Below are 54,964 nucleotides of genomic sequence, written 5' to 3'. Positions count from 1 at the left end.
ACCAGACCTCTCTGTGCTTTACAATGCTTCCCTATGCTTTACCAGACCTCTCTGTGCTTTACAATGCTTCCCTATGCTTTACCAGACCTCTCTGTGCTTTACAATGCTTCCCTATGCTTTACCACACCTATCTGTGCTTCACAATTATTCCCTATACTTTACCAGACCTCTCTGTGCTTTACAATGCTTCCTTATGCTTTACCAGACCTCTCTGTGCTTCACAATGCTTCCCTATGCTTTACCAGACCTCTCTGTGCTTCACAATGCTTCCCTATGCTTTACCATGCCTCTCTGTGCTTCACAATGCATTATCACACTGCAGTGCTTTTGCTGCAGGACACTTTCACAGGAATGGCAGGCAGCTGGAACAGAAGAGCAGCTGCTGGTCTCAGCCACAGCATCTCAGCACAGAAACTGCATACATAAAGAAAGAACATGGAATATGTGTATGTGATAAGAATCATTCAGAGCGATTTCAAACATCATTAATAAGATAAGAACCGCTATAAAAGTGTCCCACAGTAAAAGCACAGCACAGTGTAGTAAAGCATAGTGAAAGCATGATAAAGCATAGGAAAGCATTGTGAAGAATAGCGAGGTCTGGTAAAGCATATTAATAACCATGGCAAACCAGGGTAAACTGTGGTAAATGCACAGTGCAGCCATGGGAAAAGCATGGGAGAAAAACTGCAAAACTATTATGCTAAACTTTTAGAAGGGGAGGCAGTGAAAAAAACAAAAGCTGAAAATGTCAATTGAGGTTCTTTCAGTCTGATTTTTCCTGTTGTTAGTGTTTGTGTCAGCCTTGTTTCTTTTTGGTTTTATCTGCTGTGGTTTTGCAGTTCATTCTCTCTCTGTGTCTCTCTGCTTCCTGTGTCTCAGAAGGTGCAGCAGTGTATTTTCCTGCTGCAAAAGAGGCACAAAGGCATAGAAACTAAAAGACAAGCGCCTCACACTAACACACACACACACACAGAGACACACACACACACACACACACACAGAGACACACACACACACACACACACACACAGACAAACTGACACACACACACACACACAGACAAACTGACACACACACACACACACACACACACATATACACTGAGACACACACACACACACACTGACACACATACACTGAGATACACACACACACACATACACACACACACTGAGAAACACACATTCACACACAGTGACACACACACACACATTCACACACAGTGACACACACACACACGCTCCCTCGCTCACTCACAGCTTGCATCTTGCTGAACAGTAGAACGTCTTTCAAAGCCTTGGATCAGAACACAAGAATGGACTTCGATTATGAGCACTATAAAGGTACGAGTTGTGAATTATTCTCCGATTCTAGATTTATTTGAGTAATATAAGGTCATGTTTTCAAAGCGTTACCTCCAGTCTAAAATTAACTCCTACTTTTTGAAAGGAGAAAAAAATCCTGTAAATGTAATAAAAATGAGAAGCCCACCCCCTTGAGAGTGGCCGAGAGAGCTTGCTTCTAGCTGTTTGATTAGTCTAGTACAATGACCTCTCAGATAAAGGAGTTTATGAAAGACGTGATAAAGGCTTTGACAACATGGCTCATAGCGGTGTATTTCAAGGTGTTTTTTGAAAGGGGAATTTTTTTTTGATGTTTGCAAACTTGATTACGAAGGAAAGGTCTTAAGAAGAGATCCTAAATTCTATGAACGACAGTTTTGTAAAATGAACAGTTTTTTTAGTCTCCTTTAACAAAAAAATCGGAGCTAATCAGAGACTAGATGAATGCTTTGATACGCAGGCCCTGTAATACTGCTTCATGTTCTGCTGCTGAGTGATTCTATCGTTCTGTATGAAGGAAGCAAAACAAACACAGAGATGGACGTTTTACTGCTGACCATTTTAGTACGATAAGAAAGCACAGTTTTTATACTGAAAACAATACATTTTCCTTCTAGCCCCTTATAAAAGTGTCCATAGTAAAAGCACAGCACAGTGTAATAAAGAACAGCGAAAGCATGGTAAAGCATAGCGAAGCACTGTGAAGCACAGAGAGTTCTGGTAAAGCATAGGGAAGCATTGTAAAGCACAGAGAGGTCTGGTAAAGCATAGGGAAGCATTGTAAAGCACAGCGAGGTCTGGTAAAGCATAGGAAGCATTGTAAAGCACAGAGAGGTATGGTAAAGCATAGGGAAGCATTGTAAAGCACAGAGAGGTCTGGTAAAGCATAGGGAAGCATTGTAAAGCACAGAGAGGTATGGTAAAGCATAGGGAAGCATTGTAAAGCACAGAGAGGTCTGGTAAAGCATAGGGAAGCATTGTAAAGCACAGAGAGGTCTAGTAAAGCATAGGAAAGCATTGTAAAGCACAGAGAGGTCTGGTAAAGCATAGGGAAGCATTGTAAAGCACAGAGAGGTCTGGTAAAGCATAGGTCAGCATTGTAAAGCACAGAGAGGTGTGGTAAAGCATAGGGAAGCATTGTAAAGCACAGAGAGGTATGGTAAAGCATAGGGAAGCATTGTAAAGCACAGAGAGGTCTGGTAAAGCATAGGGAAGCATTGTAAAGCACAGAGAGTTACGGTAAAGCATAGGGAAGCATTGTAAAGCACAGAGAGGTCTGGTAAAGCATAGGGAAGCATTGTAAAGCACAGAGAGGTATGGTAAAGCATAGGGAAGCATTGTAAAGCATAGAGAGGTCTGGTAAAGCATAGGGAAGCATTGTAAAGCACAGAGAGTTACGGTAAAGCATAGGGAAGCATTGTAAAGCACAGAGAGGTCTGGTAAAGCATAGAAAAGCATTGTAAAGCACAGAGAGGTCTGGTAAAGCATAGGGAAGCATTGTAAAGCACAGAGAGGTCTGGTAAAGCATAGGGAAGCATTGTAAAGCACAGAGAGGTCTGGTAAAGCATAGGTCAGCATTGTAAAGCACAGAGAGATGTGGTAAAGCATAGGGAATCATTGTAAAGCACAGAGAGGTCTGGTAAAGCATAGGGAAGCATTGTGAAGCACAGAGAGGTCTGGTAAAGCATATTAATAAACCAGTGTAAGCTGTGGTGAATGCAGAGTGTAAGCATGGGAAAAACATGGGGGGAAAACTGCACAAATACTCTGCAGAAAATGACAAGGGTCTATTGATGGGATATCTGCCTACAAGCGACGTCCAAAAATAGAGTGTTCCCCTGGAAGTTGTTTCAGCCTCACTGAAGCCTCCACAGTGTGTACTCACACAAGAAACTGTCTGTTGCCACATTCTCTTTTTCTATGTGTATCGGATCCTATGCAGATCCACTTGTGCAGTTTCAGATCGTTTCTTTAATGTGCACCCGTCTTACTAAACACCATTCCTGAGAGTTTAAACATCTTATAAGATCCCTCTGATAATACTAAACACCATTCCTGAGAGTTTAAACATCTTATAAGATCTCTCTGATAATACTAAACACCATTCCTGAGAGTTTAAACATCTTATAAGATCGCTCTGATAATACTAAACATCATTCCTGAGAGTTTAAACATCTTATAAGATCCCTCTGATAATACTAAACACCATTCCTGAGAGTTTAAACATCTTATAAGATCTCTCTGATAATACTAAACACCATTCCTGAGAGTTTAAACATCTTATAAGATCTCTCTGATAATACTAAACACCATTCCTGAGAGTTTAAACATCTTATAAGATCTCTCTGATAATACCAAACATCATTCCTGAGAGTTTAAACATCTTATAAGATCCCTCTGATAATACCAAACACCATTCCTGAGAGTTTAAACATCTTATAAGATCTCTCTGATAATACTAAACACCATTCCTGAGAGTTTAAACATCTTATAAGATCCCTCTGATAATACTAAACACCATTCCTGAGAGTTTAAACATCTTATAAGATCTCTCTGATAATACTAAACAGGTGATGCAGGTGTGTTGAAGAGGTGCATCTGGCTGGGGATTAGGATGGAGGCCCAGTGGGTTGCTGACAACAGGTCCACCTTGTTCTTATTTGTTAACAGGTCCACCTTGTTCTTATTTGTTAAGCTGCATTTGTGTTGCTTTCTGTCTGTTCAGTAAAGTCCTCACAGCGGATGCCTGACTTCCTTCTTCTTTGCTTGAACGCTCTCGCCACACCCTGACACCCTCTCACTGCCTCCTTGAGTGCCGTACTGTAGTTTGCAATAATATAGATTTCAAACATGCACAGTGTCTGCTTTGCAATGCTGCTGTGGGAGAGCTTGCAGCCTCCACAGAGCACAGTGTCTGCTTTGCAATGCTGCTGTGGGAGAGCTTGCAGCCTCCACAGAGCACAGTGTCTGCTTTGCAATGCTGCTGTGGGAGAGCTTGCTGCCTCCACAGAGCAATGGAATAGGCTGGGTAGAGCAAGCAGATTATGGATAACAAGGTTCAGAGACCCTTAGAGATTTTACTACTTTACCAAACCTTATAAAAGCTGACCACAGAACATGTGGGTTGTAATTCAGCAGTTGTCCCCTGCACGTTTCCCAGGTTATACTCTGCATTTACCATCGTTCACCATGGTTTGCCATGCTTTTTGCTGGGCTTTACAATGTTAACCTGCGCTTTACCGTAACTCTCTGTGCTTTACAATGCTTCCCTATGCTTTACCGTAACTCTCTGTGCTTTACAATGCTTCCCTATGCTTTACCACACCTCTCTGTGCTTTACAATGCTTCCATGTGCTTTACCAGACCTATCTGTGCTTTACAATGCTTCCCTATGCTTTACCGTAACTCTCTGTGCTTTACAGTGCTTCCCTATGCTTTACCACACCTCTCTGTGCTGTACAATGCTTCCCTATGCTTTACCACACCTCTCTGTGCTTTACAATGCTTCCCTATGCTTTACCACACCTCTCTGTGCTTTACAATGCTTCCCTATGCTTTACCACACCTCTCTGTTCTTTACAATGCTGACCTATGCTTTACCACACCTCTCTGTGCTTTACAATGCTTCCCTATGCTTTACCACACCTCTCTGTTCTTTACAATGCTGACCTATGCTTTACCACACCTCTCTGTGCTTTACAATGCTTCCCTATGCTTTACCATACCTCTCTGTGTTTTACAATGCTTCCCTATGCTTTTACACATTGCTGTGCTTTTACTCTGGGGAACTTTTATAAGGGCTTTTAGAACCACCAGTCACAAAGTAATGAAGCCCAGTGAAAGCATGGTGAAGCACAGAGAGGTCTGGTAAAGCATAGGGAAGCATTGTAAAGCACAGAGAGGTCTGGTAAAGCATAGGGAAGCATTGTAAAGCACAGAGAGGTCTGGTAAAGCACAGGGAAGCATTGTAAAGCACAGAGAGGTACGGTAAAGCATAGGGCAGCATTGTAAAGCACAGAGAGGTACGGTAAAGCATAGGGAAGCATTGTAAAGCACAGAGAGGTCTGGTAAAGGATAGGGAAGCATTGTAAAGCACAGAGAGGTCTGGTAAAGCATAGGGAAGCATTGTAAAGCATAGGGAAGCATTGTAAAGCACAGAGAGGTATGGTAAAGCATAGGGAAGCATTGTAAAGCACAGAGAGTTTTGGTAAAGCATAGGGAAGCATTGTAAAGCATAGGGAAGCATTGTAAAGCACAGAGATGTGTGGTAAAGCATAGGGAAGCAGTGTAAAGCACAGAGAGGTCTGGTAAAGCATAGGGAAGGATTGTAAAGCACAGAGAGGTCTGGTAAAGCATAGGGAAGCATTGTAAAGCACAGAGAGTTACGGTAAAGCGCAGGTTAACATTGTAAAGCCCAGCAAAAAGCATGGCAAACCATGGTGAACGATGGTAAATGCAGAGTATAACCATGGGAAACGTGCAGGGGACAACTGCTGAATTACAACCCACATGTACTGTGGTCAGCTTTTATAAGGTTTGGTAAAGCAGTAAAATCTCTAAGGGTCTCTGAACCTTGTTATCCATAATCTGCTTGCTCTACCCAGCCTATTCCATTGCTCTGTGGAGGCTGCAAGCTCTCCCACAGCAGCACTGCAAAGCAGACACTGTGCTCTGTGGAGGCTGCAAGCTCTCCCACAGCAGCATTGCAAAGCAGACACTGTGCTCTGTGGAGGCTGCAAGCTCTCCCACAGCAGCATTGCAAAGCAGACACTGTGCTCTATGGAGGCTGCAAGCTCTCCCACAGCAGCATTGCAAAGCAGACACTGTGCATGTTTGAAATCTATATTATTGCAAACTACAGTACGGCACTCAAGGAGGCAGTGAGAGGGTGTCAGGGTGTGGCAAGAGTGGTCAAGCAAAGAAGAAGGAAGTCAGGCATCCGCTGTGAGGACTTTACTGAACAGACAGAAAGCAACACAAATGCAGCTTAACAAATAAGAACAAGGTGGACCTGTTGTCAGCAACCCACTGGGCCTCCATCCTAATCCCCAGCCAGATGCACCTCTTCAACACACCTGCATCACCTGTTTAGTATTATCAGAGAGAGCTTATAAGATGTTTAAACTCTCAGGAATGGTGTTTAGTATTATCAGAGAGATCTTATAAGATGTTTAAACTCTCAGGAATGGTGTTTAGTATTATCAGAGAGATCTTATAAGATGTTTAAACTCTCAGGAATGGTGTTTAGTATTATCAGAGAGATCTTATAAGATGTTTAAACTCTCAGGAATGGTGTTTAGTATTATCAGAGAGAGCTTATAAGATGTTTAAACTCTCAGGAATGGTGTTTAGTATTATCAGAGAGATCTTATAAGAAGTTTAAACTCTCAGGAATGGTGTTTAGTATTATCAGAGGGATCTTATAAGATGTTTAAACTCTCAGGAATGGTGTTTAGTATTATCAGAGGGATCTTATAAGATGTTTAAACTCTCAGGAATGGTGTTTAGTATTATCAGAGATATCTTATAAGATGTTTAAACTCTCAGGAATGGTGTTTAGTATTATCAGAGAGATCTTATAAGATGTTTAAACTCTCAGGAATGATGTTTAGTATTATCAGAGGGATCTTATAAGATGTTTAAACTCTCAGGAATGGTGTTTAGTATTATCAGAGAGATCTTATAAGATGTTTAAACTCTCAGGAATGGTGTTTAGTATTATCAGAGAGATCTTATAAGATGTTTAATCTCTCAGGAATGGTGTTTAGTATTATCAGAGAGATCTTATAAGATGTTTAAACTCTCAGGAATGGTGTTTAGTATTATCAGAGAGATCTTATAAGATGTTTAAACTCTCAGGAATGGTGTTTAGTATTATCAGAGAGATCTTATAAGATGTTTAAACTCTCAGGAATGGTGTTTAGTATTATCAGAGAGAGCTTATAAGATGTTTAAACTCTCAGGAATGGTGTTTAGTATTATCAGAGAGATCTTATAAGATGTTTAAACTCTCAGGAATGGTGTTTAGTATTATCAGAGAGAGCTTATAAGATGTTTAAACTCTCAGGAATTGTGTTTAGTATTATCAGAGAGATCTTATAAGATGTTTAAACTCTCAGGAATGATGTTTAGTATTATCAGAGAGAGCTTATAAGATGTTTAAACTCTCAGGAATGGTGTTTAGTATTATCAGAGGGATCTTATAAGATGTTTAAACTCTCAGGAATGGTGTTTAGTATTATCAGAGAGATCTTATAAGATGTTTAAACTCTCAGGAATGGTGTTTAGTAAGACGGGTGCACATTAAAGAAACGATCTGAAACTGCACAAGTGGATCTGCATAGGATCCGATACACATAGAAAAAGAGAATGTGGCAACAGACAGTTTCTTGTGTGAGTACACACTGTGGAGGCTTCAGTGAGGCTGAAACAACTTCCAGGGGAACACTCTATTTTTGGACGTCGCTTGTAGGCAGATATCCCATCAATAGACCCTTGTCATTTTCTGCAGAGTATTTGTGCAGTTTTCCCCCCATGCTTTTCCCATGGCTATACTCTGCATTCACCACAGCTTACACTGGTTTATTAATATGCTTTACCAGACCTCTCTGTGCTTCACAATGCTTCCCTATGCTTTACCAGACCTCTCTGTGCTTTACAATGCTTCCATATGCTTTACCACACCTCTCTGTGCTTTACAATGCTTCCGTATGCTTTACCAGACCTCTCTGTGCTTTACAATGCTTCCCTATGCTTTACCAGACCTCTCTGTGCTTTACAATGCTTCCCTATGCTTTACCGTACCTCTCTGTGCTTTACAATGCTGCCCTATGCTTTACCAGACCTCTCTGTGCTTTACAATGCTTCCCTGTGCTTTACCGTACCTCTCTGTGCTTTACAATGCTGCCCTATGCTTTACCGTACGTCTCTGTGCTTTACAATGCTTCCCTATGCTTTACCAGACCTCTCTGTGCTTTACAATTGCTTCCCTATGCTTTACCAGACCTCTCTGTGCTTTACAATGCTTCCCTATGCTTTACCATACCATACCTTTCTGTGCTTTACAATGCTGACCTATGCTTTACCATACCTCTCTGTGCTTTACAATGCTTCCCTATGCTTTACCATACCTCTCTGTGCTTTACAATGCTTCCCTATGCTTTACCAGACCTCTCTGTGCTTTACAATGCTTCCCTATGCTTTACCAGACCTCTCTGTGTTTCACCATGCTTCCCTATGCTTTACCAGACCTCTCTGTGCTTCACCATGCTTTCACTGGGCTTCATTACTTTGTGACTGGTGGTTCTAAAAGCCCTTATAAAAGTTCCCCAGAGTAAAAGCACAGCAATGTGTAAAAGCATAGGGAAGCATTGTAAAACACAGAGAGGTATGGTAAAGCATAGGGAAGCACTGTAAAGCACAGAGAGGTGTGGTAAAGCATAGGGAAGCATTGTAAAGCACAGAGAGGCATGGTAAAGCATAGGGAAGCATTGTAAAGCACAGAGAGGTCTGGTAAAGCATAGGGAAGCATTGTAAAGCACAGAGAGGTACGGTAAAGCATAGGTTAGCATTGTAAAGCACAGAGAGGTGTGGTAAAGCATAGGGAAGCATTGTAAAGCACAGAGACGTCTGGTAAAGCATAGAGAAGCATTGTAAAGCACAGAGAGGTATAGTAAAGCATAGGCAAGCATTGTAAAACACAGAGAGGTATGGTAAAGCATAGGGAAGCATTTTAAAGCACAGAGAGGTGTGGTAAAGCATAGGGAAGCATTGTAAAGCACAGAGAGGTCTGGTAAAGCATAGGGAAGCATTGTAAAGCACAGAGAGGTATGGTAAAGCATAGTCAAGCATTGTAAAACACAGAGAGGTATGGTAAAGCATAGGGAAGCATTGTAAAGCACAGAGAGGTGTGGTAAAGCATAGGGAAGCATTGTAAAGCACAGAGAGGTAATGTAAAGCATAGGGAAGCATTGTAAAGCACAGAGAGGTATGGTAAAGCATAGGCAAGCATTGTAAAACACAGAGAGGTGTGGTAAAGCATAGGGAAGCATTGTAAAGCACAGAGAGGTGTGGTAAAGCATAGGGAAGCATTGTAAAGCACAGAGAGGTATGGTAAAGCATAGGGAAGGATTGTAAAGCACAGAGAGGTATGGTAAAGCATAGAGAAGCATTGTAAAGCACAGAGAGGTGTGGTAAAGCATAGGGAAGCATTGTAAAGAACAGAGAGGTGTGGTAAAGCATAGGTCAGCATTGTAAAGCACAGAGAGGTCTGGTAAAGCATAGGTCAGCATTGTAAAGCACAGAGAGGTGTGGTAAAGCATAGGTCAGCATTGTAAAGCACAGAGAGGTCTGGTAAAGCATAGGGAAGCATTGTAAAGCACAGAGAGGTCTGGTAAAGCATAGGTCAGCATTGTAAAGTACAGAGAGGTCTGGTAAAGCATAGGTCAGCATTGTAAAGCACAGAGAGGTCTGGTAAAGCATAGGTCAGCATTGTAAAGCACAGAGAGGTCTGGTGAAGCATAGGTCAGCATTGTAAAGCACAGAGAGGTCTGGTAAAGCATTGGGAAGTTCTGTAAAGCACAGAGAGGTAATGTAAAGCATAGGGAAGCATTGTAAAGAGCTATGGTAAAACACATTAAAAGATACAGCAAACTACACTCAATATAACCTTGGTGAATTATTATTATTATTATTATTATTATTATTATTATTATTATTATTATTAGCGGATGAAATCCGAAACCACGAGAGAATCCTCCAATCACTGCCAGTTCCCATTCCCCGTGAGAGACTGAAACCACACCCACCAGTCACCACGCCCACTCCCGTCTGCAGGACCCCTCCAATCAAACCCAGGACTGACCTCCTGCCCCGCCCACAGCACACAAGAGCTGTGCCTCAGTGCCCACCCAGGAGCCAACCAGCCAATAAGAGGGAGGAGGTGAGACTTAATTCAAATTCAGTGTGCTTTTAAAAACAGTGGAAACACTCAATACACAGGCCTGCCCCTTCTAAAAGCTTCCCCCAGCAAAGTGGAATAAAGTCCAGTGAAAACATGGTCAAGCAGACAAACATGGTAACCAGAGTAAACAAATATATAGTGTGACCATAATGGTGAAAGTGCAAAAATACCAGGCACAAACGTTCTCTAAAGGGCTTGTCTCTGCATTGGAAGAGGAGGTGTTGACAGCTTCCTGCAGCAGCTCCACTCAGATCAGCTGCTGTCTTTCTTATTGTTGTGGTTTTTCTGCAGTTGCACAATCCAGGTGCATGAGCGTGCATGTGTGGGATCCCTGGGTTGAGTCGATCACATCCGCTTGTCATTTAGAATGGCTTGAACACTCCTTTGAAAAGCTTCCCTGAGAACAGTGGGAAATGCACAGATAACCATGGGAAAGCATGGAGCCAAACTGCAGCAATACCACTCACAATACAACCTTTATAAGGGACTGCTTAGACACCAATGAAATGCAAAGTCACACTGCATGTGTGATCAGCACTTCTGTTGGTTCAGGTTGTTATTTAGGTAGGCAGCAGTTAAGCATTGTAAAGAATAGAGAGGTATGGTAAAGCATCTTGAAAACATTGCAAACCAGGGTAAACGATGGTAAATGCAGGGATGGAAATAAGACTCCTATTGCATAGCAGTTTGCTCCTGGTTTCACTATGAGTTTACTAAGACACGCCTGAGATTGTTACCTATACACTGTAACTTATCAAGCTTGCAGTGAAACCTGGAATGGGTGACACTGCTGTGCAATAGGAGTCTTGTTCCCATGCCTGTAAATGCATAGAATGGACATGGGAAAAGAGCAAGGCTCCCATGGTGAGTTTCCACAGGGTAACTCTCGAAGGGAACAATGAGTACAATAAGCAGTGGCATGCAGGAGCGTTGAAGTGTTGTTGTGTTTCAAAAGGGCTGTTCCCTGGGAGTGGCGCCCCCTGGCTGTCAGCTCCGCGCGCACACCCTGCTGTGGTTCGAGCAGACTCAGGCCCCCCGTCTGCGCAGTCAGGAGGGGGCGCTGCCAGCCTGGTTCTACGGCTTCACCTCCCGCAGGTACACCACCACCACTCTGTGTGTGTGTGTGGGTGGATGTGTGTGTGTGTGACTGTGTTTAATCGTGTGAGTGTGTGTGTGTGTGTGATTGTGTTTAATTGAGTGTGCGTGTGTGTGATTGTGTTTAATCGTGTTTGTGTGTGTGTTTGTGTGTATGTGGTTGTGTGTAATCGCGCACGTGTGTGTGTGTGTGGTTGTGTGTAATCGCGTGTGTGTGTGTGTGGTTGTGTGTAATCGTGTGTGTGTGTGTGTGTGGTTGTGTGTGTGTGTGTGGTTGTGTGTAATCGTGTGTGTGTGTGTGTGTGTGTGGTTGTGTGTAATCGTGTGGTTGTGTGTTTGTATCCTCACAGGGAGTCGGAGGAGCTCCTGATGGACCAGCGGCTCGGCTGCTTTCTGCTGCGACTCAGCGAATCAAAGATCGGCTTCGTTCTGTCGTACAGGTCAGTGTCACAGCAGAATCACAGCTCTGCTTGGTCCTGTCGTACAGGTCAGTGTCACAGCAGAATCACAGCTCTGCTTGGTTCTGTCGTACAGGTCAGTGTCACAGCAGAATCACAGCTCTGCTTGGTTCTGTCGTACAGGTCAGTGTCACAGCAGAATCACAGCTCTGCTTGGTTCTGTCATACAGGTCAGTGTCACAGCAGAATCACAGCTCTGCTTGGTCCTGTCGTACAGGTCAGTGTCACAGCAGAATCACAGCTCTGCTTGGTCCTGTCGTACAGGTCAGTGTCACAGCAGAATCACAGCTCTGCTTGGTTCTGTCGTACAGGTCAGTGTCACAGCAGAATCACAGCTCTGCTTGGTTCTGTCGTACAGGTCAGTGTCACAGCAGAATCACAGCTCTGCTTGGTTCTGTCGTACAGGTCAGTGTCACAGCAGAATCACAGCTCTGCTTGGTTCTGTCGTACAGGTCAGTGTCACAGCAGAATCACAGCTCTGCTTGGTTCTGTCGTACAGGTCAGTGTCACAGCAGAATCACAGCTCTGCTTGGTTCTGTCGTACAGGTCAGTGTCACAGCAGAATCACAGCTCTGCTTGGTTCTGTCGTACAGGTCAGTGTCACAGCAGAATCACAGCTCTGCTTGGTTCTGTCGTACAGGTCAGTGTCACAGCAGAATCACAGCTCTGCTTGGTTCTGTCGTACAGGTCAGTGTCACAGCAGAATCACAGCTCTGCTTGGTCCTGTTGTACCAAGCTTGGTCCTAACTGCACCCCTCTCCCCGTCTCCTCCTCTCTCAGGACTGCAGATCATTGTTGATCAGCAGCACATGGTAACTGCACCCTTCTCCCCCTCTCCTCCTCTCTCAGGGCTGCGGATCATTATTGATCAGCAGCACACGGTAACTGCACCCCTCTCCCCTTCTCCTCCTCTCTCAGGGCTGCGGATCATTGTTGATCAGCAGCACACGGTAACTGCACCCTTCTCCCCCTCTCCTCTCTCAGGGCTGCGGATCATTATTGATCAGCAGCACACGGTAACTGCACCCCTCTCCCCTTCTCCTCCTCTCTCAGGGCTGCGGATCATTGTTGATCAGCAGCACACGGTAACTGCACCCTTCTCCCCCTCTCCTCCTCTCTCAGGGCTGCGGATCATTATTGATCAGCAGCACACAGTAACTGCACCCCTCTCCCCTTCTCCTCCTCTCTCAGGGCTGCGGATCATTATTGATCAGCAGCACACGGTGACTGCACCCCTCTCCCCTTCTCCTCCTCTCTCAGGGCTGCGGATCATTATTGATCCGCAGCACATGGTAACTGCACCCCTCTCCCCTTCTCCTCCTCTCTCAGGGCTGCAGATCATTATTGATCAGCAGCACACGGTAACTGCACCCCTCTCCCCTTCTCCTCCTCTCTCAGGGCTGCGGATCATTATTGATCAGCAGCACACGGTAACTGCACCCCTCTCCCCTTCTCCTCCTCTCTCAGGGCTGCGGATCATTATTGATCAGCAGCACACGGTAACTGCACCCCTCTCCCCTTCTCCTCCTCTCTCAGGGCTGCGGATCATTATTGATCAGCAGCACACGGTAACTGCACCCCTCTCCCCTTCTCCTCCTCTCTCAGGGCTGCGGATCATTGTTGATCAGCAGCACACAGTAACTGCACCCCTCTCCCCTTCTCCTCCTCTCTCAGGGCTGCGGATCATTGTTGATCAGCAGCACACGGTAACTGCAACCCTCTCCCCTTCTCCTCCTCTCTCAGGGCTGCAGATCATTATTGATCAGCAGCACACGGTAACTGCACCCCTCTCCCCTTCTCCTCCTCTCTCAGGGCTGCGGATCGCTGCAGGCACTTCATCATTGATCAGCTGGCAGGGGGGCAGTATGTGATAGCTGGAGAAGAGAGCGTTCACCCCAGCCTGGACTCCCTCATTCAGCACTACAGACAGAACCCAGTGGGGCCCTTTGACGAGACTCTGACTACTGTCTGTTGCAAGGTACAGTATCTCCGATCCCCGATCCCCTCACACTGCAGCCAAGCCTGTCTGACCCAGCCCCTCTACAAATCAACATCATTATCAAATCCCTATTGAATGGTCCTGTCTTGCGTTGTATTGTATTAAATTGGGTTGTGCTGCGGTGTGATGTATTTCTGTTGGGATGTGTCGTATTGTTTTGTGCTGTGTTTTGTTGTGCTATATTTTGCTGTGTTGTGTTATACTGCAATGTTAGATTGTATTTTGCTTGAGTCCTGTCACTTTGTGCTACATCAGATTGTGCTGTGCTGTATTCTGCTCGAGTCCTGTCACATTGTGCTGTGCTGTATTGTGCTGGAGTCCTGTCACATTGTGCTGTGCTGTATTCTACTGGAGTCCTGTCACATTGTGCTGTGCTGTATTGTACTGGAGTCCTGTCACATTGTGCTGTGCTGTATTGTACTGGAGTCCTGTCACATTGTACTGTGCTGTATTGTACTGGAGTCCTGTCACATTGTGCTGTGCTGTATTGTGCTCGAGTCCTGTCACATTGTGCTGTGCTGTATTGTACTGGAGTCCTGTCACATTGTGCTGTGCTGTATTGCACTGGAGTCCTGTCACATTGTGCTGTGCTGTATTCTACTGGAGTCCTGTCACATTGTGCTGTGCTGTATTGTACTGGAGTCCTGTCACATTGTGCTGTGCTGTATTGTACTGGAGTCCTGTCACATTGTACTGTGCTGTATTGTACTGGAGTCGTGTCACGTTGTGCTGTGCTGTATTGTGCTGGAGTCCTGTCACATTGTGCTGTGCTGTATTGTACTGGAGTACTGTCACATTGTGCTGTGCTGTATTGTGCTGGAGTCCTGTCACATTGTGCTGTGCTGTATTGTGCTGGAGTCCTGTCACATTGTGCTGTGCTGTATTGTGCTGGAGTCCTGTCACATTGTGCTGTGCTGTATTGTGCTGGAGTCCTGTCACATTGTGCTGTGCTGTATTGTGCTGGAGTCCTGTCACATTGTGCTGTGCTGTATTGTACTGGAGTCCTGTCACATTGTACTGTGCTGTATTGTACTGGAGTCCTGTCACATTGTGCTGTGCTGTATTGTGCTCGAGTCCTGTCACATTGTGCTGTGCTGTATTGTACTGGAGTCCTGTCACATTGTGCTGTGCTGTATTGCACTGGAGTCCTGTCACATTGTGCTGTGCTGTATTCTACTGGAGTCCTGTCACATTGTGCTGTGCTGTATTGTGCTGGAGTCCTGTCACATTGTGCTGTGCTGTATTGTACTGGAGTCCTGTCACATTGTACTGTGCTGTATTGTACTGGAGTCCTGTCACATTGTGCTGTGCTGTATTGTGCTCGAGTCCTGTCACATTGTGCTGTGCTGTATTGTACTGGAGTCCTGTCACATTGTGCTGTGCTGTATTGCACTGGAGTCCTGTCACATTGTGCTGTGCTGTATTCTACTGGAGTCCTGTCACATTGTGCTGTGCTGTATTGTACTGGAGTCCTGTCACATTGTGCTGTGCTGTATTGTACTGGAGTCCTGTCACATTGTACTGTGCTGTATTGTACTGGAGTCGTGTCACGTTGTGCTGTGCTGTATTGTGCTGGAGTCCTGTCACATTGTGCTGTGCTGTATTGTACTGGAGTACTGTCACATTGTGCTGTGCTGTATTGTGCTGGAGTCCTGTCACATTGTGCTGTGCTGTATTGTGCTGGAGTCCTGTCACATTGTGCTGTGCTGTATTGTGCTGGAGTCCTGTCACATTGTGCTGTGCTGTATTGTGCTGGAGTCCTGTCACATTGTGCTGTGCTGTATTGTACTGGAGTCCTGTCACATTGTGCTGTGCTGTATTGTGCTGGAGTCCTGTCACATTGTGCTGTGCTGTATTGTGCTGGAGTCCTGTCACATTGTGCTGTGCTGTATTGTGCTGGAGTCCTGTCACATTGTGCTGTGCTGTATTGTGCTGGAGTCCTGTCACATTGTGCTGTGCTGTATTGTACTGGAGTCCTGTCACATTGTGCTGTGCTGTATTGTGCTGGAGTCCTGTCACATTGTGCTGTGCTGTATTGTGCTGGAGTCCTGTCACATTGTGCTGTATTCTGCTCGAGTCCTGTCACATTGTGCTGTGCTGTATTGTACTGGAGTCCTGTCACATTGTGCTGTGCTGTATTGTGCTGGAGTCCTGTCACATTGTGCTGTGCTGTATTGTGCTGGAGTCCTGTCACATTGTGCTGTGCTGTATTGTGCTGGAGTCCTGTCACATTGTGCTGTGCTGTATTGTACTGGAGTCCTGTCACAGTGTCTCTCTGTACTGCACAGGCAGGGAATCAGGCTGGCTGGGAGGGGGTGAGAGTGCGTGCACGGAGGCTGAGTGAGGGAGAGGCGGCCCAGCCTCCCCCCCCCAATCACCCCCACGAGGAGACACCCCAGTATGCCGTTCTCAAGAAGCAGCTGAAGAAATCCATGTCCCTGAGCCTGCCTGACCCCGGGGCTGAGAGCCTGGACACTGCGCTGGACTCCGCAGGGAGCTGCAGAGAGAACGAGGTGAGACACAGCCAACCTGCCAACAGAAGACAGGTAACTGCATTTGTAGGGTTTGTGGTTATTAATTATAATTATAGTTACTGTATATGAAATACCCTAAGCCTTGTATCAGACTTGTAGTCGAGTCCTCAAACCTCGAGTCCAAGTCCATGTCCGAGTCCGAATCCGAGTCACCAGGGTTCAAGTCATCAGGGTCCGAGTCACCAGGGTCCGAGTCTGAGTCCGAGTCATCAGGGTCCGAGTCACCAGGGTCCGAGTCATCAGGGTCCGAGTCAGCAGGGTCCGAGTCATCAGGGTCCGAGTCACCAGGGTCCGAGTCCGAGTCCGAGTCATCAGGGTCCGAGTCACCAGGGTCCGAGTCACCAGGGTCCGAGTCATCAGAGTCTGAGTCACCAGGGTCAGAGTCACCAGGGTCCGACTCCGAGTCCGAGTCACCAGGGTCCGAGTCACCAGGGTCCGAGTCACCAGGGTCCGAGTCATCAGGGTCCGAGTCCCCAGGGTCCGAGTCACCAGGGTCCGAGTCATCAGGGTCCAAGTCACCAGGGTCTGAGTCACAAGGGTCTGAGTCAGCAGGGTCCGAGTCAGCAGGGTCCGAGTCAGCAGGGTCTGAGTCACCAGGGTCCGAGTTCGAGTCACCAGGATCTGAGTCACCAGGGTCCAAGTCACCAGGGTCCGAGTCCGAGTCCGAGTCACCAGGGTCTGAGTCACCAGGGTCTGAGTCAGCAGGGTCCGAGTCACCAGGGTCCGAGTCACCAGGGTCCGAGTCATCAGGGTCCAAGTCATCAGGGTCTGAGTCGCCAGGGTCTGAGTCAGCAGGGTTCGAGTCAGCAGGGTCCGAGTCAGCAGGGTCTGAGTCATCAGGGTCCGAGTCATCAGGGTCCGAGTCACCAGGGTCCGAGTCAGCAGGGTCCGAGTCTGCAGGGTCCGAGTCACTAGGGTCTGAGTCCGAGTCCGAGTCATCAGGATCCGAGTCATCAGAGTCTGAGTCACCAGGGTCCGAGTCACCAGGGTCTGAGTCAGCAGGGTCTGAGTCAGCAGGGTCCGAGTCAGCAGGGTCTGAGTCACCAGGGTCCGACTCAGAGTCCGAGTCACCAGGGTCCGAGTCACCAGGGTCCGAGTCACCAGGGTCCGAGTCACCAGGGTCCGAGTCCGAGTCCGAGTCACCAGGGTCCGAGTCACCGGGTCCGAGTCACCAGGATCCGGGTCATCAGAGTCTGAGTCACCAGGGTCCGAGTCATCAGAGTCTGAGTCACCAGGGTCCGAGTCACCAGGGTCTGAGTCAGCAGGGTCTGAGTCAGCAGGGTCCGAGTCAGCAGGGTCTGAGTCACCAGGGTCCGACTCAGAGTCCGAGTCACCAGGGTCCGAGTCACCAGGGTCCGAGTCACCAGGGTCCGAGTCACCAGGGGCCGAGTCACCAGGGTCCGAGTCCGAGTCCAAGTCATCAGGGTCCGAGTCACCAGGGTCCAAGTCATCAGAGTCCGAGTCACCAGGGTCCGAGTCAGCAGGGTCCGAGTCACTAGGGTCTGAGTCCGAGTCCGAGTCATCACGGTCCGAGTCATCAGGGTCCGAGTCACCAGGGTCCGAGTCACCAGGGTCTGAGTCACCAGGGTCCGAGTCCGAGTCACTGTCATTTGAGTCTGAGTCCGAGTCACGAGTCCTTGACTTGAGTCTGAGTCCTTAAAACATACACAAATCAATTTTCATGAACCCTCATAAGGTAACCTGGGGTCCATTCAGACCCCATGATGCTTTAGTATCAGTTATTATGTGGATCTAATGACTTCATTTTTTGTTTCCTGTTACACTATGCAAAGGAGAATTCTAGTCCAGGTAGCCTGGTGTTATTTTAGGTCTGTTCAGGCGCAGTGTATCGACAGGCCCGACCTTCTCCTGTGAATATCTCTGGAACCGTAATAGCTTCCTGGTTCATGGTTCCTGGTGTGACAGGAGTCAGCTCCTAAGTTTAGTTTGTTGCCTATTACTCGGTCGCTTCAACAGATAGCGTTCCAGTTTCAACATCATTTAAAAGCACAGGCTTTGCACTTTCCATTGATGTCAGGCATGCATACCTTCTAACACCCCCTCATTCAGAGCTCCAGTGCTGTGATGCGCAACAAATCGGTAGGTGTGTTCACGTGCCTGTAACTCGAAAACAGAAAGATCTCTCACGTGCCCGTGACATGTTCCTAGAATAAACTACAGTGTCCAGAATACAGTGGTGCCTTCACTTGAAAGGAGACAGCAGTACGCATTGGGCATCTTATCCATTCTGCATAGCATAAACAACACATTATACCAAACAATGGCTAGAAGTAAAGAAAAAGCACAATAAAGTGCTGATATACACACTTTCATTCATTCATTTACTCCACTTGTTAGTTATATGTTGTTTTATTGCTGGGGCCCCGGGTTACTAGGAAAGTCAGTTTTCTGACGTGTCCTTATGAGGGTTAAACTCGTGGCTAGCGGGGGAACAGTTTACCTAACGGACTGATATCCCTCAGGAAAAATGCACACATAATAAACGTGTGTGTCACAATCTTCTTTTCTTTTGGAATTGGAATTGGAATACTGTTTGACTGTACCTCAAGTTTATAGATAAGCTTCAAATTTGTGGATGTTGTGGATTTCACTTTGAGAAGCCATGATCTGGACTATAGTATCTACTTTGACTATAAAACCTGCCAGTGTGATTTAGACATGGCCAGAACTGGATTGTGTTCTTCAATAGTACATTTAGTATTATTTGTTTTGCAAAACAGAATCTTTATGCTTCACTTTCATTGCATTTGCACTTTTATTAAGTGTAATACAATGATGCATTTGTGAGATTCTGCTTCAGTTCATTTGATTTCAGATAACAATGTATTTTTTATCTTTTCTTTTTTACACAAAAAAACATATTTATGTATTTCCCCTTTGTGTAGGTTAATAATGGAACAAAAAAATGAAGTTCACACGGACAGAGATTTCTAGGTTGACGCTGTTTATAACACTGTGTAGTGGCGCCAGTACATGCTAGAGCTTGGGATGGAAAGTGGACGGCTCTCTTCGGGTTCATTATGTTGGACCCGTGAAGAGCTCTCCTTCACGGACTTGGACGTTCTTTGTGAATGCTTATTATTATTGTCCAGTTTGTATGCTCTGTTTTCTGTTGCTCTGTCGCTTCTCTCTGTTTCTCTGTATTTCTTCCTATGGTCTTGTGTTCTGTTAGGGTTTGTTGGAGTTTCATGACGGTGGGAGGAGGCTGTCTAGAAGGTTATACTGTCGCTGTTTTCTAATAAGGATCAGTAATTGTGTTTTTTTTTTATTTGTGTTGCTCTACATTTAGATATTCTCGTATTGCTTTCCATAGTGTCGGTTTTCCTTTGCGTTTGCTCTCTGCAGTTATACACAGCGTATTGTTAATGTGTTTCGGTTTTCCTTTGCGTTTGCTCTCTGCAGTTATACACAGCGTATTGTTAATGTGTTTTTCCCGCAACCATAATAAATTATTTTCATTTTGGTAAATTAAGTGGTATTAAGTTATTCTGTCGTTCTTCTGTCATACCAGTCTGATATATCGGTAGGCACGTTTCGATTTGAGACTTTAGTGGCTATTTTTACACTGAATTAGCCAGGTGAATTCATTGACGTTGCTTGCGACGAGAGGAGATTAGAAGAAAAACTCAGAATGTCACACAGCGACTTTCTGATATGAATTAAGAAGCTCTAAAAGAATGATTAGAACTTATATGATTATTCTTTTTTCATAAATGTTTATTTTCAGTAAACTCAAAATTACTAATGCTCTATTGTTTTCATTGCAAACAAATACATTATATTCCAGAGATTCAGGGAGCTCAGGAAAATCTAAATAAGGATTTATCCAAGAACGCAGTTTAACAAATGTATTTCTACAGTGTTTAAAAACTTAGAACACGGTTTGAAGTAGTAAAGAGAAAGGCTCGTTAAAAGCCAAATAATGATTTACTATAACTGCTCTAGTCGAAATCGCTCTCAAACGTAATTATTTACCGTATTTCTTATTTTCTCTTATTTGAATTTGCTCTTATTGACCACTGACTTTATTGTATTTCATGACTGCTCTTATCTGTAATGTAATATTTTGTAATGTGATATTTTGTACTGTGATATTTTGTAATAACTGTAAGTCGCCCTGGATAAGGGTGTCTGCTCAGAAATAAATAATAAATAAATAATAGTGTAACAATGACAAGATCATTGCTCAATATGACCTCAGAAGCTGGAACTCTCTCACAGGCCAGACAGGAGCTTGTAGGCGTGGCAGTCGGGTCTGAGAGCTCAAAGAATTGCATCCTGGTCCAGTTCATATCTGCATGTTAACTGGGGCACTGCCCTCACGTGACTAACTCGCTGCAATGCTTTGACTCTCTTCCCCCCTCCTGTTTCTCAGCAGATGATCATCCTATATTAAGACATCAGGTTGATCCAGTTTCTCACCTTTCTAAGACATGTGATATTGCTAACACTCTTGTAATCTACATGGTCCCATTGTGTTCCCCCTGATATTCCATTCATTGTGATTTGTATTCCACAGCAGTGTTCCGTGTTAGCAGAGCATGTGTTCTAGAGGTCAGCTAAACTGCACCCAGTTTAGACCTCTCCTCCTCACATGACAAGCACACACCTTGATTCTTGATACCGGCCCTTCTTTCAGTCATTTCTAACTCTACACATTTCTGTCCCACACTGGAGCACATTCACTGCAACAGATATTATACAAAGCCTGTGTAACAGCAACCTTCTTACAGACAGCCTTTCAAGTAAGAAATACAACATTGAATACATGGGGCTTTTTTCAAAATGTTGTTGCAATGACAGTACTGTACTCTGTTTCTATCAATTCATTGGGAGGGGGTGCTCAGTCAGGATACCTCATGCCATGGGGGGTCTTGAGCCAAGAGGTGAATCCCAGCACTGGACTGTGCTGCAGGTTAATGATTGCACTGCACTGTGCTGCAGGTTAATGATTGCACTGGACTGTGCTGCAGGTTAATGATTGCACTGGACTGTGCTGCAGGTTAATGATTGCACTGGACTGTGCTGCAGGTTAATGATTGCACTGCATTGTGCTGCAGGTTAATGATTGCACTGGACTGAGCTGCAGGTTAATGATTGCACTGGACTGTGCTGCAGGTTAATGATTGCACTGGACTGTGCTGCAGGTTAATGATTGCACTGCACTGTGCTGCAGGATAATGATTGCACTGCACTGTGCTGCAGGTTAATGATTGCACTGGACTGTGCTGCAGATTAATGATTGCACTGGACTGTGCTGCAGGTTAATGATTGCACTGGATTATAAGGCACACATGTACACTGATGAAGGCACTTGGTTTTGGTTCCTTGCATTGGTTTCCTATAAGCTTCACCTTGCATTACACAAATGCTATTATTGCAAGAAATTGCAACAGAAATGCATTCAAAATAAAGAAAAAGAAGAGAAAAAAGACTTGCAAGAAAATATCAGTTTAAATGTTTTTCTTACTTTAATAAAAGCACTACAAAAATTCATGTAAATCTGGAACCGTTTTAACATGAAAAAAACATATAAAGAAAACAATGGAAAAAAACATCTATTTATTTTACTCCATTGATTCACATTGATTCATATAGACCAGTGTTGTGAAGTGACTCTATTGACTCATATAGACCAGTTTTGTTTCTCATCTCCCCAGATACCAGACTTCATCCCTCCTCTCCCCACCCCTCTGCTCCTCCTCCCCGACCAAACACACACGCCACCTGCTGGGGAGCCCCAGGGACTGCACCCCGGTCACGCGGCTCGCTCGGACCCCCCCTACGCGCGGGTCAACAAGCAGAGACAGCCTGCTGCGGCCCCCGCAGGGCCCACAGACACCCCCGAAGACAAATACTCCGAGCTGCTGGCTCCGCACACCTATGAAGAGACAGGCCACCTCGCTGCCCAGTCCTCCCAGTGCAGCTCAGTGTACTCCCAACCCGACCTCCCCATCCCCTTCTACGCAGTGGGGAGAAACGTCCCGCAGCCTGATCAGGGCTCTGCCAGGAGTGGTATGGTTTACCATGTTTGTAATAGGCTTTACTGGACCTCTCTGTGCTTTACCATGCTTCTCTATGCTTTCACTAAGCTTTACCATGCTTCTCTATGCTTTCACTAAGCTTTACCATGCTTCTCTATGCTTTCACTAAGCTTTACCATGCTTCTCTATGCTTTCACTAAGCTTTACCATGCTTCTCTATGCTTTCACTAAGCTTTACCATGCTTCTCTATGCTTTATCACGCTTCAGCAGCAGTGTGGAGTAGTGGTTAGGGCTCTGGACTCTTGAGTGTCGTGGGTTCAATCCCAGGTGGGGGACACTGCTGCTGTACCCTTGAGCAAGGTACTTTACCTAGATTGCTCCAGTAAAAACCCAACTGTATAAATGGGTAATTGTATGTAAAAATAATGTGTAAAAAATAATGTAATTGTTTTTTTTTTTATTTTTTTTTTATAAATTTAGTTGTTGCCAATTATTTATTTATTTTTTTCATTATTTTCTCCCAATTTGGAATTGCCAATTATTATTTGAAGCTCAGTTCACCGCTACCACCCCCACACTGACTCGGGAGGGCGAAGACGAACACACACTGTCCTCCGAAGCGTGTCCCGTCAGCCGACCACTTTTTTTCACACTGCGGACTCACCATGCAGACACCCAAGAGCTACAGCGTCGGAGGACAACGCAGCTCTTGGGCAGCTTACAGGCAAGCCCGCAGGCGCCCGGCCAGACTACAGGGGTCGCTGGTGCGTAGTGAGCTGAGGACACCCTGACCGACCTAGCCCTCCCTCCCCCCGACGACACTCGGCCAATTGAGCGCTGCCTCCTGGGAGCTCCCGTCCACGGTCGGCAAAGGAATAGCCTGGACTCAAAATCGCAACGTCCAGACTATAGGGCACATCCTGCACTCCACGTGGAGCGCCTTTACTGGATGCGCCACTCGGGAGCCGCCAAAATAATGTGATATCTTGTAACAATTGTAAGTCGCCCTGGATAAGGGCGTCTGCTAAGAAATAAATAATAATAATAATATGCTTTCACTTTGCTTTACAATGCTTTACCATGCTACTCTATGCTTTCACTGTGCTTTACAATGCTTTACCATGCTTCTCTATGCTTTCACTATGCTTTACAATGCTTTACCATGCTTCTCTATGCTTTCACTGTGCTTTACAATGCTTTACCATGCTTCTCTATGCTTTCACTATGCTTTACAATGCTTTACCATGCTTCTCTATGCTTTCACTGTGCTTTACAATGCTTTACCATGCTTCTCTATGCTTTCACTATGCTTTACAATGCTTTACCATGCTTCTCTATGCTTTCACTGTGCTTTACCATGCTTCTCTATGCTTTCACTGTGCTTTACAATGCTTTACCATGCTTCACTATGCTTTCACTGTGCTTTACAATGCTTTACCATGCTTCACTATGCTTCCACTGTGCTTCACTATGCTTTCACTGTGCTTCTCTATGCTTTCACTGTGCTTTACAATGCTTTACCATGCTTCTCTATGCTTTCACTGTGCTTTACAATGCTTTACCATGCTTCACTATGCTTTCACTGTGCTTTACAATGCTTTACCATGCTTCACTATGCTTTCACTGTGCTTCACTATGCTTCCACTGTGCTTCACTATGCTTCCACTGTGCTTCACTATGCTTTGTACGCTTTTACTATTGGAAGCTCTTATAGAAGCCCACTTGATGTGGTCTCTAATAAAATAATTTAGGAACTGAGTGTCAGGGTGAATGATCGTTCATATTGAGGAAGCACACTTAAAGCAACTGCACCGAACAAAATAGTTCCTAACCCTAACCCTAACCCATCATGCACACCCATTCATTAGACAGATGTGCACTAACCCTGTCTGTCTGCCTCCTTGTGCACTAACCCTGTCCGCCTGCCTGTCTGTCTGCCTCCTTGTGCACTAACCCTGTCCGCCTGCCTGTCTGTCTGCCTCCTTGTGCACTAACCCTGTCCGCCTGCCTGTCTGTCTGCCTCCTTGTGCACTAACCCTGTCTGCCTGCCTGTCTGTCCGCCTCCTTGTGCACTAACCCTGTCCGCCTGCCTGCCTGTCTGTCTGCCTCCTTGTGCACTAACCCTGTCTCTGTGTCACATGGTTTCTGTCTGTGATGGCTTAATTCTTTTCTCCAGATCAGTCTCTGTATTCTGAAGTGGACCTGCAGGTAAGCAGAGCCAGGACTGGGGGATCGCACTCTGTTACCCCCCCGCTTCCCATTCCCAGTATCCCCGCCTTCTCTCAGAATGGGAGACCCCCCCTCTGTGTGGGGAGCCCCTCCAGCTCGGGCTTCACCCCGCAGGTGAATATTAAAGGGAGGCTTTATACCATTTACCTGATATTGAGTTTCTTACCTGTTTAAAGATTCTTCATCAGAATAACTGTTCTTATAGTTGTTTGGAATTGTGCTGTAGATATCTTTGTGTTTCAATCACATGTTGAAAGTGAAAAGTACCGCCGTGGCCTCACAGAGCTCTCAGAATCACGTCTCCTCTCAAGTGCAGACGGTACACCGGAGTGGAACCATTAACCTGTCCCCCTGCAACACTCTGCTGCCCCCTAGTGTGTGGAAGAAATACTTCAGTAAAAAGTAACATGTTTGATCATCGTTAGAGCTCATGTCTTCTCTTTAAATTGCGCACTTTTTACTGTGTCAGGGGGTCTGTCATACAAAGAGTGCAAGAGAAAGCACACCCTCAACTTGATTAGAGGCAGCCACCCAACACTGTATTATAAATCATTACATCTTAATAAAAATCACACCAAACACGATGTGAATGTACTTTAATCTGTCTCTATAGATTCTGTTGCAGTTTAAACATTTTGAGTGCACATCTACCCTCTCAGTGACACTGGAAGTGTAGCTGCTGCTAAGAGGTTCCAGTGGTGACGTGACTTACATTATGTTGCATATATACTACCCGCTGTAACAGATCTCTAAAGTGTTACTGTTACTCTCTCGCTCCCCTCCCAGCCTCTCCCTCCAAGACAGAGTGTGCCCCCCTGCACCGAGAGGAGGCCCTGGGACCCCGAAGAGGTCGTTTACGAGCAAATCGGAGAGAGGCTGCCTGCACGACCCGCCCTGCCCCGGAGGTACTGACCCAGCCCGCGGTATACTGGGGGGGGGGGGGGGGGGGGGGGGGGGGGGCTTCAAACAACTACTTTTTCCTACTTTGCATACATTTTTGTTATGTGAGCACCAGGGATGGAAATAAGACTTCTGTTGCACAGCAGTTTCACCCAGTCCAGGTTTTACTATGAGCTTGCTTAGCCCCAGCGTCTAGGTAACAAGCTCAGGTGTATCTTATTAAACTCATAGTAAAACCAGGAATGGATCACACTGCTATGCAATGGGAGTCGTCTTGCCCTCATCTTTTAACAGCTTCAGTTTTCAGCATGTTGTTCAGCATTGTGAGGTGTGATGTAATAGATGATACTGTTCCTTTACCATTTGCAATCATCCTGAGTGGCTCTTATTACAATAACTTATAGCTTCTAACTCCCTTATAAATTATTTATTTAAAAAATGTCTCTTTATACTTGTACAAAAACATGACGCGTTGTTTCTGAATATGTTGTTTTAATGTGTTTCTTGAAAGTGCTTTTGTGATATCTGTGCCATGAATAAAGTTAATCAAATAAAATGCAGGAGAAAGAGCAAAAAAACAAAGACCTTTGATTGGCTTAATGTCCCACGCTGCAGCAACGACTCATTTACGACTGCTTTCACAGCCTCAGAGTGGCACTGATCTAATTTGACAAGACTGGGGCTAATCGGGGTCTGTGAAACCAGCCATACGTGATTATAGTTAAGTGGTAGAGCAGAAGTGTATATGCATGCACATTTTTGTGCTACAAAAAGCTACACCACCCATTGTTACAACCTCCTATTGCAATGTTTTAAACTGCAGCTGTGCTGCACGAAACCACGATTCCAATTGAATAAGCTCTCCACAGGGGAGGGGTGCTGGAGTCGATCGGGCTGGTTTACCATTGAGAGTGAAACGAGTGAAGAAACAGCTGCTTGGGCTTGTGATGATCGCTGCTTTTCTTAGACTGTGGAGATCCACACAATCCTAAGCAGCTTTTTCTTCACTGGTTTCCCTCTCCATGGTAAATCAGCCCGATCGACTCCAGCGACCGCCCCTGTGGAGAGCATATCTGAATAATTGGTTTGTGCAGCTCTAAGGTCCAGCTGAACCCGTCTCCTGTGCAATAAGAGTCTTCATAGGAGCTCACTGGCTGCACAAGAGGACTGCAGAGCGAAGCAGAGTGTTTGACAGTCAGAGCGCGAAACGAGAAGACACTCAAACTAGAGGACAGCGTCCCGACCGTGCGGATTCCCTCGTTATCAATCTGACATTTTGATTGGCCGAGGGGCTTCACGGTTTATAATAATTAAATCAATTAAATAAACAAATGACACACTAACTTTTTTTTTTTTTTGTAAAATCTGGTTTTATTATAAAAACTCCCATTTGACACGTACAAGCACATAAGCAATCCATAACCAGCTGGGTTCTGCATCACTCCCTCAGTAAAGTTCACCACAGTCATTTAGCATTGGTTATACTGTGCATTTACCACATCTTAATATGCTTTACAAAACCTCCCTGGGCTTTGCTATGCTTTCACAATGGGAAACTTTAATAAGGGCTCATGTGAGCGAATAGGGGTTGAGAGGAGAGCCGTGGGGGGGGGGGGGGGGGGGAATCACTACAAGACATTTGAGCAGTTTCCTCAAGGCCGCAGTATGCAGCTGGAACACATTAGAGGCAGTCATACAGGGATCATCTTCACTGCTGAACTCAAGCCTTTAAAAGAAACTCAGTGAAAAGGATTGGCAAAGACTAACAGCGGGTCTGACTCCCTTAAGTGATACAAGAAATTAATGTCTGATTTGAAGTGGATTTTTAAGAAAACATTTCATCGCGTGTGCTGCGGATGGACCCCCAACCCCAGCTGCTGAGGGTCGACTCACTAACTCAGGCGGTGACTGGCCTGGATCTCCGGGGGCTGCGCACCACTGATCTAAGCAATGCTCTGAAACACAGCGATCGACACTCACACGAGATCATGGTGCATTTTACAGGGAGTGGGGAAAAAGGTACCAGACAAAAAACTACATCATCCCCATCCACTCCCTGCCCTAACCAGAAATGAAGTGATAAATACCAGGGGAATCCTAATCAGGCTGCGTTTAGATTTCATATTGGTTTTACTATGAGCTTGTTACCAACACTGGGGCTAATTAAGTTTGTAGTAAAACCTGGAATGGGTGAAACTGCTGTGCAATAGGAGTCTCATCTCCATCCCTGCACTTGGAAGAATTCATGTTGCAGCCCCGGAGTCTCTGGCTTGTAATTTTCTGCTCAGGGGCTGTGGGTTGCAGGTTTAGTTTGGATGCTTGGAGGGGAAGGGGGTCTGGGGGCTCAGTTTTTCTTGGGTTTGGGGGTGTCGTACTTCCTCTTGCTGGAGTACCAGAGAAGGAGGGGGATCCCGATGGAAGGCAGGGTCATGACTCCAAAGGCAGCCCAATCAAGCTACAGATAAACAGACAGGAGGAGTTTAACAAAACTTTGCTCCGCGTACAATCCACGTGGCTTTACATGCACACCACGGGCAAGAAACAAACCCACCGACAGGAACCGGCTGGACTGTGCCTCCACTACACCCTCACAGGGATGGAAAGAAGACTCCCATTGCACAGCACTTTGATCCATTCCTGGTTTTACTAAGAGTTTAAATCAGACACACCTGAGCTTGTTACTTAAACAATGTAGCTAATCAAGCTCGTAGTAAAACCTGGAATGGGGGAAACTGCTATGCAACAGGAGTGCAACTTCCATCCCTGTCTTGTCACTTAACATGACAAACAGTAGAAGCTCTTTGCCTGTTGGGTGATAAGGATGGACAATTGAAGTCCATTCTGTGTTACACGCAGATGGTATTTTCAGGGGGCCAGTAATGAATTCAGGCTGGCTGAATTACTTACATAATGAGGAGAGAATCTCCTGTCAAACTCCCTCTGAGCCAGGATCCCACCCTGTCCCGGGGCGCTGGTGTACCCCACCTGCAGAGGGAGATAGCGAGATGAACACAGGACACCTCACAGCACCACGTGCGATAGATTCACACACACACACACACGGCTGCTACAGCAGAGAAATTCTTTACATGTGAATATCATGGGACATGAAGAAAATAAAAAAACAAACAAAATAAGAATATTCCCTGCAAACAGAATGCCTTTGGCTAGCACTCCTGTAATAATGTTGCTAGTTTTGAGACAATGTATTATAAAGCCTTGGTGAGCACTCTTAAAGCAGGTCAGTGAGAGCATTGCTAGCACCAATGAGAAGAGCTACACGAGCATTGTAAGACTTGGTTCCCGTTCAGGAATAAGCTGGTCCTCACCACGACCTGGCCTCCCTCCTGCGCCAGGTATGTGATGGTGGCCGAGGTGAAGTTGAAGTAGCCTGCCTTCAGCGGCCTCAGCACCACAGTGTGGGACACGTTGCTGGCTCTGGGGAAGGGGTTCAGGAAGAAAACACGACACTCTGCTGTTTTTACAGCAAACTCAGCAAATGAAACAGTAATGATCCTTAGGAATAAACAAGTAACTAAACACAGAGAAAGCTAGAAATGTTTTCCACACGTCTCCTAAAACTAGCGATACAAGCTTGTTTAGATACTGAAGTTTAGCTTCTACACCAGCCTTCAGTATGCAGTGCACTGCATTCGGACTCCTCATCACAGTGCTGGTCTAATTCACAGTATTACCAAGCTGGTGTTTTCTACTGGGGTATATATTTCGTATCTTCTGAACATTTAGAATGATATCCACCTTCCTATTTTATTTTGTTATTAAAAAAAAAAAAAAAAGATTCTTCATTTCTTTTGGTGTTATAAAAGGATACGGAGCAATCCGGTCCCATTTCACATTCAGCATTCCGGAGACAATCCCGAAATCTTCCGGGGGGAAGGAATCATCAGACAGCTCGACTTCCAGACCAGCGCTAGGGAGGGAGAGAGGGGAGCAGACAGGTTAGATACAGGGAGTGAGGAGGGCGAGAGAGGAGCAGACAGGTTAGATACAGGGAGTGAGGAGGAAGAGGATCAGACAGGTTAGATACAGGCAGTGAGGAGGGAGAGAGGATCAGACAGGTTAGATACAGGGAGGGAGAGAGAGGGGAGCAGACAGGTTAGATACAGGGAGTGAGGAGGGAGAGAGGGGATCAGACAGGTTAGATACAGGGAGTGAGGAGGGAGAGAGGGGATCAGACAGGTTAGATACAGGGAGTGAGGAGGGAGAGAGGGGATCAGACAGGTTAGATACAGGGAGTGAGGAGAGAGAGAGGGGATCAGACAGGTTAGATACAGGGAGTGAGGAGGGAGGGAGAGAGAGAGGAGCACAGGTTAGATACAGGGAGTGAGGAGGGAGAGAGGATCAGACAGGTTAGATACAGTGAGGGAGAGAGAGGGGAGCAGACAGGTTAGATACAGGGAGTGAGGAGGGAGGGAGGGGATCAGACAGGTTAGATACAGGGAGTGAGGAGGGCGAGAGAGGGGAGCAGACAGGTTAGATACAGGGAGTGAGGAGGGAGAGAGGGGATCAGACAGGTTAGATACAGGGAGTGAGGAGGGAGAGAGGGGATCAGACAGGTTAGATACAGGGAGTGAGGAGGGAGAGAGGGGATCAGACAGGTTAGATACAGGGAGTGAGGAGAGAGAGAGGGGATCAGACAGGTTAGATACAGGGAGTGAGGAGGGAGGGAGAGAGAGAGGAGCACAGGTTAGATACAGGGAGTGAGGAGGGAGAGAGGATCAGACAGGTTAGATACAGTGAGGGAGAGAGAGGGGAGCAGACAGGTTAGATACAGGGAGTGAGGAGGGAGAGAGGGGATCAGACAGGTTAGATACAGGGAGTGAGGAGGGCGAGAGAGGGGAGCAGACAGGTTAGATACAGGGAGTGAGGAGGAAGAGAGGATCAGACAGGTTAGATACAGGCAGTGAGGAGGGAGAGAGGATCAGACAGGTTAGATACAGGGAGTGAGGAGGGAGAGAGGGGATCAGACAGGTTAGATACAGGGAGTGAGGAGGGAGGGAGAGAGAGAGGAGCAGATAGGTTAGATACAGGGAGTGAGGAGGGAGAGAGAGGAGCAGACAGGTTAGATACAGGGAGTGAGGAGGGAGAGAGAGGGGAGCAGACAGGTTAGATACAAGGAGTGAGGAGGGAGAGAGGATCAGACAGGTTAGATACAGGGAGGGAGAGAGAGGGGATCAGACAGGTTAGATACAGGGAGTGAGGAGGGAGAGAGAGGGGAGCAGACAGGTTAGATACAGGGAGTGAGGAGGGAGAGAGAGGGGATCAGACAGGTTAGATACAGGGAGTGAGGGAGGGGATCAGACAGGTTAGATACAGGGAGTGAGGAGGGAGAGAGGATCAGACAGGTTAGATACAGTGAGGGAGAGAGAGGGGAGCAGACAGGTTAGATACAGGGAGTGAGGAGGGAGAGAGGGGATCAGACAGGTTAGATACAGGGAGTGAGGAGGGAGAGAGGGGATCAGACAGGTTAGATACAGGGAGTGAGGAGAGAGAGAGAGAGAGGGGATCAGACAGGTTAGATACAGGGAGTGAGGAGGGAGGGAGAGAGAGGAGCACAGGTTAGATACAGGGAGTGAGGAGGGAGAGAGGATCAGACAGGTTAGATACAGTGAGGGAGAGAGAGGGGAGCAGACAGGTTAGATACAGGGAGTGAGGAGGGAGAGAGGGGATCAGACAGGTTAGATACAGGGAGTGAGGAGGGCGAGAGAGGGGAGCAGACAAGTTAGATACAGGGAGTGAGGAGGAAGAGAGGATCAGACAGGTTAGATACAGGCAGTGAGGAGGGAGAGAGGATCAGACAGGTTAGATACAGGGAGTGAGGAGGGAGAGAGGGGATCAGACAGGTTAGATACAGGGAGTGAGGAGGGAGAGAGGGGATCAGACAGGTTAGATACAGGGAGTGAGGAGGGAGAGAGAGGAGCAGACAGGTTAGATACAGGGAGTGAGGAGGGAGAGAGAGGGGAGCAGACAGGTTAGATACAAGGAGTGAGGAGGGAGAGAGGATCAGACAGGTTAGATACAGGGAGGGAGAGAGAGGGGATCAGACAGGTTAGATACAGGGAGTGAGGAGGGAGAGAGAGGGGAGCAGACAGGTTAGATACAGGGAGTGAGGAGGGAGAGAGAGGGGATCAGACAGGTTAGATACAGGGAGTGAGGGAGGGGATCAGACAGGTTAGATACAGGGAGTGAGGAGGGAGAGAGGATCAGACAGGTTAGATACAGGGAGTGAGGAGAGAGAGAGAGAGGGGATCAGACAGGTTAGATACAGGGAGTGAGGAGGGAGGGAGAGAGAGAGAGGGGAGCAGACAGGTTAGATACAGGGAGTGAGGAGGGAGGGAGAGAGAGAGGGGAGCAGACAGGTTAGATACAGGGAGTGAGGAGGGAGAGAGAGGGGATCAGACAGGTTAGATTCAGGGAGCGAGGAGAGAGAGAGAAGGGATCAGACAGGTTAGATACAGGGAGTGAGGAGGGAGAGAGGGGATCAGACAGGTTAGATACAGGGAGTGAGGAGAGAGAAAGAGGGGATCAGACAGGTTAGATACAGGGAGTGAGGAGGGAGAGGGGAGCAGACAGGTTAGATACAGGGAGTGAGGAGAGAGAGAGAGGGGAGCAGACAGGTCAGAAGAACTGAGCAAAGACCAAGTCTAGGACTGGATTAAGCATGTTGAACCTTTTAATCTTAAACCCAGAGAAATAATTTGAAGCAAATCAGAAACGATCCATTAGAGCAAGGGTGGGCAATTCTGGTCCTGGAGGGCCAGCGTCTCTCCTGGCTTTTGTTCCAACTTTGTCCTAAATTACTTAATTGGACCAATTATTGGTCTAATTAAGTAATTTAGAGCACAGTTGGAACAAAAGCCAGGACCGGAATTGCCCACCCCTGCATTAGAGGCTCCTTTTTTGTAAAATACATGCACTACAAAACCCTGTATAGCCCTGCAACTATACAAGCAATTTCAATTCTGATTTCAGATTTGAAGTCTTGTAAAATTGTGCAGCTCCTATATACTCTTTCTACATCATTTAGAAAAAATAGTACATTTGTATGTTTCACAAATATTTATTATACAATTGAGGATTTTTTTGGGAGGCGTGGCTTGTGAAAAAATATAACCGACGGTCCTGGAGGGCCGGTCACTCCACCTCAGGGGTAACGGGTACAATGAGATAATGAAGCACTGCAGGGGCTGGACGGAGGTTTCATTGGTTCAATCAAACAACCTGGAACGAAGAGCAGGAGTGGAAGAGCCGGCTGGCAGTACTGGCCAGGCTCAGCATGCTCCGAGACTGACCTGGAGCCCACGTTGTAGATGTTGTACTGCAGCGTGAGGTCCCTCCCCTCCACAGCATAGCGGTTCAGCAGAGACTTGGAGGCCAGCAGACGCGCCCCTTCCTCTCCACGAGCTGCAGACAACAGCACCAGCACAGCCAACACAAACAGCGACCTCATCTGGAGGGAGGAGGGAATGACAACAGGATTATTATACTCCAGGGGAGTCAGTTTCATTTATAAAAACAGGCTGAAACTTTCACAATCTGGGAATATTTGTAACCAGTCCAAAAAGCCACTGAGAAGCCCTCAGTCGGAGAGTGCTGTTACTTGATCATGTGTATGTGAAAACACTTCTAATGTTTTATAACCAGGAAGGTCCTGTTGAGATTACAATCTGTTTTCAAGGGATTCCTGGTCAAGGAGGCGGCACATCAATAACATTTAAAAAAAAAAAAAAAACACACACACACAAAATCAAATGAGCTCAACCAACAAACAAGTTAATCAAATTACAAACAGTCAACTTGTAGTTTGACCTCAAAACAGTAAGTTTCAGGACTTTCTGAAGTTTTATTCCAATGGAGCTAGAAAAACAGAATACACCACCCCCACCATCCTGTAGAAACTTCAGGAACTGACACTTTGAACAGCCTGAGATCTGAGATTAGATCTCCCTCCCCACTGCATACTGCAGCAGCCCTCTGTTCGACCCGCATATTAAATGATTAAACCTTTAGGGACAATAGAAACATTTAGCACGCTAACCGATCAAGTGGTTCCCACACTCGGTATTACACGGAATTGCTGCAAAACAGAACGGGGTACGGAAATGATATCTCAGTTTCAGCTGAAGCACGAATCACTGAAACAATCTAAACACACAAAAACAAAACTAACAATGTTATATTTTTGTTTTAAATTAGTAATATCTGAAGCTGACTGCATGGACCCAGCCAGACACACAGAATGTATGCGGCGTCCCAACACACGTCATGCCTCAGTATTGACACGTCACCGCTTCATGGGTACACGAACACAATCTTCTCCCCTTTGTAAACTAACACTTCCCTGGCCAGTGCTTTACTTTTATAACGTGAAACCACTTAACAGACATATTAAAAAACTGAAGACAGTATAGCTTGACTTCTGATGGGAGCGAGTATTGTGCAAACAACTCTAAACGGAAAAGGCCAGTATAGTAACGTACACATACAGAACATAATGTTTACATTCTGGAACTGGGATGATGCACAGAGTGCGCAGTATATGCATTTTCAAGTTTGCGAAATAACCCGGTTCTGTTCTAGCAAGTCATACCGGCACTTCCAACACCGCACACTGCTCGCGACTCAGAACCGAACTGACTGCTGCACCAACCCAGCAACACACAGCGCGTTAGAAATCACACAGCTTACTTTCAGAAATCAACCAAACTTTATAATAGATTGAATTCAACGATTAGCGGCCATCAAACCACAAACACTCCCCCCAAGTCCTAGTCTTGCAGTGCCCGTCACAGTTGTTCTCGCTAGTCGCTGTGTAATTGAGGGAATGCTTACGTGTACATTACTACAGTGCGGGCCCACACACTGCTGCAAAGTAACTCCCCGGTGATATTAACACTGCATCTCTCATATACGAGGAAACAAAGTCAGCGTATGGGTAATAGTGCTCCATGTTTATCCAACACGGAGAGCGGGTCACTCGCAATGTAACTCCGCACCCGCGGAACGCTTACGTGTCCGTTCAGTCCACACAGCGCTTCACTCGACTGGCAGGCACGCCGCCATTCTGTGCATTTCAATACCCCCCTCACACCCACACCCACACCCGTGCTGTCTGGAGCCAGCCACGCATTAAACAACACAACGGAGTACTGCTTTTAACAAACACCGTTTCAAACGCGGCGAGAAGTCGCTGTATCTCTCACAGCCGACACGTACTCACCTCGCTTTCTCTCAGGAAATGTAAGAAATGGCTGCACCGCGCAGACGCATAAGTAAAGGCTGTTTAGAGTGACGTATCGGTTGCGCAGGCGCCGATTCCGACTGTAAAAGGATCACGGGAATTGTAGTTTTACACACTGCCGCTGATATCATTCCGTGTTATCAGATCATAGGTTTCCCTCCGGGTCGAGAGGTTGTGAGTTCCTGGTCAGGGTACCCTGGAGATAAGAAACGCACAGTTCTTTTTTTAAAGGTACATTTTTAATTTTATAGGAATTTCTTTTCTGTCTGAAATCAGTTTTTTCCCGTGATGTATTCATAATGTGCAAGTCCTTCCTTTACTAAGATGGCGGATGCTCTGTGACATCACGTCATGTCAGTCTCGACCTCTGATCTCAATGGAATTCCAGGATCAGCCCTGAGCTCCTCACACTGCCCCATTGATTCGTGTATTTAAGATCAGCCCTGAGCTCCTCACACTGTCCCATTGATTCGTGTATTTAGGATCAGCCCTGAGCTCCTCACACTGCCCCATTGATTCGTGTATTTAGGATCAGCCCTGAGCTCCTCGCACTGCCCCATTGATTCGTGTATTTAGGATCAGCCCTGAGCTCCTCGCACTGCCCCATTGATTTGTGTATTTAGGATCAGTCCTGAGCTCCTCACACTGTCCCATTGATTCGTGTATTTAGGATCAGCCCTGAGCTCCTCACACTGCCCCATTGATTTGTGTATTTAAGATCAGTCCTGAGCTCCTCACACTGTCCCATTGATTCGTGTATTTAGGATCAGCCCTGAGCTCCTCACACTGCCCCATTGATTCGTGTATTTAGGATCAGCCCTGAGCTCCTCACACTGCCCCATTGATTCATGTATTTAGGATCAGCCCTGAGCTCCTCACACTGTCCCATTGATTCGTGTATTTAGGATCAGCCCTGAGCTCCTCACATTGTCCCATTGATTCGTGTATTTAGGATCAGTCCTGAGCTCCTCACACTGTCTCATTGATTTGTGTATTTAGGATCAGTCCTGAGCTCCTCACACTGCCCCATTGATTCGTGTATTTAGGATCAGCCCTGAGCTCCTCACACTGCCCCATTGATTCATGTATTTAGGATCAGCCCTGAGCTCCTCACACTGCCCCATTGATTCGTGTATTTAGGATCAGCCCTGAGCTCCTCACTGCCCCATTGATTTGTGTATTTAGGATCAGCCCTGAGCTCCTCACACTGCCCCATTGATTCGTGTATTTAGGATCAGCCCTGAGCTCCTCACACTGTCCCATTGATTCGTGTATTTAGGATCAGCCCTGAGCTCCTCACACTGCCCCATTGATTCATGTATTTAGGATCAGCCCTGAGCTCCTCATTGCCCCATTGATTTGTGTATTTAGGATCAGCCCTGAGCTCCTCACACTGTCCCATTGATTTGTGTATTTAGGATCAGTCCTGAGCTCCTCACACTGCCCCATTGATTCGTGTATTTAGGATCAGCCCTGAGCTCCTCACACTGCCCCATTGATTCGTGTATTTAGGATCAGCCCTGAGCTCCTCACACTGTCCCATTGATTCGTGTATTTAGGATCAGTCCTGAGCTCCTCACACTGCCCCAATTGATTCATGTATTTAGGATCAGCCCTGAGCTCCTCACACTGCCCCAATTGATTTGTGTATTTAGGATCAGCCCTGAGCTCCTCACACTGTCCCATTGATTCGTGTATTTAGGATCAGCCCTGAGCTCCTCACACTGCCCCAATTGATTCATGTATTTAGGATCAGCCCTGAGCTCCTCACACTGCCCCAATTGATTTGTGTATTTAGGATCAGCCCTGAGCTCCTCACACTGTCCCATTGATTCGTGTATTTAGGATCAGCCCTGAGCTCCTCACAGAATGTGACACAGGGTTCTATTCTAGAGCTCTGTGATAGAACTCTGTGAGCAGCTGACTCCACCTCCAGTCCTGTGTGCAGCTAAGGGAGTTTAAAGCTTCAGGTGGGATCCTAATACCTGCTGCACAGGGAGTGAATCTACAGTGTGGTGGCAGGAGAAATGGGCTTCACCTCATTCTAAGGGGAATTAAACACTGGAAATACAAAATAAAAATGAAAGGTAGATCATGTTTCAAACCCATGGTTATTACCAATCTTTAGATACATCTTTAAAATAAATATCATAAACATTGTGGTATCATAATTGTATTCGATTCAGAAAATTGACATTAATTATGACGAGTTAACTGCAGCCAGCGTCCTTTTAATCTGAGCTCCTCCACACGGGTGGTGTTGAGCAGTCAGCAGGAAGGATGTATTTCCTGTGTTTCTATTGGCTGCAGTCAGAGTGACATGATAATATACCAGTGAGACCCCCCCCCCCCCCCCCCATATACAACCCCCAACACCTTCAGGAAACCACACAACCTGATCCTGTTCTTACTGGTTTACTGGTGAACCCTTTAACCCAGGAGGAAATGAGCTTCAGTGAAATGCTTCACCTGTCACTGCCACCCCTCACACCCCTATCAGAGTGCAGCGGCCAGCAGAGTCACAGGCTTATTATTATTATTATTATTATTATTATTATTATTATTATTATTATTATACAGCCCTATCAATGTGCAGCAGCCAGCAGGGTCACAGGCTTGTTATTATTATTATTATAATTATTATTATTATTATTATTATTATTATTATACAGCCCTATCAATGTGCAGCAGCCAGCAGGGTCACAGGCTTGTTATTATTATTATTATTATTATTATTATTATACATCCCTACTGTTCATTATTATTATTATTATTATTATTATTATTATTATTATTATTTATTTCTTAGCAGACGCCCTTATTCAGGGCGACTTACAATCGTAAGCAAATACATTTCAAGCGTTACAATACAAGTAATACAATAAGAGCAAGAAATACAATAACTTTTGTTCAATCAAAGTACAAGTTTGACAAACCACAATTCAATAATACAGCAGATAATAGTGATAGTTACATCAGGATGTGATTAAATAGTGATAGTTACATCAGGATGTGATTAAATACAAAGTACTACAGGTTAAACACTTGGCAGATTACAGTATTCTGAAGTACAGGATTCAATGCAGTAAAATAGGGGGCAGATAAGAGCAAAATAAAGCACATTTACATGAAGGGTGATAGTGTCCCAGGATACAAACAGAGGAGTTCTAAAGGTGCTGAACATATTGGGCTAATCCACTTTTATAACTGCCTTCACAGGGCACAATCTGAGAGGAGCAGAGTTAGGAAAGCCAGGACAGAAATATGGAAACATTTTCTCAGTAAATCTGTGTTTAAAAGTGTAGAGAGGTCTCATATCACTGGCGTCAAAGAATGTCACCTCCCCTCCGTCACAGTCCAGCTGAACTCTGATCTTCTGGGGTTTCTTCTCCAGAGTGAGTCGTGTCCCTGATGAGGTCCCTGCCTTGTACTGATCCCCGCCCCTCAGGACTATAGCCCAGTATCCTGCTCCTGGATTCAGAGTGATGCTCCCTTTCCTCTGGATGGACTCTTTTGTCACACCCAGATCCCAGTCAGATTTGTTCCCTACTTCCACGTCCCAGCAGTGTTTCCCTGAGGTGAACCCCTCAGAGCCCAGCACTTTAACAGATTTATCAAACCGCTCTGGGTTGTGAGGAAGCTGCTGTCTCTCATTGCTGTGTCTCACACTTGTTAGATCCTCAGACAGTATCAGAGCACGGTGTGCTGTGTTGGGATCCAGAGTCACTGGAGCTGAGAGAAGAAATGAGAAGAAGATTAAAATAATGAGAACACCAACCTACAAGCATTTTAATAAATTAGATAGTAAGAATTGTATATATTTCTTTATAAAACACCATTTCAAATATTATTATTCAATATCAAACATAACTTTTAAAAACAGAAGTTCCCTTAAAAATATCAAAGGAACAGCATCTAAACCTGTTTAAATCAGATCCATTCACAGCGTGTATAAACCCAGCCCTGATTGGCTGAGAGGATATACAGTATATAAATGCTGAACTGATGTCCGGCTGGATGATCTGAGTATAACTGGCTCCGGAACTCTGGTCAGTGAGAATTGTAGCTGCTCACAGAGTTCTATCACAGAGCTCTAGAACAGAACACTGTGACACTGCTCAACACTAACATTCTTAGAGCTCTGGGAGCATTCCAAGACAACGTGCTGAACTCAGAGAAGTTTGTGTTCTACTGCAGGAGTTTCTTTACAAGGAGTTTTAATGCAGACCAGCATGGGATCAGAAAGCCTTTTGCTCTCTTGGAATGCTCTTCCAGCTCACCTCAATACTATGAGCAGCTCACAGTGTTTAATATTGAACTGAGATATGATCTCTGTGATGGATAGAAGTGTATTTGCTACAGGTCTGTACATTTCATGGTGTATTATTATTGATTGTAGAGAGCTGTATCTTGCTGTTTACACACATTGTGGTTTGTGGTTATATGCACACCACCCCTCCTTTGTGATGCTGCCCCTCAGGACTCACTGTATTGAACAATCCCCAGCATCTTCTCCCACACTTTGTACTTCAGAGAGCCCAGGTGCTCGGCTACATCTATCAGCGGTCCTGAAACACACTGTGGATCCTGCAGTGTGCACTCGGCTCTGCAATCATATTCAGGAGTTAGTGCTGCTCTGTGTTTGCATTCAGTACAGTACAAGAGAGCAAGACAGGCCAGATCTTACATACCTGCTCTTTGTGTCTTTGTACTTCTGAAACAAACAAGGACATGAATTGAGACATTATTAAAACACAAATACCACTTTGATAGAAAACAGCAGCACCGCTGTCCAGCTTTACATTTTGAACTCAGTGTTTACCCATGAACATATTCTCTAGAGCACCAAACCAATGAGACCCTTTGGCTGGTTTGTGGAGCTGGAGGTGAGGCATTTGCTGTCTGTTCACCCATGTGTGGGGTCAACTTAAGAACAAACAGCAATACAAACCATATTTGAAAAGTGAAGTCAATGTTAAATGAAGTTCAGTCCCATTCATAGTGTAGTAGTGAGTGTGCATTCACAATAAGAACATGTCACACACAGTTAAACAATCACTACCTGCAGGAAGAAGATGTCTTCAGCTTCCATCTCCTCTTCTATCACTCTGATTGTGTCTGAAAGGGATGAGATTTCTCTTGTAAGTTTTTCAATCTTCTCTTTCATGATTCTTCCCTTTTGTTCCTCTTCCCTCCTCAGTGCAGCTATCCTGGCCTTTTCTTCATCTCGTAGAAACTGGTGAAGTGTCTCAAACTCCTCCTTTATCTGCCTCTCTGTTTGCTGGGCTTGTTTCTATACAAGAAAAGGATCACTTTCGAGTTAGGGTGTCCAGTGGAAATGTATGTTGTGTATTGTTTCAATCACTAATCTAGTTCTCTTACCTTGATGTGCTCTGCTGTTTCATCACATTCTTCTTTAACTTTATTAAATGATTCCAGCTTGTCCTGCAAGGGCTTCAGCGCAGTCTTGAGTTCTCCCTGAAATGCAATGAAACCCAGAGCTTGCACATCACTGTTACCACATGCCTGGCTAGTAGCAATATGAATGCAGTGTGTTAGAAATCCCCTCAGCACTGGGGTTGCCACTGGGGGTCTCATAGCAACAAACCCCCCGCTCTGGAGATTTCTGACACATCAGTAAAGATTCGGACTGACTGGCAGATTCAAATGTGCTTCCGATATTGAGCAATGGAGATGAGGCAGAAGCGGCAATCACAGACCTCTCAGCCTGAGCTCTGAAACATTTTCTAGTGTACACTGACTGGAAAGGAAACAAACTGAGACATTTAAACAATACAGCTCTGTACCAAACATTAAGACAAGAACTCAAAGGGTACTGTCTCTGTGCAGATGGAACTTACAAAGTCACATGAGCTCAATATGCCTTATCAGGTCAGATGTCTTGAAGCACATAGGATTTGTACAAGTGCAAACTGAAGTGTACCTGTAATGGGTCCTGAGATATGAGGCTTACACAGGGGTGGCTGAAACAGCTATTAAATAACGACACACTCCCCTCCACATTCCTGTACAGTACTCTCTCTATCTCTGTCTCTCTCTCTCCTTCTGTGATACGGTCTGTGTTAGTTTAAATATATATTCGAACAGGATTTGTTCTGCTCAGACTTGTTGGATTTTGTTGTTTAAACTGCCTTATTATAATACCCCCCCCCAACCAACCAACATGCAAACACTACTGTGAAAAGAGAACACTGTGTTATAAACAGGCATGCTCAAATTTGTCGGTACCCTTACAGCTCATTGAAATAATGCTTCATTCTTCCTGAAAAGTGATGAAATTAAAAGCTATTTTATCATGTATACTTGCATGCCTTTGGTATGTCATAGAATAAAGCAAATAAGCTGTGAAAAGAGATGAATTATTGCTTATTCTACAAAGATATTCTAAAATGGCCTGGACACATTTGTTGGTACCCCTTAGAAAAGATAATAAATAATTGGATTATACTGATATTTCAAACTAATTAGTTTCTTTAATTAGTATCACACATGTCTCCAATCTTGTAATCAGTCATTCAGCCTATTTAAATGGAGAAAAGTAGTCACTGTGCTGTTTGCTATCATTGTGTGCACCACACTGAACATGGACCAGAGAAAGCAAAGGAGAGAGTTGTCTGAGGAGATCAGAAAGAAAATAATAGACAAGCATGGTAAAGGTAAAGGCACAAGACCATCTCCAAGCAGCTTGATGTTCCTGTGACAACAGTTGCAAATATTATTAAAAAGTTTAAGGTCCATGGAACTGTAGCCAACCTCCCTGGGCGCGGCCGCAAGAGGAAAATCGACCCCAGATTGAACAGAAGGATAGTGCGAATGGTAGAAAAAGAACCAAGGATAACTGCCAAAGAGATACAAGCTGAACTCCAAGGTGAAGGTACGTCAGTTTCTGATCGCACCATCCGTCGCTTTTTGAGCGAAAGTGGGCTCCATGGAAGAAGACCCAGGAGGACTCCACTGAAAGAAAAACATAAAAAAGCCAGACTGGAATTTGCTAAAATGCATATTGACAAGCCACAATCCTTTTGGGAGAATGTCCTTTGGACAGATGAGTCAAAACTGGAGCTTTTTGGCAAGTCACATCAGCTCTATGTTCACAGACGAAAAAATGAAGCTTTCAAAGAAAAGAACACCATACCTACAGTGAAACATGGAGGAGGCTCGGTTATGTTTTGGGGCTGCTTTGCTGCGCCTAGCACAGGGTGCCTTGAATCTGTGCAGGGCACAATGAAATCTCAAGACTATCAAGGCATTCTGGAGCGAAACGTACTGCCCAGTGTCAGAAAGCTCTGTCTCAGTCGCAGGTCATGGGTCCTCCAACAGGATAATGACCCAAAACACACAGCTAAAAGCACCCAAGAATGGATAAGAACAAAACATTGGACTATTCTGAAGTGACCTTCTATGAGTCCTGATCTGAATCCTATCGAACATCTATGGAAAGAGCTGAAACTTGCAGTCTGGAGAAGGCACCCATCAAACAGCTGGAGCAGTTTGCTCAGGAAGAGTGGGCCAAACTACCTGTTAACAGGTGCAGAAGTCTCATTGAGAGCTACAGAAAACGTTTGATTGCAGTGATTGCCTCTAAAGGTTGTGCAACAAAATATTAGGTTAGCGGTCCCATCATTTTTGTCCATGCCATTTTCATTTGTTTTCTTATTTACAATATTATGTTGAATAAAAAATCAAAAGCAAAGTCTGATTTCTATTAAATATGGAATAAACAATGGTGGATGCCAATTACTTTTGTCAGTTTCAAGTTATTTCAGAGAAAATTGTGCATTCTTCGGTTTTTTTGGAGGGGTACCAACAAATTTGAGCACGTCTCTCTCTCTCTCTCTCTCTATATATATATATATATATATATATATATATATTTATTTAAATCAGCACCACCAACTGCACTCCTGCTCTCAGTAACTCCTCTCTTCATCTCCCCTCCACCTTCAACCTTACCACTGTTTTAACTCCAAGCCCATTAACCAATTAACCTATATTGGAGAGCATCCTCACACCAGTATCATCCCCAGGGTCTTAATGCCTCCACATACCCTGTCCAATATAAAGGCATACCTTTTATAACCCAACATCACAATAAATCTTTTTAAACCCAAGTTTGCAGTTTAACCTATCTTACTCAACCTGTAATATCCCCTTTATGTTCCTTTGATAACTCTCTGATTTTACTTTTACACCTTTTACATTATCGCCACCCTTTGTTTACCCTCCAGTTGGTTTATGTTGTTGTTTCACACTTTACTACCTTTGTTTGTTTAAACACCTTCTCAAAGAGTTATACAATCATTCACCCAGCTGGAGTGTGCATTCTTTACACCCAGGGCCCTGCAGCTGCCCAGGTTTGATCCGGGATGTACACTCCCTCACAATAAATATATTATATATATATACACACACACACACACACACACAGTCACCAAAATTATTGGCACCCTTGATAAAGATGAGCAAAAAGACTGTGTAAAATAAATAATACTAGTATATATATATTTTTTTCTGATAAATAAAAGTTGTTCACAAACCTTATAATCCTGTGCTGCCTCCTCCACTGGGCGGCACTTGTGATTTTCATGTTTCTTTGATATTTGACAAACAAGACAGATCGCCTCTTTATCATCCAAACAGAATACCTTCAGTTTCTCCTCATGCAGACTGCAGAGTATTGCAGGAGGTGCTGCAGGTTTGTGACTGTGTTCTTTTAAGTAGGACTCCACAATTCCTGAGCTTGAAATCCACAGGAAGCTGCCCTACTGAAGCCCTCGTCCTGCACACTGGACACTCCCGAGCTCTCTTCTCTTTCCAGCACTGATCCAGACATGCTTTACAGAAGCTGTGGTTACAATGAAGAGTTACAGGATCCTTGAAAATCTCACAGCACACAGCGCAGGAAAGCTCTGCTTCCAGACCTGAAGTGTTTGCTGCCATTTCTGTACAGTCACACCCTGCCTTGCTCTCTGTAACAAATCCTTTAAAACTCACAGAACCTGAAACTTCTTTCACTTTCACATTGAGTTCTCTGAAAGCCTGTAGATTAGAACATACTGTAATGTTGTGTGGCACATTTATTTAAGTATGATCTTCCTTTTCTGCAATTTAAGAATGTTTGTTTTGATAATATAATCCTTTCTCCTTCAATTCAAAATTGATTCCTAATTGTAACTTTTAAATAATAAATCGAGTCCCTCTTCTGTGCTTCCTGATCATACCTGTATTTCAAGCTGCAGGTGGGCGAGGCTGGACTGAGTTTGACTTAGTTTTTAACTGCTGAAATCAGTTCTTTCCTGTAATTTATTCATAATGTGCAAGTTCTTCCTTTACTAAGAGGGCGGATACTCTGTGACATCACACCACGTCAGTCTCGACCTCTGATCTCTATAGAATTCCTCCAGATTTCAGATTTGCTTTGACTGCCTCAACATTATGAAATCACTTCATGTGCAGCAGGTATTAGGGCCCCTGGGCCCACATAGAGTCTGTGCTGCACAGCATTGAGTGAGGGGCACAGGTGGGGCCCTAATACTTGTTGCACAGAAAGTTGATTTAGTTGCAATGGCAGTGTTTAAGTGTTGTGCCAGTCAGTGATATATATTCTGGAATATGAAGAAGAAAAAAAACAAAACAAAAAACTCGACTTATTTTGCTTATGACAGGGTCTCCCATTTATATACTGGACATGCTTGTTTATGATGGTATACAAGGCTACACTATATAAGTCTTGCATGGTTGTATTACTTTATTGTGGTGAATTAAAATGGATAGTAACCTCTCCTTTGATGCCCAAATCTTCTCTGTAGTCAAATCCTCCTTCTACCACCTCCGAAACATCTCAAAGGTCCGTCCCTACCTTTCCCTGCTGGATGCAGAGATACTGTCATGCATTCATCTCCTCTCGACTCGACTACTGCAACTCTCTCTACGGTGGTCTTCCGTCACGCGCCATAAACAGACTGCAGCTGGTTCAAAATGCCGCAGCTAGGATCCTTACCAGATGTAAAAAACATGATCACATCACCTCGTCTCGCCCAGCTGCACTGGCTACCTGTAAAGTTCAGGATTACTTTCAAAATTCTCCTGCTTGCTTACAATGCCCTTCATCACACAGGTCCCGAGTACCTCCTCAACCTGCTGACCCGCTATGTCCCTGCCCGTAAGCTGAGGTCCTCCGACTCTGCCCTGCTTGTTATATCCAAGCAAAAGTGCACCACACTGGGAGAGCGCTCTTTTAGCTTCATGGCCCCGACTCTCTGGAATCTCCCAGCTCTAGGCTGTACAGCTCTGTGGCAAAGTGCCCCGCCCCTGTGTGCATTTGTGTGATCTGTGTTGTATGTTGCGTGCGTGTGTGTGTTAATGTTGGTGTATAGATTGGTACACGGGATATAAACGGGTCTGTGTTTCACGTATATTTAAAGTGTAGATTTGTATTTAGGCACGAGGAGAGCACAAATCACTTCACGTGCTGGTTAAATGTAATATGTGAGCACGGGGTTGCACAGAATTAATTCACGTGCTGGGATTCAAGTGAATAATTAATTAGTAATTGAATCCCAGCACAACAGTATATATAGATGCACATTTTCACTCAGTGGTGGTTGGTGTTCGGTGAGTGGAGAACGGGAGAGAGAGGAGAAACTAAAAAGTGAAAGAAAGAAAGAACGTAAATATTGCTTTACTCACCGTGTTTGTTCGTCCCTGTTTGTTAGTGTGTGTTCGTTTTTGTTTGTCTCTTTATTTTGGCGCAAGTGCCGTGTCCAGTGTTTTTGTCTGTTAAACCCTTTTATTTTCTGTGCTGTTTTATTAAATGCTGAGCGAAACCATTCGCTCAGCTCCACCAAACTCCAAGTCTGTCGTTTGTGTTCCTGTTTCTGGTCTGACGCCACCCACTCCGGCCGTCTTTGTGACAAGCTCCCACAATCGCTCGCTTCAAATCAGCTCTCAAGACCAGCTTGTTCTCTCTGGCTTTCAATGCTCTTCAAGCCTGATATCTGTTATTAATTGTTGTCTAAATTGCTATTTCAGGTTTTTCACTCCATCTTATTCGTATGATTCTGTATGACACACACATCCACAATGTTTAGAAATCACATCCTAGCCTTGTATTTAATGTAATATGCTTGTATTTAATGTATTTGCATTGTTTTTTCCTGTTTGTATTTAATGTACTATGCCCTGTATTTCACTGTATTTAATGTATTATGCACTGTTCCCCACTGTCTTGTAAAGCGCTTTGTGATGGTGGTCCACTGTGAAAGGCGCTATATAAAATAGATTGATTGATGTTTGTTTTCTTATCTTTTCTCTTTTGCTGGCCAGCAAACTTCTACATCTTGTGTATCCCATTTTGTAAAAAATAATAGACTGCACAAACTGGAAGATACAAAAAGATTTTCTGCAATGGAAAAAATATTTGACAGAGACTATACATATAAGCCATACTAATGGGGGATTTCAACTTCCCCCGTATAAAATGGGAGAACCCAGTGGGGGGCACGACGGGCGAAATTGAAATGGTGGAAATGACAAATGACTGCTTCCTAACGCAATTTGTCAAGGCACCGACTAGAGGGGAGGCATGCCTTGATTTAGTCTTTTCAAATAATGAAGACAGAATAACTAAAACAGAGGTCAGAGAGCCATTGGCAAACTCAGACCACAACATGGTCTCATTTGAAGTATTTTTTAAAACCTCAAAAGTAATGACTAAAGCTAAGGTTTACAATTTTAGAAAAGCAAACTATGAAGGTATGAAACAGAGACTAACAGAAGTAGATTGGAGTAAAATACAGAAAACATCCACAGAAAAAGGATGGCTGTTTTTTAAAAATGTAGTACTAGAGGCGCCAAACAATTACATCCCAAAAGTAGTTTAAAAGGGACCAAAAACAAAGTACACAAAAAGAGTACTTGGAACTGCAAACATAAGTCAAAAAGGAAGTTAGAAAGGCCAAGAGAGAGATAGAAATCAATATTGCTAAGGGAGCTAACACCAGTTTCAAAATATTTTTCCAATATTATAATAGCAAGAGAACATTCAAAGAGGAGGTTAAATGTCTAAGAGACACAAATGGCAAAATCATAGATGAAGAAAAAAAAATAGTAAAATATATTAAATGATTACTTTTCACAGGTTTTTACAAAGGAGGATACGGACAACATGCCCCACATGTCGACCTGTTCCTATCCAGTTTTAAATAACTTTAGCATAACAGAGGCAGAAGTGTTAAAGGGACTAGGAGCTCTTAAAATAAACAAATCCCCTGGGCCAGATGAGATGCTCCCAATAGTACTCAAAGAAATGAAAGAAGTTATTTACAAACCGCTAACCAAGATCACGCAACAGTCTCTTGACACAGAGGTTGTACTGACAGACTGGAGAATAGCAAACGTAATACCGATCCACAAAAAGGGAGACAAAACCGAACCAGGTAACTACAGACCAATAAGCCTGACTTCTATTATATGTAAACTTATGGAAACTATAATAAGATCCAAAATGGAAAATTACCTATATGGTAACAATATCCTGGGAGACAGTCAGCATGGTTTTAGGAAAGGGAGATCGTGTCTAACTAACCTACTTGACTTTTTTGAGGATGCAACATTGAAAATGGATAATTGCAAAGCATATGACATGGTTTATTTAGATTTCCAGAAAGCTTTTGACAAAGTCCCGCATAAAAGATTAATTCTCAAACTGAACGCAGTAGGGATTCAAGGAAATGCATGCACATGGATTAGGGAGTGGTTAACATGTAGAAAACAGAAACCTCAAAATGGAGCGAGGTAACCAGTGGTGTACCACAGGGATCAGCATTAGGTCCTCTGCTATTCCTAATCTACATTAATGATTTAGATTCTGGTATAGTAAGCAAACTTGTTAAATTTGCAGACAACACAAAAATAGGAGGAGTGGCAAACACTGTTGCAGCAGCAACAAGGTATAGACAATGTCGACCTAGGGGACTTTTTTGACATGAAAAAAGAAACAAGGACCAGGGGTCACAAATGGAGATTAGATAAAGAGGCATTCAGAACAGAAAATAGGAGGCACTTTTTTGCACAGAGAATTGTGAGGGTCTGGAACCAACTCCCCAGTAATGTTGTTGAAGCTGACACCCTGGGATCCTTCAAGAAGCTGCTTGATGAGATTCTGGGATCAATAAGCTACTAACAACCAAACGAGCAAGATGGGCTGAATGGCCTCCTCTCGTTTTTTCTTATGTTCTTAAGTTCTTATGTTCTTATAAGATATGCTACATAAACGATGCATCTTTTGCGATGTTCCGACAATATTGTGCAATCTATGAAATCACCCTGTATAATTAAAGCTAACAAAATAATCAATAATCTCCAATTGGCACAGTAACAGTTTTATTACAACAGTGAAAGTCATTGTGTGCTTTTATATGAACCTTGTTAATTGCAAATTTCACAAAGCTTACAATTAAACACATCTTTAACCACATGGTATGTACAAACAGGTCGGTGTATATGTTAGGATCCCAAGCCGAAATACGACCCCATCTGCATGGAGTTAAATTATATTTTTAGATAGCCGAAATCTGGTTGTGTTGGTTTGGAGTTTTCTTGTGAATGATCCCATTGCGGTGCAGAACATTCACTTTACCCGATACTAATCTGAAGAAGATCCGATCATCCCTTCATGTCAAAGTGAGACTAGTTTGAATTAACCGTCTTGAGTTTTCATCCCTTCATATAAAAGTGAGAATTATTCTCCAGGGAAATAAATATAACAAAAGTAATGAAAGCTGTTAATGCTGTAATAAACACACTGCACCTTTTTTTTCTAAGTGAGAACGTGTCAATTAAAGTTATCAAATGTATTTGACAGAAATTTATATTTTTAATAATCAGTTTTATTACAAACATAACAGTACTCACTGGAACCGGATCCCTGATATTTGTATCCGGTTTGTCGGTTCCAAAGCAGGAACCGGTTTCCCAGTTTCAAAGGAAGCGGTTCTCTCATCTCTACTGTCAGCAGCTGTTCAGGTGGAGAGCAGTGAGCAGCCAGGGCTGTAATGCAAGTAAGCAATGCCCTCCCTGTAAATGTGTATACAGTTTATCACTGCATCCTGAATAAAAAAACTCAATAAACGCTGCTTGGACTGTTTTCTGTGACCTTAATTCAAACCCTGCTACACTGCTGATGAGAAGTAACTTGCTGTGACAGAAATCGAATGATTCTTGGTGTTAGATCTCCCTCTCGACCTGTGAGGGCGCTGTGTAACGGGAACAGAGTACCCTTAACTAAATGGCACGACAATTTATTCCGTAGGGTAGGTGGAAGTAGGTCATTTAGGAAAGGGGCGGAGCTACGGTATCCAAACTCAATGACCCAGATGGTAAACGGTGTGGCATCCGAGGATTGGAGGAGCGGGTGCGCTCGTTAACCTAGGGGTCATGAGCGAGGATATAAATAGGGGTCATAGCGCACGTGATCTGTTCCTTTTGTGAATGGTTAGGAAAGAACCTAAAAGGAGCCCCTGCATGTAATAACTGTGAGTGTTCTGTTAGTCTGTCTTGTAAACGGTGTTTGTTTGTTTCGTTTGTCTAAAAGATTACTAACACGATCCGGAGCTGCAGCCACAGGCCAGCATTAAACCCGGACACCAGCACTTCACTTTCCACTGAGAACTGTCTTTTCACCACAAGCACTTAAATCACACACCGTAGGAACTGTGTCTGTGTCTGTGTGTTTTGTGTGGGTGATAAAACTGGACTTTTTGGTTGTGGGTCAAACCCGTGGGATTTTACAAACCGAAGTGATACACGCCGCTGTAATCACTTCCAGCATTATTATTTACAGATGTTTGCCATGAGGCTCTGGACATTGTAGTAATTTATCAATAAACACCCTTGCACCTGTTAGTAAATGTCCGTGTGATTCGTACCTGCACTGCACTCACCTGTATCCACTCACCACTTTGCCACACTTGCCTATATTGTTCTTTAGCTTTTTTGTGCCAATGCTTTTACAATTTAGCCATGATGTGTCAATATAATACACATGCAGCAGAGTCCTGTTAATTGCATACCCCATGTGCCCACAGTTTTATGCATTTAACCAGAATATGCAGTTATACAGAACATATGTGTAGATTTTCATAAGAAATGTGCTTCACAGTTGTATGCCATTATCAGGGTTAGGGTTAGAATTCAAACAGATTCTGAATCAGAAGGATGAATCCGAAGAAGGAATTCCATGGGGGCTATTCTCACCTGATTACCACACTGTCCAATTTGAAAGCAGTAACGCAGGACAGGGTGTGTGATATACTCTAATATCAGCACACGGTGGTGTGTTCAACGAGGTGAAGCCGAGTGGCTTTCACTGCCCGGGGCGTGGTCATATCAGAGTAGATCACACACCCTGAAGTGCCTTATTGCGCTTAGAAAATGGATGAACTAACTAAATAGGAAAAAAGTTCATTTATTCATTTGATTTCTGAGGGAGAATCATTTTTACAGACTTTACTAAACCTCTCCTTTATAAGTGATAGAGAACACAACTTCACAAAATGACTTCTTTTACACAATAAAATAATATATATAAGAGACATCATTTCACCCAGACTGAGCCGCCACTCAGCTTCACTGCCCTACATATTCACTTATACAGGGTGTGGAATGCAGACTTTGAATGCAGTCTTGGACAAAACATAAGAGGCTTTTTGAAACCTTGTGAAATGAACCTTATGTCTTGTCCATTACAATCTGTTAATTAACTGACTAAAGGGCTACTACATTACATTAAGTCACTTATGTTGTCTAGCGTGATTCCACCTTAGTCACTTCATATCTTACCTTACAATTCTGCATCATAGATTTAAAAGACTTGTAGATACAAACGATCAACATTGTTTTACTATTTTGTTAGAATTAATGAGTTTGCACTCTTTGCATTAACATGTCTAATACAATGTGGTAAAATGCAGCAGTCATGTTTGGAACACCTCCACAGAAGTGGTTATGGTGTTCTACCTTAAAAGCGTCAATAGATGGCGCTGTGACTAGGCTTGTGCTGTAGTGATATAAGCAGAGGATGTAGTAGAAATGAGGGGAGTTCTACACGGTACAGAGTAAGAGCAGGTACTGCTAGTGTGATCTTCTTGTTGAATAAACCTGTTATACTTTACCAATGTTTCTTGATTGCCTACAACACAACAGTGGTGTCGTTTATAATGAAAATAAATTTTGTGAAGGCTTGTTTAAGCTATTATTTTACTTTGTGTAAAATTTAAATTAGTAGGAAGCGAAAGATGGAGGCAGAACACAGAAGATTCCAAAATCGTTAGCCAGATGATTATTTGTTCAATTAATAATTTTGCTGGCAAGGCAATATGTCTGATTTGCAGTGCAACAGTTGCAGTTATGAAAGTTTATAATGCCACTATGACACGCTGCACAATGCAATGTATTTTGAGTTTACTAGAAATGAAAGAAGCTATGGAATCTCAACGAAAGTTTTTTCTGTAAAGTGCTGTGGATGCCAAGAACAACAAAACCACAAGAAAGGGCATTTTTAACTTCAAGAAGCCATGGAAAGTGCAGAATTACCCTGGAAGAGAAAGTAGCTGGGATTACAACAGAGGGTGCACCATATATGACTGGACAAAAGAGTGTCCTGGCTAGCTGGAAAAAATTAAAGAAATGCAGAAGAACCCATTTTCTTACACTGGATTCTGCATCAACAGGCATTATGTGGAAAAGAATCTGAATTAGAACACGTAACGAGCATTCAAGTGTGCAAGAAAATAGTGCCACTGTTTACTATTCAGCATTTTCACATCTTGTCAGTATCTTTTTTTTCAGTGCTGTTAAAAACGTTATATTTAGGAATACAAGTTAAATATTGAGATTTAGCATTATATACTCATATTGTTTTACAGTTTGAGATTTCCATTGAATTAAAATACTCTTCTATTTCCCATTAATTGCCATATGTGATTGTGGAAGGGTGTGGGTATTCACTGACACGGGAGACAGAAGGGTGTACTTGAAACACCGCACAGGTGCCCAGTTTTATTTAGTACTTTTTAAAAAAAAAAAAAAATTTTCTTATTTTCAAGCGCTTTAGTTTATCCCGCAGAGGGCGCTGTTGTCTGTGGCCTGAATACCAGCGATGGTAGACAGGTCCACAGAAATACCCACAGGTAAACAGTCCCACTGACGCACTCACAGGTGCTCTAAAATAATAATAACAATAACAACAGGCGAAATCAAAAAGAGACAATAAAACACAGTAATCAAAAACTACAAAGAAAAGGTGCAGCACTCGGCAGCGTTTCCCCTGACCGTCGCTACCCGCACGGCCCGGGTCCCCATCCTACACTTTACCGCTCCCTCAGCCTGCTTCCTATACACTTATGGGGTCTGCCCAGGTTTCCCCGCTATCAATATTTTTAATTTTCTTCTCTTTGGGTTTATTTTTCTGGCTGTTCTTGGTCCTGGAGCAGAGCTTCCGCTAGCTCGTTGTTTTGTCTTACAGGGGTAGAGCTGAGGGAACAACAGAGCGTTATTTTATAGGGCCAGCAATCCCCCCATGACCCGCCTCTCAGCCACTCAGAGAGAGGGAAAGCCCACACACCCTCTCTCCCACCTCTCTGTGTCACTGCCATGACTGCCCGGAGGATATTGCAAGGCTGCTGCCCTCTTCCTGCAGCACTATGAACAGACCAGAAGAGTCAGATCTCCCCGTTACAGTGATACTGATTTCATTTTTGTCAGTGTTCAAGGAAAGAAACTTCTAGTTATATCTGCCTATTTCTGTACTATAAAATACATTAAGTAATATGTTGATTAATTGATTGAAACCATGCATCCATACATTGACTAATAATTGTGCAGTGGTATATTTGAGTATATTGACCTACATACAATTTATATAGACATTTCTACATACATTACGACATACACTGAGTGTAGAAAACATTAGGAACATCTGCTCTTTCCATGAAATAGACTGATGAGGTGAATCCAGGTGAAAGCTATGATCCCTTATTGATGTAACCTGTTAAATCCACTTCAATCAGTGTAGATGAAGGGGAGACAGGTTAATGAAGGATTTTTAAGCCTTGACACAATTGAGACATGGATTGTGTATGTGTGCCATTCAGAGGGTAAATGGGCAAGACAGGCCAAAGGAGGCCAGTGGTCGAAAACGGCTCATTGATGAAAGAGGCCAAAGGAGGCTGACACGAATTGTGCAGAGCAACAGACGGGCTACAGTTAGTCAACTGACAGTCCAGTACAACATTGGTGCCGAGAGACCCATAAAAGAATGCACAACTCATCGGACACGAATGGGGTATGGCAGCTGACGACCTAACAGAGTTCCACTTCTTTCAGCAAAACACAAGAAACTGCGGTTGAGTCTTGAGCCAGCGATCCATATTTTTTCTCCGAATTGAAAACAAAAACTCTTAACTTTCACACCAGAGTGCGTAGCGGCTTGTAAAAATTGGGCAAAGTAGACCGCAAGGCAACACTTTGGTTTCTGATTGGCCATACATTCTGTATTTTGAAATGAATCAATAGTAGCCTACTTTAATCAGGTCATTGGAAAAAAAAAACAACGTCTCGATTGGCTGGTACGAATGCACATAGGAAAAGAGGAGGGACTAGAGCTCAGCAAAGTACTGTATGAAAACCAGCTGTAAAAGTAGTAACTAATGAAATAAAAAACAATAATAATAATATCTATTTTTATACAGCGCCTTTCATAGTGGACCACCATCACAAAGCGCTTTACAGTGGTAGGTTGTGAACGGTGCATTATATGCAGTCACTTACAATAGGACATTTATAAATAAGTAAGTAAATAAATAAATAAATAGACAGACAGACTGCAGTAACCGCCCAGCTGTTTAAATATGACATATGTAAAGAACAGGGTTAATTTCAATGTCCTATTGAATATGTAAATGAGTCATGTGTGCGCTGAACGCTCATTGTCAGCACAGCAGTCTGGTGTTTAGCGTTAACCTTGCTCAGCAGAATGGAAACATACATCAGTGCAGCTGCAGTGTTATAGAAAGGAGATTAAACGTTGATTAGATTGCCAAGTCGTACTAAATAAAACGCGTTGTCCGCCATGACAGAATTTTTCATCGCGTACCCCCTGACAAGAGCCCGCGCACCCGTTTGAAAACCACTGTACTAGTGCAATGGAAGCTTCTAATTCCTCCAAGGGCATTGACCAGGGATCATCTTGTAGTTGTCGGTGGGCTTCTGCTTCAGTGCAGCGTTGCATGTGGTGAAGCGTATGCATGTCAATCAATCAATGCGCTCTCATCAATGTTGTGTTTTGCATATGCCGTGGGCGCTGGAACTTCCCTCAAAATATTATGTTCACCCCTTCTACCTGCAGCTTAACACCAGGATTTATAGTGTTCCAAACAGTGCCATCATCACTGGCCTCTTGAGTGCCAGGTGGTGCTGGCGCTGCCGCTGGAGCAGTGTCTGCCTCAGGTTAAGTAAGATTGGTGGAAGATTCATCTTCGCAAAACCAGTCTGCTTCAGAGCCAGATTCGTCATTGTCCGTCTCTGCTGCATCAGAATCGTTGTTTGGTAAACACTGCAGTAATTCCAAACACTGCTTTGCTGTCCTGAGTCTTCTGCGATCCATTTTCAATGTGTATTGGGGTGACAATGAATTTCTTAGAAAAATGAGTGACTTATAACCAGGGTGCATCTAAAACATAGATGAGAGGAGAAAAGTAGTGGCTCACGCAGGTGATAGATTATCACAAAGACAGACAGCTGGGCGCCGTGAGCTGTCAAGGCTGACTGATGGGCTATCAGGAGGCTCATTGAAACAATAGAAATGTCAGAAGACCGCTCACTTGAGGAATGCAGACTGATATAATCAAACTTTAATAGGCGGTAAGTCCTGACTGACAAATACACAACATTTCATTGTTATAATATGTTTTATATGTAGTGGTCAATTTGAGTGCTCCTGGTCGGAATAGGTATGACAGCATTTTATCACTCGAAGTTTTGCAGCTACGCGATTCTTTCTTTGTCGGTAATTAGTACATATATTTAGGGAAAGTCAGGAAAGCACAGCTCTGTATCTTAAACACACGCACCGCAATTTAAATTCTTGCATTGT

At 44.3% G+C, this 54,964-nt stretch overlaps 2 protein-coding genes and 1 pseudogene across 4 annotated transcripts; 1 reads left to right on the top strand and 2 right to left on the bottom strand.

Moving 5' to 3' along the window:
- Positions 1-957: 957 nt before the first annotated feature.
- LOC117395469 (SH2 domain-containing protein 2A) lies at positions 958-25,565 on the top strand. Of its 3 annotated transcripts, XR_009309701.1 has the most exons (8): positions 958-1,346; positions 10,073-10,287; positions 11,264-11,403; positions 11,754-11,843; positions 13,674-13,839; positions 16,149-16,373; positions 24,577-24,743; positions 25,416-25,565. XR_009309701.1 is itself a non-coding variant. In XM_059006148.1 (7 exons), exons 1-7 carry the CDS (start codon positions 1,319-1,321, stop codon positions 24,610-24,612), a joined length of 900 nt encoding a protein of 299 aa, XP_058862131.1. In that variant the 5' UTR covers positions 958-1,318; the 3' UTR covers positions 24,613-24,755. The 3 variants fall into 3 exon arrangements, 2 of the variants coding, with proteins under 2 accessions (XP_058862131.1, XP_058862130.1); XM_059006148.1 differs by lacking the exon at positions 25,416-25,565 and having other exon boundaries at positions 24,577-24,755; XM_059006147.1 differs by lacking the exons at positions 24,577-24,743; positions 25,416-25,565 and adding an exon at positions 19,301-21,105 and having other exon boundaries at positions 16,149-16,406.
- A 1,308-nt stretch (positions 25,566-26,873) lies between these two features.
- On the bottom strand, positions 26,874-34,881 carry LOC131703173 (translocon-associated protein subunit beta). Its single transcript, XM_059006153.1, has 6 exons — positions 34,771-34,881; positions 32,843-33,000; positions 29,362-29,460; positions 28,859-28,967; positions 28,437-28,514; positions 26,874-27,984 (listed from the first exon to the last, which is right to left on the bottom strand). Exons 2-6 carry the CDS (start codon positions 32,998-33,000, stop codon positions 27,874-27,876), a joined length of 555 nt encoding a protein of 184 aa, XP_058862136.1. The 5' UTR covers positions 34,771-34,881; the 3' UTR covers positions 26,874-27,873.
- Positions 34,882-37,716: 2,835 nt separating this feature from the next.
- On the bottom strand, positions 37,717-44,080 carry LOC117395470 (zinc-binding protein A33-like; annotated as a pseudogene).
- Between the last annotated feature and the right edge of the window lie 10,884 nt (positions 44,081-54,964).

This window comes from Acipenser ruthenus, chromosome 32 (assembly GCF_902713425.1).
Source record: "Acipenser ruthenus chromosome 32, fAciRut3.2 maternal haplotype, whole genome shotgun sequence".
Lineage (NCBI taxonomy): Eukaryota > Metazoa > Chordata > Actinopteri > Acipenseriformes > Acipenseridae > Acipenser > Acipenser ruthenus.
Note: the sequence above shows the minus strand (reverse complement) of the source record. Positions and strands in the feature narration are given on the sequence as shown.

Bases quoted from the DNA above. Each gene is read 5' to 3' on its own strand.
- LOC117395469 (XM_059006147.1), top strand. From the start codon at position 1,319: ATGGACTTCGATTATGAGCACTATAAAG. The intron at 13,840-16,148 runs GTACAGTATCTC...TGTACTGCACAG, and splicing joins TGACTACTGTCTGTTGCAAG to GCAGGGAATCAGGCTGGCTG. The intron at 16,407-19,300 runs GTAACTGCATTT...CCCTTTGTGTAG, and splicing joins AACCTGCCAACAGAAGACAG to GTTAATAATGGAACAAAAAA.
- LOC131703173 (XM_059006153.1), bottom strand. From the start codon at position 33,000: ATGAGGTCGCTGTTTGTGTTGGCTGTGCTGGTGCTGTTGTCTGCAGCT. The intron at 28,968-29,361 runs GTATCCTTTTAT...CCCCTTCCCCAG, and splicing joins AAATGGGACCGGATTGCTCC to AGCCAGCAACGTGTCCCACA. The intron at 27,985-28,436 runs GTAAGTAATTCA...GTTTATCTGTAG, and splicing joins GGAGATTCTCTCCTCATTAT to CTTGATTGGGCTGCCTTTGG.